The sequence below is a fragment of the Toxotes jaculatrix genome, chromosome 11, assembly GCF_017976425.1.
Source record: "Toxotes jaculatrix isolate fToxJac2 chromosome 11, fToxJac2.pri, whole genome shotgun sequence".
NCBI lineage: Eukaryota > Metazoa > Chordata > Actinopteri > Toxotidae > Toxotes > Toxotes jaculatrix.
Genome location: NC_054404.1, coordinates 19,498,179 through 19,567,270, shown reverse-complemented (window position 1 = coordinate 19,567,270; position 69,092 = coordinate 19,498,179). Strand labels below are relative to the sequence as shown.

Here is a 69,092-nt window from a genome sequence, read left to right as displayed (position 1 = left end):
GGTGGTTCAGTTTGGGTGAACCTGAATGACCAGGGATTAAGTCCCAGACCAGTCCTCATCATGTCAGGCCTGGGATTAAGGCCCAGACCAGTCCTGATTATGTCAGGCCTGGGATTAAGTCCCAGACCAGTCCTCATCATGTCAGGCCTGGGATTAAGTCCCAGACCAGTCCTCATCATGTCAGGCCTGGGATTAAGTCCCAGATCAGTCCTGATCGGGTCAGGCCTGGGATTAAGTCCCAGACCAGTCCTGATCAGGTCAGTAGAACCTGTGGGGACCCTACAAAAACGCAGCATTGGGGCTGATATGTTGGCTGATAGTTGCACTTGAAGAAGGATGACAGTGTTTCTTTCAGATATTGTTGTGGACTTGAACGAGACTTAGTAAAGGTTGTGGTGTAAGGGTGTGAGGGACCGTGAATTTAATTGTTCGGTCCGCGCACATCAAAGCCAATTTGAAATGACGTCACGAAAGACGTCATCCGCGGCGGTGTGTGGGTGTGGCCAACTATCTGACAGTATGACGTCGGTTTGGGAGATAAATCAGATGTATGCATTGTGTTCAGAATCCGCCAGACATATGTTATTGTATAGTCATTTGGAAACTACAACTATAGCTGAACACTATATTACTGGATACAGTGTGTAGGCCATAGAGTAGGCTATATCAGCACCATGGACAGAACCCACTCATATGAAACTTCTGTTTCAAATGAGAGGTAATCCTGTCCTGCTGTTGTTTACTATAACTACAACACTGATACTGATACTGATAAGAGAATATCAAGACCCTTTCTCCTCTATGAATGACGTGAAACAACAGTGTAAACTGACAATTAATTTATAATAACTTTATAGTATTATAATAAAATATAGAATTGATATTCATCCCTCCTGGGTGTGTTTTCAGGTTGTTGTTTTAAAAGAACTGATGTCACATTTAGGCAAACTATGATTCATCACTGGTGTTTAACAGATGTTTTTACTAATATTTCATTTTCATTTACAAAATGCACAACCTACACACACACACACACACACACACACACACACACACACATTCAAAGACAACATACATGCATTGATACATTGATTTTTTTAAACTTCATGGTTCCACTAACAGTTTTTATACTTTGTCAAATTTTTGCATTCACAGTTGACTGTTGCTCAGGCAACAGGTTAATTATTCATCACAGATGTGAACAACAAGACACAATCTTGACTTGGACGAAGACCGAACCGAGTCACCGAGACAGGTTCATGTTTTAACAGCTTGTGAGGCAAAAATGTATCCCAAAGTGAATTAATTTAATGCCTCCCTGCCCCTTTCCATGAGTGCATCAAACACAGAGTTCTAACAGCAAGAGTCACGTAGGGCATTTAATTGGAAAAGTGATGACAGAGATTGTTTCACACTCGTTTTGATTATGGTAACCTGTCTAAAAATAATTTTAGAAAGTTATCAGGTAATAGAGTTCTTGTCCAGTTGATTTGTTAGTTAATGTGACACTCAGCATCACTGTGGCTCTGTCATGATCGAAACTCTTGAGTTGTGTTGTCCCCTTTAAAAAAAAGTGTTGCAAAATCCATCTTGCCAGCTGTTTTGTCCTTTGAAGCCATTATTTCTTGCAGTTTTGAAACAAGAGCATCTGGATTCCTAAAGACAAGTTCTCAGATGAGCTGTGAAAAGAAAGTCCATTTGCATATTTTCAAAAACAATTACCTTTACACTCAGTGACCCATTTAGCTTTAACATTTAGATTTAGATTAAATACTTACTTATGAAAGTATTTGCAGGAAAGTAAGCTAAATATTCAAAATACGTCAGCTCGAAAACTCTAACCAAATAACATTTAACATTTTATTATAACTGGAACAGCTGAACTCAGCGTGGAGAGCTTTATGAGTATCTTGTGAACTGCTTTCTAAAGTGTATTTTTATTCACTGCCGTCCTCTCGTGGATGAAACTTGCAAACGCTGAACATTTGTCAGAACTACAATTCCCTACATGCACTTCACCCGCTACTACTTCCGCATTTTGAACGACCGGTATTTTGGTGTAAACGTAGAGTGACCGTGTGCTCCGGTAATGGACGGCAAAAATGTGAAGGGGATATTGTTTGACTTGGACAACACACTCATTGAAACAAGTCGGGCAGGTGAAGTGGCGATACAAAAGGTGATAAGTATGGATATTCCTCACGTGCTGTTTGAAGTTAGCGTCCATATTTGTAGCGTCAGCCTAACGTAATGGTGAAATAAGGGGAAGGGGAGGAGGTGGAGGAGGGATACACCACTGCTCTGCTAATTTAACAACCTTTTATTTAGTCCGAAAATATCTTTTCACCGGTGTCAGTTTATATGCTAATGTATTTGTCTTTATAATGGCGTGTCACTGTTGTCAGTGGTGGACAGTAACGCAAATACACTTGCTAATAAACCGTAATTCCTTGAAGTTTTGAGGCACTTTTACTTTCACCTAACTTACACATTATTTTCCACTTACATTACATCTCCTCTCAGTACTGTTGTGTGTGTGTGTGTTTATAAATGGCAGTGTGTTTATTCATGGCAGACATTTTGATTTCTGATGGCAGGTGAAGCACAGGTGTTACTAATTAATGATGGCTCCATTCTACTCAAGTGGCCCAGCTGTGTTTCTGTTTATTTCTGATAGCCTACATTAAGTACATTTTACTGATTGTTACTATTACTAATGTCTTTTGGAACTGAAGCAGCTAAACGCGATGCAGCCGTCCATCTCCATTTACACACATCTTTATTTACACCTGTGTTATTTATTATGTCAAAAAGTCTGCTCTCACTCGCCGATCTCCTCTAATTCCTAGAGAGATGTTCTTATTGTTCATTTTATTCTTTAATTAAATATGTGACCATTTTCTTTAATAGGATCCAAAATACGGGCAGTTGCCTCATTTTGACCAAAGATTTCATATAATAGTTTTTATTTTATAATCTGTTGTGTGCGATTACAGACGAGTGAACATTTGAAGACCACGCTGGGGCTCGATGACAGCACCATCAGCAGCATTTGTGACAAGTTCAAGCAGAAGCTTCTCCATGAGAGTTTTGACCCCTCAGCAGGCAGATCCATAGATGATGTGCGAGTGGGTCACTGGGAGGAGAGCATCCAGGAGACTGTGGGCAGCAGTTCATCACCCTGTCTGGCAGCTCAGTGCTACTCCTTGTGGAAAAACAGTCGCCTGGAGGCTCTCAGTCTGTCCCCTCAAATATGCAGCCTCCTGAAAAAACTGCGCAGCAGATACAAGCTGCTGCTCCTGACCAACGGGGAAGCTCAGACCCAGAGAGAGAAAGTGGAGGCAGTAAGATGTGAGGAGTTCTTTGATGGTATTGTGATTGGGGGAGAACATGCAGAGCAGAAACCATTCCTCTCCATCTTCACGACGTGTTTCAACATGCTGGGGGTGGAGGCCCAGGACTGTGTCATGGTTGGAGACTCTCTGGACACAGATATTCAGGGGGGCTTTAATGCCAGAGTACGGGCTACAGTTTGGATCAGCAACACAGGAGCTGTTGTGCCAGATGGTTCAGTGACACCAGACTACACCATCCCCACTGTGTTAGACCTGCCACACATTCTGGAACAGCTGAACTAAGGACAACTGATGACTGAAGCCATGTGCGGCATCACTTCAAGTGAGATCTTGTGGAAATTTTTAATTATGGATATGTTTAATGATCATGATCTCAACTGGAGCATCTTTGAGCAGGGGTACTTTTTACTTTAATTTAATCATTTTTCCAGGAATTTTACAGGTGTACATATATCTCTTACTGTCATATTTAACAACATGGAGTCAGTAGTAAAATTTGATAAGTGCAGGTGTGGGCACTCAGGTGTCAACTAGTTTTGTGCTGTACAAGTGCTGTACCAAAAAATAGTTAGTAGTTTACTTTTCCATTGTTTGCTTCTTTACACTTCTACTCCACTACATTTCAGTGAAATGCTGTTTTTACTCCATTAGACAACTAGTTACTAGTTTCTCTTTAGATTAAGATTTAACATTAAAAAAAATATGAGCTTAAAAATACAAAAGATTGTGAGAGATTTCTAACAGATTTAGATATACATCGTATACTGTAGTTAACACTAGTTCCACCTCAAACAGATCATTGACTTGTAATGGAGTATGGAGTTGGTATCTTCTCTTAAATAATTTGATATAAATACCTTATTCAAAACTACACATGGTGTAACACTATAAGAATCAAAAAAGGAACAGTGGTACGGCACATTATTTTTATTTTTATTCAACACTAAGAACGACTGTACAAAAGACCTTTTTTTTTAACATACCTCCACAGAACATGTCGACACATTCAATCCATTATATGCTGCTTCTTGGTCAAGTCTTGGCCAGTAAAATACTAAAGACACATTTGTGTTTTCTTACACACACGTCTGTACAGTATTTCTTCTGTGTGATGGTTAATTCAAGCAGCTGTACTCAGATCCATTTTAACAACACACACAAAGAGCAGTTTCATTAGACACATTCTTCTCACTTATACCTCGTCATATTTAAGGCACGTAGCCTCCAAACTTCACTTCACATCTAATTTGACTTTGATGTTCATCGCTGCGAGCTCGGCTACAAAGTAGCGGAAGACGTAAGGAACAGACACCGAGTCAATAGAGTCACTTCTGCCACACAGGGTGCACACAGTCTTACGGTTGCGCATGGCCGACCAGTAGGGTGGTGGTTTCTCTAACAGAGGGGAGAGGAGGCTGCCACAGTCGATACACACCTGAGCTATCGATCGGTCCGAGCAGTTGAAGAGTCGATCGTGAAGCAGGAAGGAGGAGCCGTGTGCCAGCAGGGCGTCTCGCTCCATCTCTCCGAAACGGATACCTCCTTGGATGTTCCTTCCTCCCACTGGCTGGTTGGTCACCTTGTCTCGTGCTCCCGTGGTCCTCACCTGAAATTTGTCAGAGACCATGTGACGTAGCCGCTGGTAGTAGACGACTCCGATGAAGATGTCGGCCTCTAGCTCCTGACCGCTCAGTCCGCTGTAGAGCCGCTCAGTGCCGTAGTAGTTGTAGCCACCGGCCCGAAGCATTTCACCAAAGTACTCCAGCGCAGAGTTCTCCTCAGAGAAGGTGAAGGGTGTGGCATCATGGCTCAGGCCGTGCAGGGCGCCGGACTTGCCGGCCATGCTCTCGATCAGCATCCCGATGGTCATGCGAGAGGGGAAGCCGTGGGGGTTAAACAGGATGTCAGGAGTCATGCCACTCTCTGTGAAGGGCATGTCCTCGGCTGGCCACAGGCGGCTCAGGATGCCCTTCTGACCGTGGCGACTGGCAAACTTGTCACCGATGGTGGGGTTTCGTGGCACTCGAACGGTGATGCAGATACGTTTAAAATGGCCTGTGCCACTGTCGTTGCTGCAGATCTTTATATTGTCGACTACACAGGCTTCTTGGCTCCTGGGAGAAAATAGTGAAGAAACACATTAGTGACTATAATTACTGAATAATTTATTTGTCCAAATAATTGGAATTATGTGTGAAAGTAAATTTTATGATTTGAAAGTGGCATTACCTTCAGTGATAATGACATTACCACACAAATGCTGACACTTACTTGTAATAGGTGGTGAAGGTCTGACCAGTGTTGAGGTTGATATAGCTGTAGAAAGGGTCCCCATACTGAAGTGTTGATCCAATGTGAGGTAGTCCATCAGTGTCCAGTTTTTCATTCAGCTTTGGGTCACCTGGCTTGGTCCCAAACACCACACTGTCTTCTCCCTTCACCTTCTCTGCCAGATCCACCAGCTCAGTCTTGTAGATACTTCCATGGGCAAAGCCTCTCTCCCATGATGACTTGTTAACAATCTAAGGAGAGTGCGACAAGTGTGTCAGGATTTTTCTCCACTTAAACAGACAAAAAGATTGCAGTAACTATTGTGTTTTTACTTACCATTGCATCTTCCATGTCATAGCCTGTGTAAGATATGACAGCCACAATGGCGTTTGTGCCGCTGGGGTAGTTGTCCAGGTTGTAGTGGTCGTACATGTAGGGTCTGACCAGTGGGCTCTGTGGGGTCTGGAGCCGGTACAGCTTGTTATCTGAGCGTTCCATGAACGAGTGCAGGGGGAAACCCATAGTCTGCTTACCTGCAAAGAGAGTGAGTTTAATCTCTGATGAGCTGGAACATCTGAATCCACTTAGCTTGTTCACCTGTTTAGGTGTGTGGGGCGTCAAACTTACCCATCTGACACTGGTACATGTTCCTAGGACTCTGGTTGTGGTCTGAGTAGGGGATAAAGTTAGCCACCACACTCAGCATACTGTGAGGGAAAAGTTCTTGGTGTGTGGTCACTCCTGGCTCGATCTCATCCTCCAAGATGCCCACATTGATGTAAAGCTGCAACAAGATAGGAAAAAAAGATGATTAAATAAATAATTTGAAGTTATGTTCTTCATATAAAGGTCTGATAACTACCCAAAAAAATTGTAGTTGACATTTACTTGTTCAAAGGTTCCAATTAACTCCTCCTTTCCGAGAGCTAAATTGCGTACAGGCCGCACCATACGACACGGTGTTGTGAAGAGGAACAGGCCTGGGTACAAGCTGGCCTTGCCTGTTTTGGGAACCAGAACAATCTCAGTCCAGGGAGGGAACTTCCTCTCTCTCAGCACCTGAAGGTATGTGATTTAAATGTCAGTTTTCTGCTTACACAAAATGCACTGTATGTCCGTGTAATACTTTAATATCATACCTTGAACCTGCGCAGTGAGTCAACCACAACCGGGGCTAATTCAGTCTCCAACCAGCCTACAACCGCCCCATCAAGGATGACGGGGTAGCAGTCTGAAAAGGCTTGACCAGGAGATCCATCCACTGGAGTAACACCTTAGGCGCCAGAGACAGAGAAGTTTTTGGACAATTCAATTGAGTCCACTGATGTGCTTTAAAACTTTAGTCAAAACAAGTTCAGGGACAGAATGATGTATTTGTGGCTTTCGCGTTAATTGAACCGAAGTGTTTGAAGTAAAAGCTCACCAAGGGAACACAGCAGAGCAGGCAGGGATGTGGTGGAAGAGGTCGGTGCCACTATCTCACAGCTGGCTGTCATGTGGTTCATAAGGCCACAGGGCTCTCCGTCCGGAGTGTGGACGGGACACAGAAAGCCCCAGGACTCAGGCAGCAGCTTACGAACCGAAGTGGTTCTCATCTTGGCGAATGCTGCTCCTCTGTGCACACAGCGGAAATGGGACAGGTAGCGGATGAAGTTGAGCTTGTCAGCTACGACACACAGGCCAGTGTTCTGCAGCATGCCAAGACCTGGGGTCAGAGGGGAAATGATATTTATTTAACAAATGATCTATTTATTTATTTTTTTATAATGTAACAAGTACTCAACTCATGTGGCCGTACCTGTCCTAGAGTTGAGGTTCCCAGTGGCCAGCAGATATTCAAAGGGTTTGGTCACATCACTACCCATGTTGAATATCTTCATCATGTTTTCAGAGCTCCATCCTCCACTCAGTCTGCTGCCTCTCTTGTCGAAGGACAGCTTCACAGACACCAACCAGGCAGCCATTCGCTCCTGTGAGGATGTTTTAGGGGTTAAATCACTGACAACTTGAGATTTGTAAGAAACTTTTTATTTAGTGCAAAAACATGAATATAATCTTTCTGTCTGCAGTGCTGTTTTTAAAAATCTCACTGCAGTTCCTTCTGTTCCCTGTGCCCATTCAAATGACTGACTAAAAAAACTTGCCTTCAGAAACATGAGGTAGAGCTGACCAGGAGTCAGCACTTCCTGACACATGATGCTGTCTGGGTTCTCCTCCATGCACTCCTGCTTGGCAAACGTGAAAAGCTTCCTTGTCATTAGACACAGCACGTAGAACTTCTCCACGTCTGACTTCAGGTGGATACAGATGCACTCACTGATCACAACACAACACAACTTGTTTCACTTAATGGACCACAAAATATGTTTCTGTAATATTGTACATTAAAAATAAAAATATCACGTCCATCTGTCATAAAAACTTACTCTAGCAGGAAGTTGGCACACTGTTCATTTGTGTACCACTCAGGAAGGTTCATTTTAACCCTGAAGCGCTCTCCAAGGTAATTGAGCACGTTGCTGCGGGTGGTGCAGCCCTCCTCTGTGACGATACGCAGCATCTCTGATGCACAGCTCTTGTAGAAGGAATTGTCCTCGCGGCCCTTGATGAGTTCCTGGTAGATCTGGAAGTCTGTGAAGTCCACCAAGGCCTGGAGGACACAACAAAGAAAATGAACTGTATTAATAAATCATACAGCACCGGAAAGGTTTGCACCATATATATTATTATATTTTTCTAAAATATTCTTTGATTTCTATTCACTTAAAAATGAGTGCTGCAGACCTGTACCATTTCTAAAATACATTAACCCTGATTAGTACCTTGAGTGCAAAGCCCAGTGGGAGGAAGAAGAGCTCTTTCTGGTAGATGAAGTTCAGCATCACAGTCCCATTTTCCAGATAATGCAGATTCATGTTGATGGCTGTGTGCTCATCCTTCACACAATGCATCGAAATGCCTGTGAGAAGAAAAAGATGATGACAACAGCCTTAACTGCTGAGCCTAGAGTACTATTACACTGTCACTTTCACTGTGTTTTTGCTCATTATCTTACAGGTTATATTTACCATACTGGGTGTATCCCTGGCCCCTGCTCTTCCACTTGGGTCTTGACATGGCAATAGGATAGTTCCTCCTTGGCATGATCAGCATCCGGATGACCTTCTCAATTCCATTCACAATGAAATAACCTCCCATTTCCTGTTAATGTTTAAGAGTGAGTTTGCACTTTTTTTTAATAAATATGGATGCTGGGTTTCTGTTCATGTTACAAATATTACAAACGTGTGTTTTACCTCTGCTTCTTCATGGTGTTCGACAAGCTCCTTAGGGGACATACCATGGAGGTTACACAGCTTAGACTTGACCATGATTGGCACCTGGCCGAGGGACTGTTTGATGATGCCTTTGGGAACTCCATTGATCGACCAGCTGACGTCTGCCTGAGATGACACAGAACGTAACAAATCAAAGAGTTGGAAAAATATGATTCTGTCTCTCATATGTTGTGTGGACCCCTCACTGACCACTCCTGTAGTTTAGTGTCTGTGACTGTCAGTTTTCACATGCTGCAGTAAAAGTCAAGACAGACAGTGAGAGAAAAAAGCCATGTGACTGTACATGAATCTCAGTCTTACCACCAGCTTTCCTTTATACGAGCATCTTCTTCCCCTGCACTCTGCTGGAAACACCCTCATTTCCCTGCAGATGTTCCCTTTGGCCACCACTGGGTTGTAGACCGTGGCTTCGACGAACGAAAGGCTGATCCTGTCATTTTTTACTGTGAACTCCAAGGGACGGATGGCCTGAGGAAAAACATGCCACATCAGGAATGACTGAGAAGCCTCGAGAACAGAGGAAATACTGACAGAAAGTCACCTGAAGCCACCAAAAATTACACCAAGGTCAAAGGACACAGGCAAAGCTTTGGGCTAAAAGATACCTGGTGTTAGCTAGCAACGTTAAACTAGCAAATATTTGTGTTTTGAGTTAATGTGCAGATTTTTGATGTCAGTTTTTCCGAAGCTACAGAGTTTTGAGGATTAAAGATAAGCATGCATGTTTGCTATGTTTATTATGTGTTAGCTTTTCAAGCAGAAGGGGGGAAAAAACAATATTAGAAAAATACTCTAAACAAACGTTAGCAAACACGGCTAACATTAATTTACTCCTTTGTCCTGTTTAGCTTGAAAAACTAACATTATTTTAGATTAACATTTAACTTGACTACATGTAATTTCATCTAACGCTAACAGGTTTAAAGCCAAGGTTTTACAGCTCCATGAAATGCTTAACCTACACACGGGTTGTTGTATTTATGAAAAATAAACGTTATCTTTTTAATAACTCTAAGCAAAAGTTGAACTGACCTGCACAACGCGGCTGAGTCCGTCAGTGACAGCCTGGTCAAACGACTCGATGTGGGCTTTTGTCAGATCCTGAACAGCAGCATGTTGAGTCTCTTTAAGGACACCAAATCCTCCCTGGGTCAGATTCTTTAGACTCGGTGCTTTAGGTAAGTTATTCCACTTAGCTGAAAAGTCCATGCTTGCACTCCCTGAGACACATATGCTTGTTTACCACATGTGCATGGTGACACAGGAAGTACATCTCACCAGCATGGAGAGGCTTCTTCTTCTTCTTCTTCTTCTTCACTCTCTTCGGCAGGTCGCATCATTGTCGTTGGGTTACCGCCATCTAGTGGTGTTAGTTATTTAATTCAATGTCCAGTTCTCCAACAAGCTTTTTTATATTCTGCATTTTAAAATGACTGATAGGAGAAAGGAGCAAAAAACGTGGCTACCAAAGACCTTAGATGGAGGGTGGAGCGGCAGGTGTGTCTGAATCTGCAAGTAGAGTCTGGGACTGCAGCTGGGGTTGAAATTCAGCCCGGGAGCTTGGTTTGGAGAGGTCTTTTACCCGATCGCACAACGGATGTAAGTGGAACTGTGATTTTAACATGAATACTTTATTTGCAATATAAAAACAATCTAATGATATACATGATATACAGTAAGTAGAGTGTTCTAAAGTAAGCTACATATGCTCACACATACTATGCATACTCAAACACTATTGTAGGAGCCATTAATGTATTATGTATTTTTTCTATTAGTAGTAAGGTTAAGGGATACTGTTTGTTTTGTTTTTTTTTTCTTTATTAGGATATTGTTTATGTGATCATGTTGATTGGGGTGTTAGCGGGTCACATGATTATGGGCGTGTATATTAGTTGATATCACCTGTTGGTCTGGCTTTTTGTTTGAGAGAGAGAGAGAGCGGGTGGGACGCCGTATTTTTTGTTGACCGCTAATTTTCTTTGATCACTGAGATTATTTTTGGTTATATTTTGGAGCACGTTATCATGAGTTGATCATCTTTTGTTTGTTAATAAACTGTTAAATTTAGGTTCGAAGTCTCAGTGGATTTTTTAGGTAGCGCGTCAGACAATAGGGCCCATCCTTCTGTCTCTCAGCGACTCTTAGGACTGCGAAGTCTCTACATTTTGTCAACAAAAAAACATCATTAATCACAGTCACAATCATAAGCACCTGACGGAGCAACGGAGCCGAAATCAAGAGGACGAAAAGAGGAAGAGGATGAAATATAGACATCGGAGACAAAGTATGGAGGTAGGCGCTGGTTGTGAAAGTGAAGTTTAAGGAGCCGCTGTCAAAGCGAACTACTGCCAGGTGAGCTCACCTGTGGATGTGCGCGTGGAGGCCGTGTATCAATGGAGGGATTGCGGCCTGTATGTTGACTGCTGATTGTTCATTGGGAACGATTGTCTGGTTGATGGAAGGATTGCGGCTTGTATATTAACTGCTGATTGTTCATTGGGAACGATTGTCTGGTTGATGAAGGATTGGATTCTTAGTCTCTTAATGTACTCCGATGCTGAAATTATCTTCGAGCTGTAAATGTAAATCAGCGCTCTGTCTCCGAAATTGATGTTGCTCCGCTGCTGCGTTCAATGTGGATGATCTGTGTTGGATAAATTTAGCTTTTGTCTATGGATGTGTTTTTAAATGCACAAACAATAGGCAAGGCAAGGCAAGGTTTATTTATATAGCACCATTCGTACACAAGGTAATTCATAGTGCTTTACAGATTACATTAAAATCATAAATAATAGAATAATAGAATAAAAGAAATATATTAAAACATTGTAGCAGAAAAAATAGAAAACAGTAAAATAATTAAATAAGAAGAGTGCAGTTAAGACAATTTAAGAGAATGCGTCAGTAAAAAGGTGTGTTTTCAGGCCTGACTTTAGTAGAACTTTAAACTGTATCCTTTGACTCACAGGAAGCCAGTGCAGTGATTTGAGGACAGGTGTAATGTGGTCCATTTTTCTGGTGTTTGTTAGGACTCTGGCAGCAGCATTTTGGACCAGCTGCAACTGTCTGATAGATCGTTTGTTTAGACCTGTTAGGATGCCATTACAATAATCTAGCCTACTGAAAATGAATGCGTGGATAAGTTTTTCTATGTCTTGTTTGGATAGTAAACCCTTAATCCTAGCAATGTTTTTCAGGTGGTAATAGGCAGACTTGGTGATAGCTTTTATATGGTTGGTGAAATTCAGGTCTGAGTCAAGGATTACACTGAGATTTCTGGCTTGATTTGTAACCTTCAGTGACATGGAGTCAAGGTGAGCACTGATCTTGGACCTTTCATTTTTGGAGCCAAAAACAATCAATTCTGTCTTATCTGCATTGAGCTGGAGAAAATTCTGGCACATCCACTCATTGATTTGCTGAATACACTTGCTTGGTGAACGTAGGGGACTGTGGTCGTGCGGTGACACTGATATATAAAGTTGTGTGTCGTCTGCATAAGTGTGGTAAGAGATATTGTGATGTTCGATGATCTGAGCTAGGGGCAGCATGTAGATATTGAACAGAAGTGGTCCAAGAATGGACCCCTGAGGAACCCCGTATGTAATCTTAATACATACTTAATACATAATCTAACTCTTCGGTCAGATTCATAGTTACCCATTGAAACCAAGTAATCCCTACCATGTAAGTAAGATTTGAGCCAACTCAACACTGTGCCAGTGAGTCCTACCCAGTTTTCCAGTCTGTCAAGGAGTATATTGTGATCAACTGTATCGAATGCAGCACTAAGGTCCAGTAATACTAAGACAGACACTTTGGATGCATCATTATTCAGATGTATGTCATTCAAGACTTTCACAAGTGCTGTCTCAGTGCTGTGATGTGCTCGAAAACCAGACTGAAATTCATTAAAAAGATTGTTTTGCACCAAAAAGTCATGAATTTGTTGGAAAGCAGCCTTTTCAATGATCTTTCCCAGAAAAGGAAGGTTGGATATTGGTCTGTAGTTGTTTATAGCTGAAGCATCCAGATTAGATTTTTTAAGAAGAGGTTTAATAACTGCAGTTTTTAGGGCTTGGGGAAACTGCCCTGACTCAAGAGACTTGTTGACTATCTGCAACACATCTGAAGCTAAGCAGTTAAAAACATTTTTGAAAAATTTTGTTGGCAGATCATCGAGTGAGCATGTTGTAGATTTTAGTTGTTTGACAAGTTCGGTAAGTGCTGTATTATCTAGCAGGTTAAAGTGTGCTAGGCTAACTGGTGGACAGGAAGGCAGAAGTGACATCATCATTTTACCTGAGCTGGAACTACAAACTGTCTTATTTTTGATATTTTGTCTGTGAAAAACAGTGCAAAGTCATTGCATGATCTTTTGGAGAGCAGTTCAGGTGGGACTGATACTTCTGGGTTTGTCAGTCTGTCTATAACAGAAAACAATGTGTGAGCATTGTTACTGTTTCTATCAATAATGTCAGAAAAAAAGGATTGTCTTGCCACTTTCAGTTCTTGGTTGTAGTTATGTAGGCTTTCTTTGTAGATGTCATAGTAGACCTGGAGTTTATTTTTTCGCCATCTGCGTTCTGCCTGCCTGCAGATTCTTTTTTGAGCTTTAACCAGTGTAGCATTTCTCCAAGGTGACTTTTTCCTTCTTGATAGAACTTTGGTCTTGAACGGGGCAATTGGATCGATAATAGTTTTAATTTTGGAAATGAAACTATTTACAAGGTCATCAACGGGAGCCGTGGGCAGGGTTGGTGATACAATGGTACAAATGCCTGGGTGAATGCTGCACAGGTGTTATCATTAATACAGCGTTTTCTGACCACCTTTTCTTCAGCTTTGTTATGATTAGCAGGTGTGATGGTTTTAAAAGAAACACAGTAGTGATCAGAAAGAGCAACATCAGTCACCACAACCTCAGAAATATTGAGACCTTTTGAAATAATTAGATCCAATATATGTCCCTTGTTGTGTGTTGGATTTGTTACATGCTGCAAAAGTCCAAAGTTGTCCAGGATGTTGAAGAGTTCTTTAGCACTTCCATCTTTAGGATTGTCAACATGGATATTAAAGTCACCAACTACAATAACACAATCAAAATCAATGCATACAATAGAAAGCAGTTTGGCAAACTCATCAAAAAACATTGCGTTGTACTTTGGGGTTTTGTAGATGGTTATAAAAATTGCTTGGTAGGAGGATTTTACCTGAAGAGCAACATATTCAAAAGAGTCAAACTTTCCATAGGATATCTTCTTGCATTGGAGGCTGTCATTGAACAAAATGGCGACTCCTCCTCCTTTCTTGTGCAGTCTAGCTTCACTTACAAAACTAAAGTTAGGAGGAGCTGACTCGATAAGAACTGCTGCACTGTTATCTTGCCCCAGCCATGTTTCAGTTAAAAACATAAAATCAAGGTTGTGCTTTTTAATAAAATCATTAATTAAGAATGATTTGCCTGCCAGGGATCTGATATTTAAAAGAGCTAGATTTAGTTTACTAAAACCCATGACCTGTCCATATTCTGGGACAGACTGTGGCTGACATGGAATAGGTTTTAGGTTTGTTGATGTATTTCTTAAAAATTGACACTTTCTTTTCCTTTTTCTTATCAAAATCGGCACTTTGTGTCCTGGCTTTTCCTTGGAAACGTCAGGAAAAACATTTACTTTACTGTGGGAGAGTGTACTCTCCCTGGGCCTCGGGTTGATAGAGGGATTATTGTGGCTATATGTCCTTAAACAGCAGAGACCCTGGGCATCCTAGTTCCTGATAGCAGTCTTGGTGCTTTTAAAGGCCTTAGCAACCAGTGGTCTGGGTGGGGGTCGAGGAGGCCTAGATGGTGTGTTTAGCGGAGTGGAAGAAGGAGGGGTGGGTTGTGTTACGTGGATGGAAAATCAAACGGAAAATAAGAGGAAACGTGTAAATAAATGCCGATGTTGCAAGTTGTGAAATGGATGTGTTTTAAATGCATAAGCAGAGAAACAATCAAAAGGAAATCAAGGAAAATTAGTGAATTAAATCCTGCTGAAATGAAGTGTGGGAAAAGACAAAGCAAACTCACAGCCAAAGCCTGGGCAAATAAAATCGAAAAACTTCAACATGAACGCAAAATCATTGTGAATAAAATGAAAGCACTCATACCAGAAATGAAGTCTCTTATGAAAACAAAGGAAAATGTTTCACATGTTCAGTCTCATTTTGAAAAATTAAAACAACTTTGTGAAAATGCTACTGTTTCACATGAAGTTTTGATTCCTTTGCTCATGGAGGATGAACAAAACAGACAAAATGAATGGTTTTCCAGCATCATGAAATACAGCGACACATTTAAAGAAGATGTTATGAGCTGGCTGAGTGAATCAGGGGAATCACAACAACATAACATCGTCAACCCACCTCAATCTGATCCAGCTGCAATAAATGAGGAAGTGCTTCAATGCCCAACAGAGGATGAACCTCAAGTTCCAATTCAGGCTGCATCAATACTCAGCACAGGGGACATGCAAGATGATGTAAAACCAAATGACAGTGTGTCAAACGTGGGAAGCAAAAACTCTTCTACTGGAAGAAAGTCTGCTGTTTCTACTGCTTCTTCTGCACGTCTGAAGGCCGAGGCTGACTTGGCAGCATTAATGGCAAGACAGAAACTGCTAAAAGATATACATGAACTGGAGGAACAGGAGGAACGTCTGAAAAGGGAAAAAGGAGCAGCTTCAAATGGATGAACACATTGCAGCACACATGGCAAAATTAAATGTGTTAAGGTCTCAGAGTATCCTTAGTGGAAAGAGTTCCACAAGGTGTTCAGATGGAATGAACTCGTATTTAGGAAAAGGAAAATCAAAAGCTCTCAATGCTAATGCAAATTCCTTTATTCCACAAATGTCAGTGAAACAAAGGGAAGCTAAACATGACTGCTTGCATCCAGAAAAAAACTGCACCTTCATTCACTCAGTATGAGCCTGTGTCAGTTAAGGAATCCAAACATCATCCAGTGAATCACCATGCAAATGATGTCGCAGAAACTCAGTATGGATACACTTTGAATGCAGGATTTGGGTCAACAGATGACAATCAAAACAATATGCTGGGAATCATGAGAAAGCAAAATGAAATAACATCACTCTTAATGCAACAGCAATTCACCTTCAGGTTCAAGATTGTGATCAAGGACAGACCACTCACCAGGAGAGGAATTCTCTCAACTGTTAGTTCCATCTATGATCCTCTTGGAATCCTGAGCCCTGTTGTGTTGTCAGCTAAGAAAATACTTAGGGATCTATGCAGGAAAGCTCTCGGCTGGGATGACATCATACCTGATTCAGTGGCTGAAAGGTGGATGAGTTGGCTGCATGAACTGTCTGAAGCCCTCAGACTTTGGAGAAACAACAGGGGCACAGCTGCACCATTTCTACGATGCAAGTGAAGATTGCTATGGAGTAGTGACTTACCTACTGTCACATAATGCACATTCACAAGCGCATAGTGCTTTTGTCATGGAGAAGGCCAGGGTGGCTCCGCTCAAGTCTGTGACAATCCCTAGAATGGAGCTCATTGCTGCAACCATGGCAAGTCGCCTTGATGTCTTGTGGAGAAAAGAGTTACACATTGATCTTCAGGATTCAGTGTTTTGGACAGACAGTGCCTCTGTACTTAAGTACCTCAGGAATGAGACCTCCAGGTTCAAAGTCTTTGTTGCCAACCGAGTCTCAGAAATTCTCAAGGTTTCACAGGTTTCTCAGTGGAGGTATGTAGACACTGCATGTAATCCAGCTGATGTGGCCTCCACAGGTTTGAAAGTGGATGCATTTCTGAAGAATGTGACATGGGTGTCAGGTCCCCAGTTTTTCATTCAGCCTGAGAGTGTGTGGCCTGTTAATCCTGATGATGTTCGTGAGCTTCCAGCGGAAGACCCGGAGGTCAAGAAACTGTGGCAGTGAATGTTGTACAAGTTGCAGAGGAGGTTGATGCCGTGAGTCACATGATCAGTTACTTCTCGTCTTGGACTGGTTTGAGGAAATCTGTTGCTTGGATCTTGAGATTTAAGAAGTGGCTCTTGGCTTGTTGTCAGAAGAGGAGAAAGTTAAGGATGGATTTGACACAGTCTGCTCTGGATTTGCATGAAAGATGTCTGTGGGAGAAGGATATGGATGCTGTTAAAGGAGAGACAGTTTCAAGTTGTCTGTCAGTGGAGGAGCTGGAGAAGGCTGAGCTGGAAATTATAAGGTTCTGTCAGAGAAAGAGGTTCCCAGAAGAACTCGCCAGGCTGCAAAGTGGCAAAACGGTGAAAGGTTGCAGCCACATGTATAAACTCTGCCCACTAGTGGAAGATGGTGTTCTGAGGGTTGGTGGTCGACTGAGCAGGTCAGCTATGCCAGCGGAGGCTAAACATCCCTTGATACTGGCAAATGATTTCCATATCTCAGACATTCTTCTAAGGCATATTCATTGTGAAGTGGGGCATGGTGGTCGTAACCACGTTATCCAAACTTAGGGAGAAGTATTGGATGGACTGTGCTACACTGTGCTACAACTGTGCTTTCCTGCTACACAGTGATACTTTGATTTCCATCTTGATTTTTAGTTTTGACTGACACATGATGCCACAGAATGATGGCTAAAAAGGACTGTGACTGTCAGAGACATTTGATTTTACTGACTTATGACAGAAGAAGAAAGAAGATGAAATGTGAATTGTGGACTTTGAATGTTGAACTTTTAGCAAATCATGTCTCCTATTAATATGAATGTGGGTAATTATTATGTATGATGACCTAATAATTAGGGGCTGGTATGTAGGAGCCATGAATGTATTATGTATTTTTTCTATTAGTAGTAAGGTTAACCCCTTAACGTTCCGACGGCCCGCCGGCAGGCCGTCATGTTACTTCTTGGACATGTTTGTGTTTTATTCTACCTACATAACTACTACATTTAAGGTGGTGCACATGCAGCACATCATTTTAAAAGCTAAAAGTCTTATCTTTTCAGTGATATAAACCTTTACAAGATAAAATGACTTTAGGTAGAACTAAACCATCTTCTAAAAAACATCAAAGTAATAACTGTCGTCGCTCATTGTTTTTATTTTTTTTACTAGTCACCCTGCGGTTCAACATGCAGGGCAACAACAACAAAAATGGTCTTGTTTTGTCAGGAAAAGAATCACGTTGAGTGGAAAAATGCGGTCAAAAACATGTCTTTAGGTGCATAAATGATCAAAAGTTGCAATCGAAATGACCTGACTGGAAAATACAGCGCACTATTGCTCCTTCGTTTCTACGTTTTGTCGCCTCTGTTTTGTTTTGAAAGTTGATCTCATGGAGCTTGGTTTGTAGTCCCTACCCTCTGCTTTTGATTGACACCTCATTTGAGCATCCAGGAAGATCTATGGCCCCCCCACAGCCAGAAATAGCCAATGAGCGACTCTATCACGTTAAAGTACACCTCCACTCTTACGCTTGTCGTTTCCGCCTATCATATCTTACGCTGAATCTGATCTAATGGTCGTGTAGCCAATGAAATTCGGGAGGTTCGGGAAACCTCCCGATGGCCAGGCCGCCCCTGGCTGGCTGCCAGAAACTGCAGGTGGATGTAGCAGCGGCAGGTTGCAGGCAGAGCAACAATCACAGATGTCCAGAGATGAGGGAGATCAGTTCAGAGTGCACAGTTCAGAGATATAAATGACAGACGCTTGATAATTATGTTCATAATGTTCATGCACAATTTTGGATAAAACATCACCAAACAAAAGCACAGCACACACGACACTTGCTTTTAGATCCTGTTGGCCAGTTGATGTGATAATGTCCAGATTATTGTAACTACAAAACATTTTACAGCAGGAATTTGATCTTTGGTAAAGATGAGGAAATCCCAGAAAAACACGAAACATGAGAAAAACAAGAAAGAGTCAAATATGCAAAGAAACTCTGAATAAAAGGAAATGACATCATTGAATTCAAAAGAGGTCTAAAAATGAATGAAGCAAATTCACTTCAGTACAAACAAACAAATGAAGGTGCATTTAAATGCTGGAGGTCCATTGCTTTTTTTTTTTTTTTTTTAATCAATATGCAATTCCCTCTAAGGCACCCGTCCCTTTGATGGAAACACATTTCCCAACAAATTTAATTTAAAAAATACTGATAGTTTGCTTTTGAAATTTCCAAAATCAGCTATCAACCCATTTATCAACACAATCATGATATAAAAACCCTTTTTCCACTTACATTAATATTTTTCCAAACTGTCAAACATCATTTCAGCTACAGCAGGGCTCTGTAATGGATTCATCACACTGCATGTTCTTAGTTACTGGGATTTATCTTACACCAGCCCAGTTTCTTCAAAAGAACAATGCTGGACTTTGTCAGTGTAACCTGTGTGCCCTGTACACACCCCACCTTTCTGACCTTCAGCCACATACATATCCTTCATTCTTCAGAGTCATCTTGTAAACACAAATACACAGTGATTAAAAACATAAATAAATGCTCTGATGGTGTCCCTTAACTTATGTTACTCAAAGCATTGGAAGAGGAACAGCAGGGATTCTAACATGAGGAGAGGTTAATGACTTATTCTGAGTTAAAAATGAGCCCCTGGAAACCAAACAGAGGAATTTCAGAAATCCACTACCATGCATGCAGCTGTGACAAATTTTGATCTAACTAAAAGTTTCATATCTAGTGAAGAACCAAACACTCCTTTCTGACAAATAGTAACATAAAATAGATCCCACACAAGTCATCTCGGACAGTTACATCTCAGGTCTCAGCTATTCACAAAGAGATTTAGTGAAAATAAATGTTAAGAAATAAAATATTTTAATGACCCCATGAAACAAAAAAATAATAAAACCTAAAAACCTAGTGTAGAAAGCAAATCAGACAGTGACTGAAGAGAAAGCTTTGAATTGATGTGTGTTTGTACACTGTGACTTTTCTGTGACACACTCAACATGTTCGGCATGTTTACCAGACCAGACCAGAAGCGTGATGGAGGGTTGTGTGTTTTTGGTCTCCATCAGCTCTCTTATAAGCAAATGTTTATTGTGTCAAGACAGTTTCATTTGATGGGGTCTTGATTTTAATACTCAAGAACACACTTTAACAATCTACTCTACTTTCATTTCAAAAGGTTCAAAAACATAATCCACACACTTGACAACACTTTACAATTACAGTCTAAAGTCTTTTCCTAAATTAGAAGTAGAACACAGACATCAGGGCAGCTCTTTGCAAACTGGGGCAAAAGGTGCTGTTTATGAGGATGCACACTACTACATGCTTTCACACAAACATGCTCTCTTCAAATGACAAAACATCAAGGTGTCTTCAGATGAGCTCAATTTTTTTGTGATGAGTTTGTTGAAAACAAAATAAAGTCAGCTAATACTTCACTGAACCCACAAAGGGAGTCGTTTAGTTTTTTTCCTCGCTGCCATAGAGAGGTCAGAGGTCAGGGACATTTTGGCAGAGCCTGCTGGGACAGATACAAACCTGGGTATTTACGCAAAAGAATGGTCTCCCTGCTCAGTTGTGCCACCCTGCTGCCCTTAGTGTAAATAATATGTAGAGTCCACATGATCAGGTTAGAGGAATGTTGTTGTTCAAGGGAAACTTGACATCTTGAACGTTTAGCTCATCAGACATATCGGGTTAATACATTAGCTAATATAAGAGTCATAAGTTTAATCATATTGTTCCCTGCAGCTTGTTCATCACCGTTAGCATTCCTCTTTCCAAAGAATGGAAAATGATGGCTGCAGGTAAGCTATAAAAAAGTGATAAAAATATAAGAAAAGTGCCTGATGAGAAAATAACAAATTGACAAAGATCTCCAATATCAAGGAATCTGTTTTCTGCTAACTCTTGTGGACGGATCATGACCGCTGTGATTTTATTGAGCAACTGTGCAAAGGCTTATAGAACAAGTACAAGTCACGATAAACAGAGCAAGCTAACTGGCAGTCTTTTTAAGGGAGCGTGGCTGGAAATGTAAGGCACTACAGTCTCGCTTGGAGCCTCTCTGCATCCTTCAGACCTCCATTAATCTGCTTAGGGAGAAACCGGTGGTGGTGGAACTGACATGGAAGGGCGTCTGTCCTCATTCAGATACTCCCACAGACTCTGCTGATCAGTTCATCAGCATCCTCACGTTCATAATATGCATAATGAGAAGGGCAGAGATCATTTCTGCAGTTCAGTGATTTCCATAAAAAGGAAAGACTACGTCCAGGCGTGACAGGCAAGGTTCAATTAAAGGCTCGGCTTGCTGGCATGTGCTACTTCTCTGGGGTAGTCCAGGAGTGAGGACAGAGCATGAGAAAGCTTCTAGTTTGGTGGAGACGATGGGAATATTTGTGTTTGAGCTTACAGTCGCGTGAAAGGGCCCACGTGAAGAGGGGCTCTCAGTTTGGGAGAAGAGCAGGAATTGGTGGTGAACGTGGAGGATGGGGAGGAGGAGTAAGGAGAGGAGGAGGCAGATGAGGAGTCACTGCTGCTACTCAGGGTGAAGACACTGGAGATGGCCACATCCACGATACCTTGACATAGCTCTGGATATAGTTTCCTGAAAGAGGAGAAGACAACAGAAGTGTTCATTTGTTCGCTTGTGACACTGACTTTGTGAGTTTAATTCAAGACAACAAAAAGCATTCACAACCCACAGCTACCTGTGACTGATTCAAAATCTAGCACAGAAAATTCACTTGGTCATATTTTCATTAAGAAAGTTTATTAAAGAGGTAAAACTCCAAAAATAAAATATTCAAAAGTTTTCAAAATTTGGGACTCTGATCCTCTATTACATATTGACCAAAAAGAGTAGACAATTTATATATATTACATGAAAAAAAACAAAAAAAAACTGTGGTCAATACAGGTAAAACATTTTTAACATGAACGATCAGCTGAATGTTACTGACTGTGCACAGGCCGGAGCTCCATTGATCTCAATGAGCCACACTTTGAAGCTCTCGTCCACCATAAAATCAAATCCAAAGAGCTGGAAGCTCTGGTAGGACAGATGCTTGGTGCTGATTGCCGGCTCAATACATGTCAGACAGCTCCTGTGAAACCAGACAGCAGAATCATTTCCAGCCATATGACACCCAGCACCATCATGCCACGTGCAAAACACTGTTATGCTATAACTGGTGTTATTGTGATCTGCTTTGTGTTCTGCAGTGGTTCCACTGTTTCTACATTTCTATACTGTTGTACAGTTAGTTAATATGAGTGAATTTTGTTTAGTTGCAGTGATTGAATGGACAGGAGACATCCTCCTAACCCTGTCTCTGGCATAAAAAATGAACTGACGAAGAAGGGACACCTTTAAATGTAATTACAAAATGATATAACTGTATTTTTTTAGTGATTCCTTCAAAAGAACATGCATGGAGAAAGACTTGAAATTTCTTAAATTAATAAAATGATCTAAACTGTATAAATCTGAACATAATTAACCTCAGTTAAAGCAGGTCTGCAGCAGGTCTAAGTTAGACCTCAGAAACAGTGACCTCTGATGGAGTTTAGCTGATTTCTACAGGAACCAGGTTCAGCCTAAACCAAAGGTGCAGTTTAAACCGCAGGTTCTGAGGACACAACAGTGGGGTTTAAGTGATTGTGTGACTTTGACACAACAAAGATCCCTCATTTCATCTCTTCTGTTTGCATCTGGTTATCTAGAGGAGTAAATGTTATGCACTGACAAAGTAACTTGAACAAGAGTACATTATCTACACTGTCAACTAGGTCAGATTTGACTCAGTGAGCATTTTTCTGTAGTAGAGTGTGGACAATGTCTCCAACACACAAATAGGGGTGGAGAAATTAGTTTTTGGGATGGGAAACAGTACAGGAAAGATATATGAATTTTAAAAAATGTACATGTATTTCAACTTTCAATGTGATATGTGAGAGCTAAGGTATTCTTCGCAAAACAAGAAGGACCTACTTTATGATCTGCTTGATCTGAGGTAATATGGTGGTCTCCAGGGTGACACCATGCGTGTTCAGCAGGTACAGCCTGAACTCATCAAAGAACATCTCGTTCCCCTCCTCATATCGTCCGTAGTTCTGGGAGTGCTCCTTCTGGATGCAGTGGTTGGTCAGGTGGCTGGTCATGTCCTGGAGGTCAGAGCTGTTGTAGGGCTCTGAGGATGTCCGCAGCACACCCTCCCGGTATAAATAGATGTTGTACTGATGGTCCACTAGCACCCAGCTCCTAGCAATAGCATAGTAAACCATAAAAGCGTCAGTTACAAAATCCAGACAGACTAGAACATTCTGTGTGCGTCTGTGTTAAACACAAAAGACTTGCCTGATGTCAAACTTCCGATGTCCCGGCTCCAGAAGTAAAGGTTTCTCCAGGTACTTCTGAATGACATGAACCTGTCCCTGATTATCAATGTACTCCAGCAGCTGATTAGCATCGTGGGATATCAAAATCCCAGCACCTGTTGCAATTAAAACAAATATGTTAAGCTGCCGCTAAATGCTGTACCACATCTTCAATGTGAAACTGTACACAATACAAGGAATATTCACATAAAATGGAGTTTATCCAGGGGAAATTGTTGCTTTTAGCAACTCAGAAAGAATATTGAATCTTTTGGATTTAAGTCAATATAATTAAAGAAGACTGTGAAGTGTAAATGATTATGGCCTATTTGTATCTTGGATTTAAACCCGTGAAACACAGATAAGAGATTTTACCTTTAGCTCCAGCAGAAGACTTGGCTATCCACACTGTTCCCTCCCCACTCTCTTTTTTAGAGTGATAAGAGGCCAAGAAAACTTCCCGCTCATCTGTCTTGGGATTGTTCTTAAGATGGCTAATGCCATTTGTAGCTGGAGCAACAGGGGTGTTGAGGTTAGTGGGGTAGATGATGTAGGATTCTGGGAACCAGTTACAGGAGTCGGACAGCTCTGGGCTGGTCTTTATTAGCCTAATAGAAGAGAAAGGAAATGGTCAGCTAATGTAATCCCCTCTGAATAATTTACTTATACAGTATGTGCATTAGTAACATGAATGAAGGTGAGGCAAAAGATATAGATTTTAAAGATATAGACAAGGTAGATACACACTTGACCAAGGACGCCTTTCTGCAAAGCTTATCTGCTCCTCTGTAGTAATTGACCAGCTGCACCAGCCCTGGTTCATGACCTGTAAAGTCCAAGTGAGGTCATTTTAAAAAATCAAATACCCACATGTGTATGCTCGTGGGCCACAACTGCACATCTTAATAAAAGACCCAGTCTTTCCACAGAATGTTACAAATCCCATCCCTGCGCAGTCACAGCAGCTGTCTCATCCTGAGTGGGTGGACTCCAAATTTAGCACACACACACACAGATCACATATGTCTGCTGTCAGCATCACATGAAAGAATGGAAAAAAGAAAAAAAAACATGACTTACCTAAACGTCCAAAGGGCAGTCTGTTCCGTTCACCAAGCATTAAGTTGAATCTGGGGTTGTCTCTCTTCAGCCTCTTCCACTGTCCGGTTGAGAGGAGGATTTTGGAAACTTCTGCATAAACCGTGCTGTTGTCGTCACGAGAGACAAAGGTGTACATGGGGGCATTCATGATGCCTCTTTGACTGCGAGGGGTCAGAATACAGTATAAACGACTGAATGTGGAAAGAACTTAGCTGTCTAGCTAGTCGTGAGGCTGCCTGGTTGGCACTGCAGCAGAGAGACGGTTCGGGGTTATCTCCTCTGTCCGTGCCATGATGATGAGTCAGTCATATCCAGTCCACACTCCCCAGTTAACATGCACTGGTGCTCTGAAACTCCAATTCAGCACTTTGAGGCTAACGCGTATTTGTATAAAAGCGCACAACATGTGAAGAACAGCAAGTTCATGTTGCTCAGCAAACAGGGTTCCTTCAGTGTCCCTAGACAAGGGTGTGACTGACTGCTGCTACCGGCTCCTGGGGCTGGTCCCGTCTGGATTAATTTACATCCCGTCTCCAGTTTAGCTACAGCTAACGGACTGCGACCAATGTGGACAGCTATCCAGGAAACTTTTCTGGTATCCCTCCTCAGTAACAAATACTTTAATAAGAAAGTATAGGAAACGTTAACCGACTGGTTTATTAGCTACATAAAAATCACAAACGCAACCTATTTTTTCCAGCGGCGGCGTGTGCTTTATTCTTTGAAGCTTAGCGGCCGCTGTCATCCACTGTCGACAGCACAAACATTTCCTTCCCCGCTTATGGTTAGTGTAGTTTACGGGTTCATGGATATCATGGGTCGTTGATATTTGACTGTTTCTTATTCATAGTGAAAGTAAATTAAGACAACTTTTAATACGACTTATGAATAATTACAGTTACTGAAAGAAAGACTTTATGTCGGAATTTGGTGCCCTACTTAATTTCAACAACGCATATACTACATTTCCCAGAATGCAACGCGCTAAAGCGACCATTTAATTATGACGTTTGTTTGGCGTCTTGTGGCCGCAAGATGGCGTTGTAGACCTCACTACAGATTTGTGAGCACCCGAGTGGTGTTGAAATCATAAGCCGTAAGTTTTCAACTCAAGAAAGCGGTTTTAACTCCAGGTAAGACTCTCTCTGAGATTTTAATTCATTACAAATAATCAAGAACTTCACGACGAATATAAAGTGGTATAAAAACACATTAACACACAGCAACGCATCTCTGGGCGAGCCTGGCGGATAAATTGAGCACTCCCTAGTTGTGACAAGTTATGGGCCGCGTTCCGATATTTTTAAATAAGTTGTGCCTTAGTTGTGTTCTTTACTGTTCTCGTATTGTTCTCCTTAAGCCGCCAGTTGTCGTTTGAATAGAGTCACAGTCAGATCGTTTTTTTTTTGGCTGGGTGTGCACATTTGGTGAAGGCGGCGCGGAGAGACTAATTTTGGTTTTCGAAGAACGAATTGGAACGCGACAGGAAGTTGTACTGTTGAGGAAGAAACAGGTGGCGGGAACAGCTAAACCGCGAGTTGAAGTACAGCAGTTGTTAAAAAGTTAACGTTATAAAAGTTGTGTTTGTCGTCTACCACCTATTTATTTATTTTTTGTCACAATATCAAGAAAGATGAGAAGATATCACTAATAGTAAGTGACGTCCCTCCTCCTCAGCATGGTGACCTGTTACGTGGTGCGGGGTATTTCCAGTAAACAGTAAACAAATGCAAGTGGGTCCCGTCCTTAGGTTGTTTGTCGCAACATGCAGTGGAGGCTAAGCTAAATTTATCTGTCAGGCGGACGAATGATAACCTAAAGTGATAAGGTTCTGCGTCAGCTTTGCTCGTGAACTTGCCTCTAATACAGCTGCATATCGACCAGGGGAGATACGTAACTTTTAACCTAGTTTCATATAGTTAAGGAAGGGCTGCACCAATGCTTCACGCATATTTCAGTTTATTAGTCACACTCATTCTCTGAAAACAGCCATACAATGTCTTCCAAGAATGTAATGTTACACGACTTAACTTTGTGTGTGTGTGTGTGTGGTGGGGGGGGGGGGGGGGGGGGTCAGGGGTGATGTGTGCCTTGGCTTTTACTGAGGTCATGTATTTTTAATAACTTTTGTCCCCTCTCCTTCACCAGGCTGGAGCAGGCCAGGCATGAGTGGCGCACACCTGGACGAATGGCAGAGGAGGTCCTTTGACATTTCATCTGGCAAGTGTACACCTGAACAGACGGCAGATGCCTACCGGGCCCACATCCTCTCCATTCAGTATGCATGGGCAAGCTCCCAGCTCTCTCAGGCCGGCATGGCCAACCTGCTCAGGACCTACTCGGAGCGCTACGCCGCAGTGCTGGACTCGGATGACCCCCGCACAGGGCTCAACAACTATGCAGAGAGTGCACTGCATCTGGCCCGCAGTCAGAGGAACTACAGCGACAAATGGGAGTCGTCCCTGACCATGGAGAGTGTGCTGGAGCTGCCCTGCGTGCAGAAGATGATTCAGGCAAAGACAGGGGGAGGAGGCTCCCTTGTGGCACCAGCAGATGTTAACATATCTGTGGGACAAGAGAGCAGAGGCAGCTCCCTGTCCACTCCCTTTACTGGAGTCAGGTCAGAGACTGCACTGTTGAAATCTATAGGACCACCACAGCACACACACAGTACAGAGGTTAACAACAGTACCAGTAATCCGGCTAATATTTCTGCAGAGAAGCCAAAAGGCTCTGAGGGGATCACAGGTAATCCAAGCCCCTTCTCCCGACCTTCAGCCCGACCACAGTCTGTGTTTAGTCATCCTTCTTCAGTTCTTCCTCAGGGAAACCCAAGTACTGCTGGTGGCTCACAAAACTACCAGTCCTCCATCTTTTCCACCTCCAATCCATCTAAGAGGAAGAATTTTTACAATCCAGATGGAGGGGATGTCAGCAGAGGGTCACACGGAGGTCAAGCAGCCTCTGACCTGCGAACTGGAAGTAATTTCAAAACAGCTCGTGAGCAGTTCATTGTTGACCAACAGAAGAAGCATTCCCATCAGCCCCAGAGAGGCCAGGCCCCTGGGATGGCTGCAGCTATGAAAAAATCTCTGGGTGCTAACAGGCCTCGAGGTGCATTTTCTAAATTTGTGTCACCTGTTCCACGACAGGAGGAGGAAGAAGGTGGGGCGAGCTGTAATTCCAATCAGGAGCCTCAGATCCTGGATGAGCGTCTGAAAAACTTCGAGCCAAAGATAATTGAGCTGATCATGAGTGAGATCATGGACCACGGGCCTCCCGTGGCATGGGATGACATCGCAGGTTTGGAGTTTGCTAAGACCACCATAAAGGAGATTGTGGTTTGGCCCATGCTGCGACCTGACATCTTTACTGGCCTCCGTGGTCCCCCCAAAGGCATCCTGTTGTTTGGACCCCCAGGAACTGGAAAAACTCTGATAGGAAAATGTATTGCTTGTCAATCAGGCGCCACCTTCTTCAGCATCAGTGCCTCATCGCTCACGTCCAAGTGGGTGGGCGAAGGAGAAAAAATGGTGCGAGCCCTGTTTGCCATTGCCCGCTGCCACCAGCCCGCTGTCATTTTCATTGATGAAATTGATTCACTGCTGTCCCAGAGGACAGACGGGGAGCACGACTCATCACGTAGGATAAAGACAGAGTTCTTGGTTCAGCTGGATGGGGCCGCCACAGCAGCTGAGGACCGCATCCTGGTGGTGGGCGCCACCAACCGGCCTCAGGAGATAGACGAAGCTGCCCGTCGACGTCTGGCAAAGAGGTTGTACATCCCCCTGCCTGAAGCAGCCGCCCGATGGCAGATTGTGACTAACCTCATGTCTCGAGAGAAGAATCAGCTGAGAGAACAAGAGCTGGACAGCGTGGTAACAGCTACCGAGGGCTTCTCCGGCGCTGATATGACTCAGCTGTGTCGAGAGGCAGCGCTGGGGCCCATCCGCAGCATCCAGCTCAGTGACATCGCCACTATCACCGCTGATCAGGTGCGACCAATCCTCTACAGTGACTTCCAGGAGGCCCTGAAGACGGTACGACCCAGTGTCTCTTCAAAAGATTTGGAGCTGTATGAAGAGTGGAATAAGACTTTTGGATGTGGCCGTTAAACTTTTTTTTTTTTTTTGATGATCCATGAATATTTACTCTTTACTTTCACACTGTAACTTTAAAGAAATAGATGCATTGGCATAATTCTTGAAAACGTCTGAAATCGTAGATTTCCTTGATCACAGTAATTTTTGTGGTGAGAGAATGAGAAACAGATGCAGATTGTTCCCAGCAGTTTATGTTATGCAGTCAGATTATTTTCAGAAGTTTGTTTGCTTGGATATTAATGTTATTGTTGCTTTGTGCTTCCGTGTAAGCATTAGGCACCATGTTGTGTACATGAACTGTGATTCAGATGAAACAGTGATCTCTGTTTACATTCCTATATAGCAGTTAGCATCCTTATTGAAATTCTTTTAGTGTCAGTCGATTACATTTGCAAAACTGTATTTTTTCGTAATAAAATTTTGCAAAGTACCTAAAATCTCCTTAAGTTTGTTGATGTCTCAGAGTTGGAACAAAGCAGAAATTTATTCTCCTTCCCATCTAATCCACAGAGGGTGGCCTGATCACTGTGTGACGAGCTTTATTTGCACATCTTCAGCGTTTTGCCTTAGGTTTCATTGTCCTGAAATGTTCCTGTGGGTGTGTGTGCAAATCATGCTTGTGGAAGTTGGGCAACACAGAGAGTATCCTGGGTCTGGTGTTAAAAGAAACATGAAAACTTTACTTTAGCTCAGCCTCCCTTCCTGTTAGTGATTAAGACAGCAGTGCACTCAACAGGAAAATCTCTTACAGCAATACATCCCTTTTAGTAGACAACAAGTGTGAGCTCCTTAATTTTAGAACTGACTCATGATCCACACGGTTCATGGTTGGTGCAGAAACACACAAGTCAAATTATCCGTTCGGTTAATTTCAGAGTTATCGCTATTAAGAAAAACTGCCAGCCAGCTGTTTGCTCTCCTCCACACGGCAGAAACTCGGTTATTCTATTATCAAGTCGTAGTTCTGATCAACAGAGATTGTTTAACAGTGTTGATGGTTTTTTGAGTTGAGTGCCTCACTGGTCACATGTACACCATTACTGAAGAGGTCCTTTATAGATTGTACACACATGAAATGAAATTCTCATGTAAATTTCATGAAACAATCTTTGAAAATCTGGAAGACCATGAAAAAAGACTTTCATTTATTTTTCATCTTTTTGTCAAGTCCCTAATAAATATTTCAGACGTGTGTGGTTGGCCACTGTATTGAAACTTTGTTGAATTAGCCAACAGTGAAAGTAGTCACACAGTCCCCCTGTGGGCGTCTCCGAACACGGGGAGTCCTCACAGCTGGACTGGGACAGATGCACAGAATTCCTCTGGTGCTGGTGGGATCCATAGAGTCCATAGAGTATGGACTGAAAATTGTGCCATATGGTGGTAGCTTGTAGCTCAATTTGACTGTGGCTGTGCAGCAGTGGTTACATCTGGGGTTGTGTGGTCACAAACACAGCCACTGGAAAAAAAAAAAAAACACCACCTATATGCTTGTTATTCAAATATGGAGCACTGACATTTGAAATTGAGGTAGAAATGTATCGTGGGTAACCTGGAGGTGGTGACAATTTAGTAGAACTGCTTTATGTCGCCTGATTTGAATGTTGTGTGTTGTTCCCAGAGATCAGGTATAGACAGCGGTGGAAGAAACACTCAGAATCTTTACTTAAATAAAAATGTCTATAAAATAACATAAGAACACTCAAATACAAATAAAAGACCTGTATTTAAAATTTTACTTGTTGGCCCTGTAGAAATACAATCAACCAAATGAGCTTAAAGTCACAATGACCCCTCATCAAACATTGTTTTTGATGTTATTTAATGGGCAACATTCATTCATCAGCAGCCATCAATGGATTTACATGATGTGTGGAATGTGATCAGATTGTGTTTGCAATTATTATTCATTTATTGATTGTTGTTTGTTTGACTGTGCTGTGAATAGATACACCAATCTGCTGTTTAAAACTGGACTCACTGTGACCAAACCAACCATGACTGAAATCTTGAGGATTATAACTTACAAAGGAAGCATGCTCTCTTTAGCTAAAGAATGGCTCCTGTGAGTGTTTGTATTATTATATATTTCATTATATTATTATATATTATTTCATTATTATATTTAAATCTGTGGTAAATTTTTTTTATTACTTTTCTCAAATCTTTGCTCTGACCTGTTTGGGTCTTTAACAGTCGTTCAGATTCCACCAGCTGAAAAGTTTAAGGGGGAAATCGCTCTTTAGTGGAGCTGCTATTTTATAGTGCTTATTTAATCTTGTATAGTGCTTATTTAATCTTGTTCTGGCCATATTGGCCTCTTACTTATATTTACTTACTGTACTGTACCCCTGCTGTTGCTAAATGCAGTTTCCCCACTGAGGGACTAATAAAGGATTTTCTTATCTTTTCTTTTCTTTTCTTATCTTATCTTATCTTATCTAACAGCTTATCTCTGGTTTAGGGTCACCACAAGGGACCCTAAACACACACTGCCAGCAGAGGCAGTCAGAAGTGATATTTAATTTAGCTTTCTATATTCCTGTCAGAAAAGACGGCCCCACATGTTGAGAAACACTGAGAGAAACTGTGACCAAATTCACAGAGCTGGTATTGAATATTCTATTGTTGCCACTCATTAATGGGATGTGTCATGTAAAGAGAAAGAAAAAAAAACAACCCCTGAGTAGAAACATGTTGTTGGATCCTGTTGACAGTACAATTGGATGTGGTTAAGTCTGACTCTTAAAGGACTTATTTCAGTCAGCTGGCTGAAAGAGGAAGTGAGATTTGGGATTCTGGCAGGGCCAGAGTTGGTTGGCCAAATTATCCCTCTCATGCAAATGCCCTCCCTCCCCTGTTGGATCCCAGTCAAGCGTGGGGGACTCAGCTCTGGCCACAGCTGCTTCCCGTTTCAGCTAAATCACACAGCAGCCATCTGGACGAGGCTGTCGGCGCACAACGCCGCCGAGCTCCTACGCCGTCCCCGTCCGGGCCTCTCCAGACGGGCCTGGCCTTCTGCTCCAGTGGCTGATCCTCTCTGTCCCAGCTCTCTGCTGCTGCCGCTCCTCAGAGGGCCAGCCGGACTCTTCAGGTCCTGAACACATGCATATGTCAGCATGCTGGTGTGTGTGGGTGTGTGTGTGTGCACGAATGGAGGATCTTCACTCTCATACACACACCCTTTTGTGTGTGTGCTGTTTCTGCTACCAGTCTCTTGATGTCACAATTTTAACATGAGGGTCAGTATAGATATATATATTAATCTGTTTTTAGTTGGAAATTATAGAATTTATTTCTCATAACTACCAAAACACTGAAAAAAAGATTTGTATTTGTTTTGCAAAATCTAGACAGCATTTTTCAGCCACACTTTTATTACTAATTGTAGTTCAGTATGTGGAGAGGTGTTTGTTTATTCCCTTCTGACTATAAATTTTCTTTCTGTTTTTATTTTGTACACAAATGCCAGTCATTCACTCTCTCTAGGCTCCTCCTTGACAGGCAGGACTGAGCCGCATCTTGAATGACATCTAACCTTAATTATTTCAGAAGGTTCAAGAGTGTGAAATGAAAATCTCCATATTTTTTAAGAAGGCGAAATGATACAGTAAAACTCTGAGAAACTTTCCGTTCACTTTGCTTGTCAAAGAAAATGGTCCAGTTAAGGAAAATAATCCTATTAAAAGCATACGTTTGCCATGAAATATCTGCGGGTATATACAGTATAATCACAATGATGTACCCATGTACTGTTCTGCCAGGATTGGCTCTCTGTTAATTAAAGTCACACTGTTAATTTTCATTCACTTGCTACAAATAAATTTAGATGTTTTCTTCTTATTTTTACACCAAAAAAAGGAAGAAAAAAAAGAATCACTCTTTGTGCATATATAAAATATCCTTTATTGATATTTTGCAAGCATAAAGCTCCCTTGACATGGCTCACTTTCATTTTGTGAGCGAGACTCTTAGCCATCAGGTACAAAACAAAAAATGCAGGATAACATTTTCTCATGACAAAACCAAAAATAGCTTCCAGCAGCAGTAGTCATGTTTTCACCTCAAATACATTAAGTACAGTTGAACAGAAAAAGATGCAACTTCCTTTTAACTACCCTACCGACAAACAACGATCATTATAATAAATACAAAAACAGACAGGAGTGTAAATGTGATATAAATAATATGTAGGTTGTTACACATACAAGAACAGGTTGAAACTTTGGAGGGAAATGTGAAGTTATCTACACTGATTGTTAAGTTCTTATTGATTGCATTTGCTACCGACATTAAAGTAGGTTTTCCTGCGCCGAGAACAGCTGCAGAGCAGAATCTTTTTACGGGCATATCAGACTCTTCACGACAAAGATGTGTAAATGAAAGGACACAAATCTTTTCTATTTCAAAACTGGAAAAAAAAAAGTTGCTGCCTGGTTTTCCAAAAGAAAAGTCACGTTTATACATTTTATACATGTGGCAACTGTGAGTATATGATTTAATACTTATGTATGAAGTGGCACAGTACCTCAGCTGTGTCATCCTCACTGGACAATATTTTGTTTCTTTAAAAAAGACAAATGAGTAACAGAATGAATAACTAGTCTTTCTTTTGAGAATGAAAATAAATGGATTTTTTGAATAGTTGTACACATTTATCTGTGTTCAATAAACATGCATACTTTGTATAAAAAACACAACTTTCAGACATCAACAGTGTATTTTACATTTTGTTTGTCTAAATATTTGTTTCAGGTGTATGTCTATGAGTGAGTGTGTGTGGCATTTTTTTTCATATATACACCTGTTTGTCTGTGTGTGTGTGTGTGTGTGTGTGTGTGTGTGTGTGTGTGTGTGTGTGTGTGTGTGTGTGTGTGTGTGTGTGTGTGTGTTCCCCGGTGGACGGGGCTCAGAAGCGATGCTCTCCTCGCGTTATGTGAGAAGAGAACTCGTACCGGTCTTGACTCCGGTGACCGCAGAGGTTGCACTCGAAGGGGTCTCTGAAGCCGTGGCAGCCCATGTGAATGGTGTACATGACGTGGTCCAGGAAGAGAATGCGGCAGTGTTCGCAGCGGTACGCCCTCACCTGCTCCCCTTCCGCCGTCACCACCTTGAAGCCCTCGGAGGCCATCTCCATGCTGGCCCGGATGGCCTCGTACTGCCTCTGCTGCTCCTCCTTCACCAAAGGGAGCACGCCGTTTCTCACCCCCGAGGTGATGTGATTGGTCAGGTAGATGAGACCAGTGGACGCCCCGCCCGGACGATCCTCATTGTTGCTCTCGGTGTCGGTGGAGTCCTGGCCGCTGTGGCTGGGTGAGCCATCCTTCTCACTGGAGGCAGACTTGGAGTTGGAGAGCAGCAGCAGGTTCTCAGCTGCACTGTCTTTGGCTGACAGGCTGTGGCCCGTCCCCGCGTGGCCTTCAGGTGCAGGCTTGTGGAGAGGGTACATGGAACTGAGGCCCACGTCAGAAGAGGAGGCTGGGGAGGTCTGGACCAGAGGCCGGAGTGACTCGGCCCCCAGGTAGCTGATGGCACTGTTGATGGCCTGGTCGATGACGTGGGGCTGCATCAGCTCGCCTGCTCCTCCGTCGTAGGAGAGGTCTGACAGACGTTTGTCACCTGAGGTGCCAGAGAGAGACAGAGGAGCAATGTGAAGGTTATACTTTACTGACATGCTTAAACACCTACATCAGCTTTCACCTATATCCTGTGATTTCACTATCTTGACACTGAGCCTCCACCTCTCTAGCTGAGTCTGGAAAAGACTCACTGACCCCCCCCCCCACCCCCCCCCCCCCCCTTTTTTTGTTAATAAGATTATCATTGTTTTGATGTAAAATTAATATCCAGGGTTAAACACTCAGGAAATATTAAAACAAAGTCTTTTCTTACTGCGATTAAACAAATTAAAGGCACAATTCCTGATCAGGCTGAACTGCAAAAACAGACTTTAAATCTGTTATACTGCATGCATTCTGCAGAGCCAAGGTGGCAAAGAAAAATGCTCAACTAATAAACAGAAAACACACAGCAGCTTCACCCATGCAGCTTTCATAGGTGCAGCAGTCACACTTCTTTTTCAGCAAAAGTAGCAACATTATATTTACACAAAGGAAGCAGATTTCAGCCCTTACCCACAAACTTCTGTGGCATAGTGCTCTTACGTTTAGCTACATTATTAGCTAGTCTGTCTAGCACCAAGGCTCTGTCAGATCCGGTCTGGCTTAAGTCTTCCCTCTGCTCATTCTGGTTGCTTTCTTCCTTTACTACTGGAAAGCAAGACAGAAAGGTAGATTTCAGAGTCAAAGTAATTTGAGTTTGTCCTGTTTAAAGCGATGAACTGGTGCCTGACAACACATGTCTGATGGTATTTTCCTCTCAGAGCACAGAGCGGGCTACTCTGACCCACGTGAAGCGCTTGGTCTGTAAATACAGTATTTGTTCATGCTCACGGATTAAGTGCAGATGTGTTTCTAAGGCTTTGATTTTTTACATCAGCTTGCACATTACGTATCTCAAGAACTGTGTTCATTACTTCATGACTGCAGAGGATATAGAGAGGAACTACACTGCCAGCATGATCTAACTGACGTAATTAGCTCTGCAGTTATATTGAATACACAGTTTCTGCATGTGCCTATATTCGAATGGAAATGACATGAATTTAAACTGACTTGTTGAAGCATTGTACACTGCTGTCACATGCATAAAGAGTCCTGCGCTCGGGGTAAAGTAGGTCATCAGATTTGGGTGAAAGCAAAGTGAGCTTCTCATGAGGCACCGACCTGTGTAGACGCTGTTCTGCAGCCCCATGTACTGGAGGTAGTTGTGACACCGCTCCTTGTGCTCCTCGAGAGAGCTGCGCTGCTTGTAACTGCGGCCACAGTAAGCACATTTGTGCGGTTTTCCAACTGCAAAAAACATAAGGAGGGGTGTAATGTTAATGCAGTGACTGATACTAAAGTTATAATCCACAACTTTTAAATAAATACATTTTGGTTTAGTTAAAATCATGATTCAACCCATAGTTATGTTCACCTGCTGATTTATATGCTCTTTTTGTTAGCTCTTCAACACAGGAATTTCAAATTTCCACTTTGATTTGAATAAAGAGAAGAAGATAAACTGGGTGTTTAGTATGAGCAGTGGTCAGAGAAAGTAAAGAGCACCACCTATAGGAAACCCAGGGAGAAGACTGTGCAGTAAAAGGCAGTACCGCCCACACAGCCCACAGATGATCTGTGGGAAGTCCAGAGAAAAAACTTCAACAGTAAAGTTTTCTTTTCGTGGGATGACCTGATCATGGCTGTAGCTACTACTGTGGTCATGTCATACGTATTTTTGGGGGGAATTTGGGAAGAAAATTTAGGGGATTTTACATTCTACAAACAAAAGCATACACCAGGGGGTTATCCTAGAAGCTGATTTCTGTATGTGACATGACATGACATGACATGACATGATTTTTGTAAATATAATAAATGAACAGTTGAATAAACAAAATATGAAAAATACATCTAAAGAAAAAAAACTTCCTGGGTATGAGCCACTACTATAGCTCTGTTGTTGTCCAAAAAAAAAACAACCACACCGATGAGTCACACCACTGCACTGGGAGACATGTTCTTTCAATAGGATGAATTTAGACCCTGTAATTTCTTTCGAGTTGATTCCACATACATCACCCTGATGTCACGAATACTCACCAGCATGTGTTCATTCACAGCTGAAAATAGATCTCATCAAATACACTCTTCACTCGTGTTTGAGTAAGATTTATTAAAAACTACAGCGCCCAACTGTTGTAGGAAATTTCTGATACTTTTTTTTGAGAAAATCAAAACTCTATGTTTGTGACCTGTTTTTGATGGACACAGGGCTGAGTGCCGAAGACAGGGTAGGTAACTCAAAAGTACTGAGAGACAAACTATTTGTTTTAGGTCTTTTCATGGGATTTGCTGACAATAACAAAAAAAAAACCCAGATCTATTATATAATAGGAATAATAATAATATAATAATATTCCTGTCTTTAATATCATATATCCTTTAAGCACAGGCCATCACAGGTTGATAGCTTTTTGACCGCAATGCTCTTCCTTCCATGCAGCCTTTGCTCAGTTCAGTAGCCTTTGCATATTGCATACCAACGTGTAGAGACTTAAAAAGTGCCTGAGATAAATTATTCAATACACTGATAATGATACTTTAATTTCTGTGAACACTGTAGTTTCTCAGTGCATCGTAATCTGCATGTTAATTCAAGTTTAAAAATAAGGTGCAATAGTCTTTCAGCTTAACCTTTTACTTTTCAGTTAAACTATTCAGAGCAGGCTCTGTAAGCGTACTGTTTACACCCAAAAATTTCATTAACACATACTTCTGCAAAGCATTTGCCAAAAAAAAAAAAGTGACACCATATCTACACCCTGTCAACTTCCCCTTATATAGCCCTAGGCTCTCGCTGTATGCACTATAGAACATGTCATGCCTTTTATAAAGGCTTCCACCCTGTGTTCCTAGAATTACCACGAGTGCAGACGTTTGCAGTGTGGGTGACCTATGTGTACTCACCCGAGTGGGTGCGTAAATGGCCGGTGAGGGCGTCCCTCCGTCGACAGGCATAGCTGCACAGATGACACTTGAAGGGTTTCTCTCCTGAATGGAGCTTGATGTGGCGCAGCAGGTTACCCTTCTGGGTGAAAGAGGCACCGCACTGGCTGCACTGGAAAGGGCGTTCTCCTGAGGACAAGAACAAAACAGACACACACTGTACTGTAAAGAGGCAGATAACACACACAGAAAAAGAACAGAAAAAAAAGAATAGCTTGTATATTTTTACTGGCACCCAGTTTTTTTTTTATGTTTTTCATTTGGTGTTTGGGCAGCTCATGATTAGGGATTCTCTTAGTTGCACATCTCTCCCTAATCTCGCCATGTCTGATCCCTCCACTGACAGCATTAAAAGCACAAAGTCTTTGTCTTTTCTACATGGAGAAAAAAGCAGGCTGCTGCTGTGGGAACGCGGGGTCACTGCACTACAAGCATCCCAAGCGCCAGAACAAGCCGGATGATGGAGCATCTCCGGAGCAGAGAGCGATCCAGCAGCCTGTGGGAGGGTTTCACAGCAGAGTGACACTCCATCTCTCCATGCTCCCCCTGCCCCACCGACTTCTGGCGCTCTGATCGAACAAGAGCCTTTCAGACTCAGCCTGCCAGTTCCGTAATGCACCATTGCCTAGGTCAATTTGATCTGAAAATCTCATTTTTTACTCTTCTTCGTCTCTAAAATAAGAGCGGCACATCACAATGCAAATTCAGCCTCATTTGAATAAAGCGAAGGAAACACTTTGTGTTGAGAGCCAGTCTTCCTGATCAGCGCCTCTGGAATAAACCAATATCCAGCCTCTCCGAGTGTTGTGGCATTCTGTGAGAACGTTTTAATATGGCTTTTTTTTTTTTTTTTCAAAGGCCCCCCATAAAATAAGAGTCACCAGTGAAGCAGCAAAAATATATAAAAAAGGAAATTCATTAAAAATGCATTTCAGGAGCAAAGACTCGCCACAGAATATTTTCTATTTAAATAGGAGGCACTTCATTATATCCTTTATTGTACTTTCTTTGCATTTACATTAGTCTAGTGTTCCTTTCTTCCATTTTGAGTTTCATTAGTTTCTAAAGCTTGACAGTTAAGTGCCTTTTTCAAAAATGTTCCCCACCACTGGTTTGGCTTCATTACAATAGAATATCAATTTTGAAATTTGAAAAACTTTTAATAGCCACATAATTGTCACTTTATAGAGATTCCATTTAATTGCAGCAGATATCCTGTTTCTCAACTGAGGGCATGTTTTTTCGGACCAAGTTCGTCTCTTCTACTTTATCGCACAATAATTTGATCATTTACTGTTGCTTGTCGTGTGGTAATTCAGAGTCATTTAGATGAACAATAATGAATGCTAATGGTACGCTCAAAGTCTATTTCACGCACGATAGGAGGGTCTACACGCCCAAACGCAAGCATGCCATTGCAACTACTACTGAGTGTGAGGGCATCTGAAAGCATAAGAACAGGTCCTGTGGTTTATTTGTACCACTATTTCTAATTGTTATGTGTAGGCAAAGAAGACACAGAGCTATACTATATGCACTGTGATACCGCTTGTATTAATGCCAAAAAAAATTGAAGGAGACAACTACTCTGAGATGTTCATTTTTGTTATTTAAACTGCTCTAAATCTAGGGAGGAGCCATAGCACACACCTTTCTACCCCTCATCCATCCTCTCATACTGACAGTGAACATGGGTGCAAAGGAAGGACAAGAAGTATTGCAGGTGGCTTACCAGTGTGGCTTCGCTTGTGCACCATCAACACATTGGGGCCAATGCAAACTATCCCACAGATATCGCACTTGAGCTTCCCGTTGGGCAGCCGGATACCGCCGGCCGAGGAGAAGGCCTTGGCTTCGGGGCTCGGCTGTGAGCCATTCACCTTGGCCCCCGAGGCATCGATCACGCGCAAGTCTTCCGCACACTCCTCCTCCTCCACGCCATTCATGTCACAGGCCAGCCCATTCTCCTCATCACTGCGAGCCTCAACTTTAATGTTACAGGCTGGAAAAGAGGGCAAGGGAGGGGGGGGGGGCCACGGTTTAGAATACGAGCATGCTTCTGTCATGATGTTATACACTAAAGATGGGCAATTTATCAGTGTGATATTGATGCTGTGACATGAGAATAACCTACCTAAGTGATCATTTCTAAAAATGCATGTGAATTTGTTTTGCCTCATAGCTGAACCTGTTTTTCCTTTTGCCTGCTTTGACTTCTCCTCTTCAGTGGTTTTATAGTCATTCATCACTGTTGTTTAGGATTGTGCTTATTTTTATTACTTAATTTTTTACCTTAATTTTCATTATTTACCTGATTGTTTTTCAGTGATCTTCATTTTCTTTACATTTCTTTACATTACATATTCTTTCTCTTACTGTTGGGATACTTTGATGAACTGGTTTGTTTGTTTTTTTTTGTTTGTTTTTAATCTCACCTACACACTTGTCTGAATATATTATTCATTACTTTTGTTACTTCAGTATATTGCATTTTTACTGGCTCATTTTTACAAAGACTTTGTTAATGAATTCAAACAGGAATTGACAGCTATGAAACTGACCTTCAAAAGTCATTCTGATAAAAAATGGCCTGGCTTTGTTTGGATTCATTCAGTTTTGTAGTCAATATGGTTCTGTTCATTCCATCTCATTCTTCTGTTGGGACAGACACTGTGTGTAATGGCACTGCAACTGCATTATAATAGAAGTAGGGCAACAATGGCTTTTTAATGGCGAACCCCCTTTAGTGCACAAACCGATATTTTCATGTTCACCGGGATGCTGTATGAAAACTTCAAAAACTTCCCCTTCTATTTTAGGCATTTTCAGCCCGAGAAAAGTCAGCAAGCATCAGATAAAAATCAGCCCACAGCCTACACATTTAAACTGTACAGTCTACTGCTTATTTCTTTCAAAGCAACATAGTAGATGTCACAAGGATATACAGGTGGAGAGCATGTCTGCTGTTTGAGGATGTCAGTGATGAGATGAAGAAACACACAGATCATCTCACACCATCACACTTTTGGTGAAACAAATGACAGCAAGATAAACAGGAAACAGAGACACAGGAAGCAGTGCGAAACTAGGGACGACAGCGGTGTGCATCAGAGCAACTATGAACACACACACACACATAGACGAACACACAGGCACATGTGCATATAACCTGTATAACCCTCTTGTTCATTTACAGGGGTCTTGATCTGTCTTACTTTTGACATTTCAAGCTACTTCGAGTACACAATGTAAATGCTGCACGAACAATGAATGGCGACTATTGTCTGTGGAACTAGCAGAAAAAAATCTATTGTCTCTAGTTGATGTCTGGTGTCCCAAAGTGATCAGAAAAGAAGAAGTGTCCTCTACCAGCTCCTTCTTTTCCCACCAGAGAACTTTAGAGACATTTAAGAGAACTGACAGATCTTGCAAGTCCCACAACTACCAGAATGTGGTTTGCATGTCATGGTGGCAGCCTGATTTCCCCATGCTTCTACCTCTGTTTGTACAACTGAAGAGGAAGAAGTGGAAATCATGAAATATTGGAATCTATGGAAAAGGGGAAGCTTCAGAAAGAGGGCCTGTCTAACTGAAATACCAAGAATTATGGAGAAGTGACAGAAAGGGAAGCACTGGAAAGGAATTGTAAAACAGCCTGTAACTGAAACAGGTTTTTTTTTTGTTTGTTTGTTTTCTCTTTTTTTTCTGGCAGGAGTCTCATTTTCACTGAGGGCAACCAAGGGAACATAAATCCCCTAATGTACAAAATGTTTCCCATAGAAAGCAGGAGGTGGAGCGAAAATTTGAGAACTAGCAGCGAAGGATCATGATATGTTTGTAACCACTTGTCCGATCTAAGTCACTGATAATCTGATTATCCATCTCCCCACAAGATTTTTCTTATTTTCTGTTGCAAGACAAACAATCTCCTCATCAGCTCGACTGTTGAAACACTTTGGACAAGCTCTGTCTTTTAGCTGAGCAGATAAGATAAGCCAAACACAGACTGTGCACGCAAAGGGAAGGAGGACTTCACTGTATAAGAACAAAATGCTGCTAAAGTCCTATTAATGTGCAAAAGATGACGATGAATTCTGGTACAAAACTGTTTATGAGTTAGTTACCAAACATACTACATGTGCTCCCAAAATGTAATTACAATGAGGGTAACAGTGCATATAGACAAAAATCTACTGTATGTTAACACAAAATGCTAATGTCATTACAACCATTATGCCTCTGGTTTCACTTAAGAGTGCTCTGGTTTTATATGAATTAACAGATATGATTTAAGATGAGTTGTCCTCAGCTGTGCATTTGTCCATTGTGCACTCACAGCCCTGTCAATCATCTACACCACTTACACCTTTTTTTGGTAACCATTATACATTACATTTACCAAACTAATCTTCTCCCTTAATTTGAGCTCTCTACCTATTACACTCAAAGATATTTTGCTATTTATCCATTACTTTAAAATATTTCACTGTCTCTGTCATGTTTACTGTCAACTGTTTATCCGTTACTTTTAGCTAACGTGATCTGTTCTAGCATTTATTACTTTTAGCTAACGTTATCTATTTTAACCATTTGTCCACCACTTTCAGCTACCTATATGGACTGTTTATACAACTTTTAACGTTTCAACTGTTTATTTTTAGCGAACATCATCTGCTTTAGCCATCTGTTCACTGCTTTTAGCTAGCTTCTTGAACTGTTTGTCAGTTACTTTTAGCTAACTGTTTCAATGGCTCTGCTCACTCACATATTAGTTCACATAAAGTCTCAATAAATGGTGTTCAGGTGAATTACTTTTCAAAATGTCGTTGCTGTTTTTGCTAATTTGCTTTTTTTAAATGAGCTTAGTGGTATCCACAGTGTTTACACATACCTCCATGCAGAAGTACTACCTCTGTTTGCAATTCACTGACTTACAACATAGTTATACCTTTGGCGGCATTTTGTGAAGCGCAGTCAAGTTGTGCATGTGTCCTACTCATTGTGTTTGCAGAGGTCAAAGGGAATTACACTTGCACTGAAGAGCCAGGGTAATCTTTTTTGGACATTTTACGTTGCACACGTTGCAACGTAAAATTAATTTCTCACTTCAACCATGGTTTTAGCCGCAGCACCGATTGCCACAATTTTCAGGATAACTTAAGCACTTTTCTAATGTCAAGGGGGAGTTGTACATCAATAAAAAGGCTCAATCTGACTATTGACTTGCTTAGTATGAGCAAGTGGCATTTCTCTGCTCATAGTGTTGTAGCCACTGTTTCAGGAAAAACTCAATTTAACAATTTAAACTGTTAAAATTTTAATTTCAGAAAAATGAATGATTGGCAGCCTGATTTCCAAGGCACTAAAAAACCTTTATGTTTATCTGCAGTTGTCAGTTCCTGAAACATTTAATACACCAGCGAGGCTATCAGGTTATCAGCCGGCTAAAGCAGACATAAGGGAACCATGAACGCTGAGCTGCCCCCCTGCTTCTCATGGATATGGGGAAGTTGTGACTAAATTGGGAATAGGAAGAAGGCTTTTTACTTTATAAATGTTTGTCACTGTCACACATCCTGATTTGCTCTTTTTGGGAAGCAACTGTCAGAGCACATAGTAGACAAACAAAACAGGTCGCAATAAAATTGTTATAACCTGGTGTGGATCTAATCCTGAGATCACTGCTAAAAGGGTAATACAGACTGTAGAAGAAAATGAAGCCATGACAAATACTCAAAGAAGGGACAGACAAAAGCCATTGCATTAGTGAAAAGAAGCATTTTTGGCATGAATAGAAGAAATAAACTATACTGGCAGAGATCAATAGCAAATACTAAGCAAGTTAGCAAGTGTGTTCGTTCTGCAGTGTGGAAACACAGGGAGCCTGCTGGAGGTTCCTGTTACTGACTTGTGCTGCTCTCACTGCCTGAAAATAACCCTGTGTGCAAGGTAGTGGAACCAGATGTGTCAAACCACGCCAGCAACACGACTTGCAGGAACACCAAAAACAGCCTGCTTTTCCCCTCACACTTAAAAAAAAAAAAAAAAAAAAAAAAAAAAAAACTCGCCTCCATGTTTTCGGGAACTAGACAGCTCAGTCTCCCTCTCAGTCTCATGTCTCTGAAATAGCAAAGGTTCTGTCTGAATCACTGAAAGTGAAAGAGAAATCATTAAACTGGGATGCTGTTTTTGTGACTATAAGCAAATATGTCTCCATGCTTAGTTATTTCAGCTATGGCGGTGTGTGAGACCAATAAAAACAATTTAATGTGCTTCTCTGTGGCAATTTACTAAACTGAGGACCAGTAAAATTTTGACAACAGCATAAAGTTCACTTTTGGATTGCAACATTGTGAATGCATAGCAACAATGAGGATCCAATGCTGTGAAGACTTATTTGCAACAGGAAACAACCTAGGTTTTGAGGTTTTTGAGCTTTCGATACTTTGAGGTCCCGTGTCCCACATATAGTCCCCCTGCTTTTTGCCTTTTTCATTACAGAGAACTGAGCAGCACATGATCCTGGGTGATAATTATAACTCATTCGAGCTTTTATCACAGAGGCAGTGATGCATAGATGAACCAGATACTTGCACTTCCCTCCTTTCTCTCTCTGGGCTTTTTTTTCTCTGTCACTATATAGCCACATATACACACACTCTCATGTGAAGCGATCACAGGGACTATGGTTTGAACTGAAAGTAACATATAGTAGATAAAGTCAGACATTCACGCTGCCAGCGGTGCTCTTTTTACTGTCTTTACAAACGAAAGTTAAACATTTAAAGTATCTGCTCTTACTGTTTCCCGTTTCTTCCAGATTGTTCTAAACGTCCATCAGTCGACTGAGATGAGACACACACACTCGTATAAACAAACGCGGTTCTACACACGCCACCTAACTTGATCAGAAATGTTCAGAGATTCCTGCGTGACAACTCAACAGTTGTAAAGTCAAAGAGCATTTGAGTGAGTGTGTATGTGCAGGTGTGTGACCTATGTGGTGTAGTGATGCACCCATCTCTCTTGAGCTTGGCCTTGTTCCTGAACTCTTTATCTCCAGGAGTGTTGAAACTGTCTGATGGCAAGTTCTTAGGAAACTCTTACACATCCTATTTCAGCTTCCTCTCATATTTCATTTTAGACTGTGTGCTGCTAATCTTTGTCCTTATGTGGAAAAACAACACTGATAAGATGGTCAAATTTGAGCCATCATGTTTTTTTTTCTTTTTGCCATCGAGTAAAACCATGATGTCATGATGAAAACAAGAAATGCAACCCACATTTTCCTGATTTTAAGTTGCACCTTTTTTTTAGCCATTTCACATCCTTAACTGTCTAAAAAATATCCTCAAATTTGTCTGATTCTGTGATCACCACCTCCTATATCTCCTATCACTGTGATTGGTAGAAATTCAATAAATTCATTCAATAAATGACAGTAAGTCTCATGTGGATTCACATCATCTTAGTGCATCTTGAAAGCTGTGACTGTCCCTAACATTCTGGACATTCTTTAGACATATTCAAAGTGTTAACAAGCTGTGAATTTCCAGAATTAACAATAATAATAAGCAACTTAATACTTACTTATTTTTCCTGTGTATCTTACATCTGATAAATCTTGCTGTCATGTAAAACTGACAAGCCTTTAATGACCAAAAAGGATTTCACCTTCAACATTTCATATTTTTTCACAAGCCACCCACGTTAGAGGACCTGAGACACCGCCAGTGTGAATCCCCCTTGCATGCTTCATCCTTATTTTCACCATGATATTCCCTGGCTTGATGTTCTCAAACTCAAATCAAGGCCACATTAGCTATTCCTTAAGATTCAGCTTATTAATGACATGCAATGGATCAAAGAGATTTTTTTTCTTTTTTTTTTTTTTTTTACCTTTTCTGCCAATGACCTAAATGTGTCTCTTTGCAGCTTTAAATTAATTTTTCCAAGGGATTTGGAACGGCAAATTTCTCCCATTGGATGTGCATGGGATTAAGTTATAAAAACGTTTTTATGCATTTTTATGTATGTGTTCTGCTTTTGATACTGACATTACTTTCATGTAACCGTTTTACTCTGACTTGGATGCTTTGGGAACGAATACATTACTGTTGGGAAAGGCACCGCTGTGGTTTTGACTCTTTTTATTGCTGCTTCATGGGATACACTCTACTTAATGTAGCAATCACACCCTCATACTAATTTACACAAGCATCAGTGATGTTGAGTGATCAGTGACTGGCTGTGGGTGCGTTTGGTGAGATGTTGCCTCTTACCTTTGTCCCCTCTGTTGTTCTGCTGGTGGGCGGAGCCGGCTGACAGGTCTTCAGGGACAGCCATGGGCTCCTCTGCATCCTCGGACACTTCGTTGGCAGGGGGGCTGTCCCTGCCTGGGGAGACACACACCAGCAAACACCCATCACTCACCATGCAAGCCCTCAATGTGTTTCATTTCGTAGAAGCAAAATTACCTCTGGGATTGTGTAAAAGCCTATTGTATCTACTTTCTGCACTCTATGGCTCAATCATGCAGTGGGTGGTCTTTTACCTGGCATCTGGGCCATTTCCTGGGCCTCCTCTGTCTCCATGCGGTGCAAGTACTCTAATAGGAGAGAGATGGAGATGTATTTGTGTGTAAGTTTAATCAAGTGCAGGCTGAGGAAACAACATTATAAAAAGCTAGAGTTGAGTAAAAGGTGTACTTCTCGGCATGACTCCGTCACCTCACTAAGATCACTCTTGTCACAGCCACAGACACACCACTGTCCCCCACATTACATTACAAAGAATTACAGACATTTTCATTACAAGTCTGACAGAGAGACTGAGCTTGGAAAGTGGCTTGGCTCCGGCTGATGGTTACTGGTAGCACGACTTTGCTGGGAATGAGCTTTCAGACCACATTTGTTATTTATTGTTAATTTCCTGCCACGTAATCATCCAAAAATGCAAACTGACTGCCGCAAAATTAAGCAGAAAATTAACTGGCCCCCAGGTCACCAAGGATGCGGGTGTTTGCCGTGCCCAGCTGATCGGTGCTCGTGTTCTCTCTAATTTACTGAGCATGCATCGCTGAGCCCGCGGCCTGAGCACAGATGCATGCAAGCTGCAATCAGAAACAAAGAGAGGGAGAGAAAGTGAAGAGACAGAAGAAGAAAAAGAAGAAGAGAGAAAGGCAACAAGACAGATATAGAGGCAGAGAAGTAGATAGCAATGGGAGGGCAAGAAGTCAGAAGAGCAAATGCAACAGGAAGGTGCAGGGAAAAGAAAAGAGACTGAAAAGCAGGCCAAAGGACAGAGAAGTTCTCTTTATTTATTAATTTTTTTTAGCAAGACGAGGCAGTCGAGTCCAGAAGCAATCCTCCGGCCAGGGCTGAATATCTGAGGAGTCACCAGTGCTCGTGGCCCCATTAATAATGGATGGCCCTCAAGCCTGCAGCAGATGGGCCCGACAGCCTCAGCCCCAGCTCCGCCACTTCAAGAAGCCCTTGGTGGGGCCGCTGCCCAGTCCAAGCAGCCACACAGGGAGAAGTGAAGCTCCCGAAAATAGCGAAACGAGCCCAAGGGAGAAGGGGAACCTAGGCCTTCCTGTTTTACTGACAGATGGCTCCACACATTTGGAACAAATAGTGGGAAGCGACAAGGCCGCTCTGTCGCAACGCAAAGTATTCTGCGGAGTCAAGTCAGGAGCTTGCCGGACTGCAGACGCCCAGGATGCAAGTGTGAGGGAAGGAGGAGGAGGAGGGAGGGGGGCAAAGGTCACTGGTGCAGATGATTTGTTCAGCACAACACAACACAGGGGTGTTGCGTGTTACTCTGCTGAGCTCCGACTCTGCAGTGCCGTTCTTCAGCATCTGGAGTTTGGAGGTCGGGTACACAGGGAGGTATATTCTCATGTGCCCTTTTTTCTGGGCAGATGGTGAGAGGGGAAACACGGATGTGTTGGTGGGGGGGCTTCGACAGAAATAAAAAAGAGAGTTCCTACATTCAGCCACAACCCACTTGCGTAGGCATGTGGAAAGTAAGGTGCGCGTAGAATATTCAGGAAGTAGCTATTTTCTTAGAGAAAGTGATACAATTTTCATTCTCTTTTTATTTTCTATATTTTAAAAACATGTCTGTCACTTTTTAAAAAAATAATTTCCATATTGTTTTTAGTTGTTCCTCAATCTTTAGATACGGAGCCTCGAGTATTAGGAGATGAAGTGAGCTGGAATTTTCCTTTTCCAAAGTTTAAAGTCTTATTTATTCAACACTGAACATTGTTTTTACTTTTTTATAAAAAAAAAAAAAAAAAAGTTTAAATGATTTCATCCAGCAAAACAATCATGAGCTTCTTCTCATTTATGTAATCGAATCATGACTGAAATTATGAAAATAGCAGGATTTTTTTTGCCACTTATTGTTCATGTCCTGGATGTAACCAGGTGTGTTGGTGTGTGTGTGAGTGTGTGAACTGGGGGCTGGTGGAATCTTCCAGCCGGTGAAATGGAAGTCACAGAAGAGACGTCTGAGACTTCTGACACAGAGCGCAGGGGGACTGGAAAAGTTTTGGTCTGAGTACGTCAAGTGAGGAGAGGCAGGAAGAGGCTTGTGGGTTGACAGAATTCTCGGTCCTCCTCCTGTGTGTGTGTGTGTGTGTGTGTGTGTGTGTGTGTGTGTGTGTGTGTGTGTGTGTGTGTGTGTGTGTGTGTGTGTGTGTGTGTGTGTGTGTGTTTGGTGGATGGTGGTGGTATGTTGGGGGAGATGGGGGGAGGGGGGAGTTAGAGGCGTCTGCTCATAGTGAGGTGCAAAAGCTACACCAGGGAGCAGGGTGGAGATGAGAAACAACGAAACCGTTAACAGATACTGAGGACCACACCAGCAAAGTCTGGGTACCCTGGAGGAAGCTCAAACACTGGTTTGTGTCTACATGAGTGTCCGTAATACACATTTTAAATTGAACAGCAAATACAGGAATACATGAAGAAACACTCACAAGTATAGAAATGGGGAAAAGACATAACAACAAAGGCATTTCTTGAGTGTTTCAGTTAGAAGTAAATCAAGTTCTTATAACAAAAATTCTTGCAATTTAAAAAAATTGTAATAATATTTACACTTTATGACATAATTTGATCAGTTACCTTTAACTGACTTCATCAAATTAATGATTAAAATAAAAAAAGTAATTTATGACTAAGGAGGCTGATGTTTAGATATTTCTGCTTATGTTAACTAGACCTTTAGTGGCTGTAAAACATGTTATGGTGTCTAAATTCATCAGTATATATATATATAGATAGATAGATAGATAGATAGATAGATATATGATAGATAGGTAGATAGATTGATAGCTAGATAGATAAAACTTATATCATCACTGTCTGAATCTAATTTCATTCTCAGTGACTGCATGCACAAACAGACGATATGAATCTTAATTCTAATTATTTCTACTCATTCCATCTACTAAAAGTTTCCACGTTTAACAGTTACTCAGGAGACTTAGCAATGATTTAATGAAAATATCAGAATTAATAATTTAATACTCTTCACTCCTGTGGGTTTCATGAGAAGTAGAGAAACTATGGGCACTTTCTTATCAACCATTAGGAAAAGATATTGTCCTACACTGCCAAGCAATGTGGTACACAGTCACCTTTGTTCATATGCACATGGGGATTCTCATCAGTAATTCATGAAATGTATGGGTGTAAGTGGGTAGATGGTGTTAGCAGATGTGTTCTGGGAGCCTATTGAGGGGGTGAGGGGAGAGTAAAGGTGCGCTGAAGAGAAGTTTCTTCATTTGCATCTGACACACTTCACTACTCTGCTATTCAGACAGTACAATCATTTTAATAACTGTCTGTCTCCCTCTGCCCCCCTCCTACTTCTGTTTCTACTGACAAGAAAGATAATGTATCTGCAGACAGATTTGCTGCACTTTCAGCACTTCTCTTTCCAACTGAGCTATGAGAAAGTCCTATTTGTGCAGGTACTGGGGTTCATTTCCAAGTTTTAACATCTGAAATCAAACTTTCTTCTCTATGACTTTTTGCCAAGTGTTAGTTTTTTGTTGAATGTTTGCATTTAAGTCTGATTTGAGTTAAATTACTCTGTAACTGAAAAGCTTTAAATGTTTCAAACTCATCAAAAAAAATCGCAATTTGCTTACACGTGAACATCAAATGCGTTTATACTTGCTAAAAAAAAATACAGATGACATAACGTGAAGATGCTGTCTCACAGTTTAAGATGTGAACAAACTGAAGACACCTCACTGACTCAGTGCTTTACCACAGACAAACACCACGGTACAATTTCTGCCAAGACACAATTATCAAAAGGTAAATTAATTATTCATTTGATAAATATTTGAAGTCCCAGTGGGGTTTAATATTTATATATTTTTTTTTACAAAGGCTCGACGTCTTTAGGTTTTGCACCGCGTTAAAAAGAAGAAAACACTTAATTTCCTCAACAGTGAATCTGTCGGTTTTTTTGTCTGGGCGTTGAAGAGCAACTTTCCACCTCAGTGTCAGCAGTGTAAAAAGTTTCATCAGTCCTGCCTACATGTGTGCGTTTTTTTTTCTCCTCTTCACACAGACGTTTAACAACTGAGACTGTAGGTCGAACAAGTGAATACAAAGCTTAACGGTATGGGAAATTATCAGATTTATCGATTATTCATTTATTTGAGACATCAGACACAGCGTTAGTCGGTGCGTACTGATTTCCTGTTTAAGCTGCGCAAAAATATTTTCACATTCGGTTTGTTTCTTTTTTAATGCCCTCGACAAAATTTGCGTTTTAGACAAAAGTTTTTTTTTTTTTTCTTGAAAATGATGTTTCAGTATTTTAATAAATTTCACATACAGAGGAGCTATCTGAAGTTTACTGAGTGCGCACATCTGTTGCAACAGGTGCCATGGCAGGAGTGTAAAAATGTATTAAACAGGTTGAAATTATAATAAAGTGCGTAGGTAATTTGTAGGACATCTTAGAAATTAGATTAGTATTTTTATATAAATCTAAGTCATGATGAAATTATTTATCCATATGTTCCCAAAAGAAAAAGACACAGGGAAAATGGGGAACATTCCATTATTTCCCTTAAATTACTCGCTCTACAGAAACAAATAACGCGGTAGAATAATTATATTTTTCTGTATTTAATTCTGTAAAATACTCTGGTTTGTTAATCCGTTTCATGTCCTACACCAGCAGAGAATTACGCGCCCCAAACGGGATCTGATGCTGCGGCGCACCTGCACCGAAACTATAAGGAGAGTCTTTTCCAGTCAGGTGCAAATGTCTCCTAAAAATCTTGAGAACAAACTATCTCGGTTTAGAGGTCTTGAGCGAGTCTCTGAGATTAGTGTGGATTTGAAAAGCGCGGTGGAAGTCACTTTACCTGCTATTCCTTGAGTTTGCAGTATGAAGTTCTTCCAACTCTCCCCGGCTCCATGTGCAGAAGGTCGCAGCGCCGCGGCGGCCCCATGGAGCTGCGCCCTGAGTCCCTCCCCTCTCCACTGCACTTCCTCGTTCCAGCCCAACATGACTATGTCTCTGAGCTCGGCTGAGGCATTTTGCTTGCTTTTATCCACAGGCCGAGTCTGCAGCGGGGAGTCGAGCCACCGAGCCCTTGGCACTTGCTTTGTGCCGTGCCAATAAAAGCTGACACCCAGTAGACCATTACTGGCAGCCATGCATGAGATGGGATGAGGCGCGCGAGGAGAGTGGACCGTTCATTGTTTATTTATTTCATTCTCACTGAGGAAGCTGATGGGGGGGACTCCTCACTTGCATATTGGACAGCTCCCCTTCTGTCACCTGTTCTGGCACGCTGAAGCAGTCCATGAAATTAACACAACTCTTTTCTTTCCCATATAATGAGGTTTTTTTTCTACTTCTCTATAATCTTGCATCCATTTGACTCTACTCTTTCTCTTCAGTAATGGTCCCTGTAGAGTCAGACCCTCCTGTCCTAACCCCATCACATCAGCAGGTGTCCAGAATCAGGATTATGCCTGAACCTGAGAAAATAGTTTCTTTTTTTTTTTTTTTCAACATTTTACTCTTTGTTACTTTCTGTTTTAGGATGCAGTTAAACTGAATGTATCCTCCCTGAGTCAGTGTCTCAGTCCTGCTGCTCATCACCGTACAGACGTGCATTATTTTCACTGAAATGTGGTTTTCCCTCTGGTTTTGTGCGCAGGAGTGTATAAGCCAACACTATGCCACTGGCTCTGTGAGTCCAAACCCATCAGAGATATTTTAGTTTCAGATGCTTCCGTCAGTGTCAGAATCCAACGAGACACTTGAACGTTAGAAATTCAAAACTCCTTGAAAGTGACTTGAAACTGAGATACACAACATCAAATGTAAATTAGTAAACTGTCACCGCACTCTAAGCCTGTACTGTCTGCAAGACGTTCATCTGGATAGGCTGCAATGCTCCCTCGCTTGTTCCATCATTCACACTGATAGTATTAAGACAGTGCGTTCAACTACACCACAGCAGCCGCCGTGTATCACTTATACAGACCCTTTTAAAGTGTTTAATAACTACTTTCCAATTTTCATATAATGCTAATCTAAGTGTCAGTGTCTTGCACAATTGTGTGGTTGAATCCAGAGAATGATGGGCCCCCATATATTGTTGGAAATTATTAAAAGAAATATAAATTGTGGATTAATATTGATGGAAATTCTAAATAAATAATGAGTTACACCTCTGGTTTGGATAAAATAACTCACCCCTCATTTTCAAATATGTCCTGTCATTATTCTCTCATATGAATATCTGCTGGAGTGGATCTTTGCTGTAATTACTGTATTTAAACTTAAATCTTATACTATTAAGGCAGAGCTTTTCCCCTCCTGCACTGCATATATTCACTGCAGCTGAAGTTGGGGGGGGGGTTTACACTCAGTTTCCCAGAATAAGTGGTTAATTCTCACAGTTTTCTCTGCTTCTGACTTTTTCTCCCAGTATCCCACAGTCCTCAGGCCCCACAGAGTGGTCTTATCTCAGGAGAGGCTGTGTGCTGGATTGCTGAGTCACCTTTCATGGGAGGCTGCCCTTATCTCCTAAGAAGCACAACATTCAGGCAGTTGGTTGCAAAAGGAGGAACTTTGGGCAGGAGCGCTGTGGCCTGCTGTGTCTTCATGGCCATAATATGGATTGCAGCAATGCTCGCTGACTTCCTCAAAGCCTCGCGACCAACACTGCTTCATCTGTGAGGTCAGATGCTAGAGTTTTCCTGACACTTGCAGGTACGAAAAAGCTGCAGGATGGCCTACTTCTGAGGCCACACAGAGGGAATGCCGGGACTGCAGTGTGACTCAGGGCTATCAGCAAACACAGAGATGTCCAATCATGACTCAGGTCTCCCATGACCCAGAGATACTGTTCCCCTTCGGTGACACAGCAGCTTCACTCACTGTGTTTCTAAGAGACAAAATACTGTGATGATTGACAATGATTCAGTCAAGATTTTGGAGAAGTTACTGCAAAAGTGGGATCGATACTCACCACTGGCTGCACTGCTGATAATGATCCTAACGTCTGACTTATACAAAGCATGTAAATTGTTATTGGTCAGAATTCTGCAAAGGGCTTCACAGGGTTTTATAAAAGTGGTTAATTCTGCAGCATTTAAGATTATACCTCATATACAGGCTGCAAACCACAGCTACAAATGAAGCTAAACATAACCTTCTGCTCCCCCAGGTTAATCCACAACCTGAAGCAAGCCATGTTGCTGTAATTAATATCATTACCTGGCAAGTCTCAAAACATCATCAGGCAACGTAGCCGGTCGACTACCGAACAATAGGCTCCGGCTGGTTCTTATTTCATGGATCTTTAAGCAGTATTCACTGTTTCACATTTGGAAGCATGAGCAGCATGTAACCCTTAATTGGTTTCAACACCTTAATAAGTCAAAGACGTTCAAGACTGATAATCACATTAAATAGTCCAATTTATCTAAAAAGTCAATTGCAAACTGAAAAACTCTCTTTCTTTAGGAATGCATTATGCTGTGAGGATGTCAGAGTAAATTAAATTCCCCTCTGCACACTAAAGCATCAATTTCCTTATGGTAATTATCTGCTGGAATAGACGTGTCACTAGAAGGAGTCAGGCATGCTTGACATTTAGCCTTTTTATAGAGAGGCGATGAGTAAAAATTAAGATGAGGAAAAGGAAATTAATCTCCAGCCCAGGCAGGCATTGAGAGATCCTAGAGGATAGTGGCTGAATCAATCATGATGTTTGTGAGCCTGTTTTGAAAAGAAGCCAGTGATGAGATTCAGACCACAGGCTGGAAAATCTGCAGAGGAGGGGGGCGTTTTTTAGCAAATAGAGTTATGATTGCTGTGAGGAGGATTGCTCAGTTTTATTAGTCTTAAACACAACAAACAGCATCTTATAATATCCGTTTTAAAGCAACATTTGGGGGAATATGTTTCCTTGCTGTCTTGCTGAGCGTTAGATGAGAAGCTTGGTACCACTCTCACGTGTGTACGCTAAATATGAAGCTATAGCCAGGAGGCCGTTAGCTTAGCATTAAGACCGGGAAAAACTGGAAATGGTTAGCTGAGCTTTAGAAGTGCTGGTTACCTGATTCATTCAAAATTCAAAATGTACAGTCTGTGAGTGTATTAGACCATTTTAAGTAATTTTCCTTGTGATCCAGCAGATGGTGTAAAATTTACTCTCAGCACGACCTATTGCATGCCTATTGACATAGTAATTAACTAAACTAATTAATAAACTAACTAATAAATGAAAATTGAAGAAGACACCAGCAAACAAAGTGCTGTGTGATTATCAGGACACCAGGCAGTGTATGTTTCGGGTTCTTCACTGTAGATGACAATTACCAACATTGACCCACTTTGTCTCATGGTGATAACAAAGCTGGGCACTCACCTGCCAGCTCGAGACCAGAGTGGCTGGAATATGCTAGATGGGTTGTGTTTTAGTTAGTTAATTAGTTTTAATTAGTTCAAACAAATTACACTCTAATCCAAACTTGTTCAAACTTGACCTTTTGAAAACGTGACAGCCCTATTTTGGTAAGAGGCCAGCTGGCTGTTTCCCTGCTTTCAGTCTTTATGGTAAGCTAAGCTAACCAGCAGCTTGCTGTAGCTTCGTGTTTGGCGTGCAGACATGAGTGGTATCAATCTTCTCATCTTAACCTCAGCAAAAAAAAAAAAGCCAACAAGCTTGTTCCCCAACACGTCAAACTATGTTTTAAATGACTAAAACATCTTCAAAAAGCCTAAGTTGATGAAAAAATTATCAGTAATAAGTTTGAAAATACTATAGATAATTGCAGCTAAGTTTGGTTCTGCTTTCTAAGTATAGGCTTCAAGTCACAATTGTTCAGCGTATTAATTAGTCATTATTAGACGTCAATCACCAGCAGAGCTGTTCACTGATATCAAGCCAAAAGGAAGAGTGAACTCTCTAGAAAGGATAAATCTTAACTAATCTTCAGTTTATGTTGGTTGGTTAATAATTCTGAACTCTTAAAGGGGCAATTCCAGATCTTTTACACATCCAACTCTGTTTACAGTCAGTGTTGGACAGCTTTCTGTAAAGAGTGTAAAGGCTTTTTCCATATTTGAACTCTGACTCAGGATATGTTAGGTGGAAATTGATAGGCAGTTAGCATCTATGAAGAGAGATGAGATACAACTCCTGGTTACTCTAAAGTTATTGGCTGGCTGTCTAACATTACCCACTAGTCTACATTTGGGAGTCACCTGGGTTTGTTCGGAGTTGGAAAATGTGTGAATCCCATGAACTCTGAGGACAGAGCTACTGCAGTGCTGCTGCAGACAGTCACTTGGGCTAAACTGGCTGTTGATGGTCAATAAACACCCCCAAAATATACACAGACTGCTTGTGAAAATAATGTCTTGGTTTCTATTTCTGCATGTTAACTGTACAACATGGGAGGTATAGATTTGGAGGAGTTTTGATTTTGATGGAGCTGAAGTAATGTAACTGATTACTTTTGCTGTTGAGTAACAAAGGAATAACTTATTTAAAATACTGTAGAACCTGTAAAAACAGGTGTATAAAGTCTTCTGGGCTCTCAAGGGAACTTTAATTAGTTTTTTGAAGGTTTACACATACTACACAATAAAACTCAGAATGCCTCTGAATCTTTTGGCCTTTCTTTTAACTGGGAGTCCCTCAGCTTTATGGAAGTGTAAAACCACCAAACTACCCATTTAATGACAGTAAATGTAACATAGCTGAGATGTGGATTAGGAAAGTGATGCATTAGTGATCACACAATTTTAACTCCTCACAAGATCATCAGTGTGTTCAAGTACAAATCCTTGTGAAATGTAAATCTAAACAAAATATAGGTGAAGAGAAACAGGAAAACCAGCTCATCCCTATTTCCTGTCTAAGCGTGAAGCTGCACAAACCACAGACATAAAGCAATAGCTGACAGACACTTAATAATGTAGATTTGCATTAGAGTTGCATCTACAAAAATCATGTGTGTAGTTTAGAGTGCAGATAGTATTTAATATGTACTTGCTGAGCAAAGTAGCTTGGGGTACAATCAAAATGTTACTCATAATGGATTTATTATACCCACCACAGTTGTGTACTGTTAAATATGTGGCATTAGTGCAGAAAATCCTTACTTTCCTCAATATTTTCGTTTAGTCCCTCTATTTGCCGTTCATGATAGAGACTCAGTGTGTGGGCTAACATACATACAAACACACACACACACACACATAGTGAGCGAGTGAGCGAGTCAGTGAGAGAGTGAATGTTTAAGAGGACAATGCATGTGCTCACCACCCAGAGTTAGAAAACCACTCATCTAAATCAGGGAAATTATGATAATGGGGCATCTCATTATTCTCCAACTCACTGCGAATCAGTAACTGACATCACATCATTATAGACGTATTCATATAAACAGATTGAATGGCATAAAATGGAAGCTGACACCTTCAAAACTTTCTCATCTTCTTTGTTTAATGTCTCCTCGTGTGTTTATGTGTGACACAGGAAGCGCAGGTCTCAGGAAAGGGTTACAGGGGGTTGTGGTCGTCACCATTCTGGACAGGGGCGCCGCGTGGCCGAAAACAGGACTCCCTGCTACTTTGATTGCCCTGTGAAAATGTACAATTATTTTTATGAGCCATTAAATTATAAATCAAGAACCCAACAGCGAGCTTCATAGTGAAAGACAACAGCAGACAGAGACGTAAAAATAGCCATAGGTACTTGTGTAAGGAGGGAGCTCTGGCAAGCAAGAATCCCGGGGACGCCTGACCGTTGCACTAGACAGTTAATCAATCCAAGTACTTGTCTTTTTTCTGTTTGGGGGAAAAAATATGGGAGGCCAGCCTAATCAGCAGAGGAAACAGATCTCAGGGGGTGTTGGGCACCAGGAAAATGGATCTGGGTTGTGAAAAACCACGATTACCACGAGCTGCTCTGGATTCAGCCATCTGGAGATGCCTGCTCCAAAAGCCGGTAAAATTCGCTCAACTGAGGCCAAACTAGGAAACAGGTTTATGCCTCCTTAACAGACAGCCAAAACTCCCAGAGCGGAGGGATGTTTGCGATGTGTTAAAGTACTTGTCACCTTCATTCATGTAAACTAACATTATCTCAATCAAGATGACTGTTAAACACATTTCATTTCTCTGAAATGAAACGTTTTCAGTTGCTTTTGATGCCATTTGAGAAAACCAAACCAAAATCTACTGTTAAATATCCTCTATACGTTTTATTTTGGAGTTAAATTAACCTTGCTGTTTTCTCCCCAATCTTCCAATACTTCCAATTTCCTTCCTGTCTGTATTCAGAAATGACATCAACTGTTTTTTTTTTCACCCTCTGTCTCTAATTACCGTTACCAAGAGACCATTAACTGATATCTAACCAGCCTACAACGCTACAAACACCTACAAAGCTTAAAAGTGCTGCTACTCAAATACATACAGGCACAAAAAAAACTGAAGCAAAGGAAGGAAGGAAGGAAGGGTGACAGAAAAAAAATCAAAATAAAATACAACAGAAAGACATTAGAAACAGTAGGCCTATCATTTTACTTCTGTAATCATCTCACATGCTCATTTTCTAGTAGCACTGGAGTCTTTCCTAATCTTTCTTATTTTATTCTCTTAGATTTCCTTTGAAATACACAGATACCTCGTATTCTAGCCATTGTTTTTGTTATTTTTTCCTTCAGTCAGAGTGAAGAAATGCCACCATGCACCTTGATCCTTCTTCTTTTGGCTTGTAGCAAATGGGACTTAGGGTTAGAGATGTCTTTGTTCTTGTAGGTGTTACTAGTTTTAAGATTAGTAAATAACTAAATACAGGCTTAAATTTGAACAAGTATATTAAATTATTAATTTACTAGGTACAACTCACAATAATAATGTTGACATTAATAGCAATGACTCCAAGCTGTACTTCATTTTCAAAGGAATGGCAGTAAAATATGGACACATCTGTATGGTGAAGTGTGGACACAACTTGAGGTGGGATGTCAGTGGAGTGCATTAGATCGCCCTCCAGTGGACATTTGTGATAATTCTTGTTTTCTATCTTAAACCCATTTACATTTACATGTATTGAGACTATGAGTTGTTGGAAGGAGGAAGAAAAAAGTCCAAAAAGAAAAAAAAGGACATTTATTAAACAGTTGCAAGTAATGTATAAAATAGTATTTGTTTTGAGTCTTTGAATAACAAATGAATGACTGATGATGCTTGAGAGAATGGCCTGCTAAAGTAAAAGTTACTGTGAAGACTCACCCAGAGGAGTGTGCAGGACTGGAGCTAGCTGGGACAGAGACTGCAGCATCAGCACCACAGTTAACATGGGCAGCCTTGCCTGTATAACCGGGGATGGTGGTTCGGCTGGCACAAAAACACGAGTTTACACAGTATTTCAGGTGCTGAATAAATTTCACATTAAAGAAATAGCTGTGTGTGTGATAAAGGTCTGTCTCACTGTGCTGTGGGCGTGTATGGGGGCATGATGCTCCTCTTCAGGGTCAGTGGATGAAAGTCTTCATCCATGTTGTCAATGTTATCCATGTTCTCTGAGCCGATTGTGCCACTGCAAATACATTCGATCACACACAGAAAGGTAGGTCGAGGTCAGCTCTGTGGATACACGGCTGGGAATTGGATTCATGAACTCATGCTCACGTATATGTAAGACACTTCACAGGTCACCTCTCAAACACGAATTACTCACGTGTACAGAGGGATTTGGCCTGACCTTGGACATCCGCTGCAGCTGTAAACAAGGAGGAAGTAGGTTTGCTGGAGGTCACTGGAGATCAGCATTAAAATAATTTCTAGTGAAGACAGAAGTGGAGTTTTCACTTGTTGTTGGAAACTTACAATGAAATGGGTTTCTTGGCATCATTCCTCGATCGAAGCCGCTGCCTGTTCCACTCAGCTCCAACAGACTTGGAAAGGACAGCAACAATAGACCGTTTAGGAGAATTTATCAGGCTACATTACGAGACACAGTCTGATATTGTCTTCTCTTATAACCCTCACCACATAAACACACACACACACAGCGCACATACCTGTGACAGAGTTCACACCAGTAATCTGCCACCTGACTTGAACTTCAACACCTTTCTTGCAGAGCTATTTTAAAAATACGGCATATGAGTGATGAGTTTTATCACCACCAGTACATTTTTACCACATTGATTTGAAGACATGATACGTCTGGTTTTATTTCATATTTATACCTGTTTTTAACAAAACCCAGATCTTTTAATGCTGACATGTAGTCACAAACATTATAGTCTAACTTTTTTATTTCCTAAGAGAGTTGGGCTCAGTTTTGGCACAGAGGAATAAGCTATATCAAGCTTTGAATACACACACAGTTTTTTTTTTTTTTTTGGTGTGCCAGGGGCAGTGCTGCTGCTTCACTGTTATAAAGGGGAACTCCATCGATTTTACACATCAAAGTCTGTTTGCTTGGAGAGTACTAATGCATCTGTGAAAAAAAGTTGAAGGAAGCATTTTGTGGCTGCAGAGGAGTTTGTGAGAAATCTGATAAAATGCCATCATTTGACAAAGTGACATCACTTGAGGCCTTTGGTGGAATTAGACTTTTCCAAGATACACAGAGAAGAGGTGCAGATAAGGGTGTTATGGGTAATAGTAGGTTGCAGAAGATCTAAAGTGCAGACCTTCCATTTCTCAGCAATGCCTGGTGAGGACCTGTGCATCAAGCTAGCTGATTGGTATCAGCAAAATACTATCAAATCTCCAACCAAACTAAGGGTGAGTTGCTATGTGGGTGATGCAGATGCCAGGGTTTGACGAGGAAGAAGAATGCATAGAATTAAAAAAGACAATGTCCCTGCTTCTCCTGCATCAGTTTTGATGTCCATAGTGAATCTATGTCATAGGAGCACAGTGATAAATTGGTAGAGTGAACTTTTAAGGTACAGTGGGCACATTCCTGTATGCTACAAAATAGGACAAACAAGGTGGAACAGAACTTCAGCCCAGCAGAAGTAATTAACCAATTCTGTAAAAATATTTTTATAGTATATTTGAGCTTCTTTTCAGAGTAATCAGACTTTCAAATTTCCATTCTCTGCACAGTGTTTGTCACCTTTTATTCTCAGTGGCTCACCTGCCACAGCTGAGGTAGGCTATTGTAGCGCCTTGATGAGGGACGCTCACACACTGGGTCAGCCATTTTCTCCAGGGTTGTTCCAGGTGCCTTCAAGCGTCGGGGTAACTTTGAATCCCAACCAACTTCCTCATAGCTCCTGCAAATGAAGGGGGAATTCTCTGGCCATTAAACATCTGAGCAAACTGCCTTGAGTGTAATTGATTAATTTGATTCCCAAAAGTTATTTGCTTTAATTTGAATTTTCAAACAGCCTCCATCGCTGCAGTATACTAGACTGCTTATTAACTCTGGAGCTTATTCTTCCCTGAGGCTTTAAGCAAAGCTACAGTTCATCTGTATGATTTCATTGAGCTGCAATTAACACAACAGGAGGACACACTGTTCCCTAATGACACCACTGAAGCACAAAATCAAACCCATTCACTCTTAATAAGTCTCAAAGCAAAATAACACTTTACAGTGTGGACTTTACAGATTGAACAGTGTGTGAGGTGAAGCGTGTTTAGCTTTATTATAATTAAAAGGAGACACTTAAACGTGACTGTGTTCTGACCTCTGGGTTGTAGATGTGTATCTGAAGCGTTGAACTGCCTGTGAGTCGTGTGTCCACCGGTTCAGGTCAGAGGAGAAGCCATCCTTAAAAACAACATTCACAGTCACATCATATTGTCAGTGGGTTTTATTTCATGGTCCTGAATGGTTATTAATAATTCTTGGACACTAATCAGTTTATTTTCTTTCTTTCTTTCTTGATGTCTTACATAAATAACTACTCAACAACATTTGTGTCATGTCTAGCCCCTAAGGGGGCTGTTTTTGGGAATCCTTTTATGTTCTGAACTCTTTTGTGGACTTTTGAACTCTTGTTTAGTTTGTTAAGTTTTGTTTATAGTTCCTGTTTTATTTTGAAATCACTGCCCTTGTGTAGCTTGTCTTGTTCTACTTCCTGTCTTTGTCTCGTTTCCCTCCTTTGTGATTGTCTGCCCCGCCCTAATTGGTTTCACCTGTTGCCCATTGCCTGGTGTATTTAAGTCTCGTTGCTTGCCTGTGTTCTGGTCCGTTCGTTTTTGTCTCATGCTTCTGTCTCTTTGCCACATATCCTTTGCATTGTCTCGTTCCTGGTCTTGCCTCTCGCCATCGTATCGCCAGTCAGGTTGTGTGTTTATTTGTTACTTTGTTTCTTGTTTGGTTTTAGCTCCTTGTTCCGTCTTTCTCCTCGCTAAGAGTGATTTTGCGTTTGCATTTTGTATTTTTGTTTTTGTACCCTTTTCCCCTTTATGGGTGATCCTTGTTTGAACCTTTGTTAGATTAAAAACTATTATTATTTTTGATTACGTCTGTGGGGTCGTGCGTTTGGGTCCAAGTCCTTGCCCTAGCCGTGACAATTTGAATATGACTCATACTTGTGTACTTTTTTTTTTAACCAGTATTTTTTTTTAACCAATATTAAAACTCTGCTACAATTAAAATCTCATATGCTTAAGTAAACCATTTATTTGTAATATAAACAACATAACACCAGTCTGATGATTTTACAAATGACTTCAGTACTTGTACTAATACGTCTGTAATGACTCCAGATCTGAAACGAATCTGCAGATTATAACATAGCTAAAATTCTGAGGGGAACCATGAATGAGAACCGAGATATTTCACAGGATAAGTCAACACTTTGACCTGCAAGTGGCTCTAGATTAAAAGTCGCCAAAGTCGTCAGGATTCATCCTCTCAGGGTCATGAATTGCAACCCTTCCTACAGTTGTTGAGTTGTTCAGTCTGGGCCAAATTTGTGGCCTGACCACCGACTGAAATTACTATCCCTGAAGTCAGTGGTGATGAGTGACTAATCCAAAACAAAAGTAAAGACAAAATTCCTGATACATGCTCTTGAGGGAATCTGAATGAGTCAGACAATTTGATGTTTTAACACATCAGTGAGCAGCACTGCGTTCACCTCTCTCCTCCCACGTCTCAGACTGCTTTTAATATAAGCATCAATCAAGCCTCCGTTTACTCAACATTTTAGACTCTTCACTGCAACTGAGTGCTGTATAGCTTCTCCTAAACCACAATAATGTATGTTAGGGTAATTATAATTACTTCAATTAGCTGACTGAGAAACAAAATAAAGTATGATTATTTTCTCGAGGTGAACACCTGCCCACATGATAGCAGGCTGATGTGAGGCTTTAACGTGTGTGATGAGACCTGGAGGGAGGTCTGTGTTTATGGGTTACGCTTTCACATTTAATATGTGTTATGATAGTTAAGTGATTAGTTCACTAGAAACCAATCCAGCTTTTGTTCAGCCATATGTTTGCAGTGTCTGCACTGCAGATTGAATGTATAAATCAATGAGTGTTTTTACGCTCTGAGAGTTAAAGATGAAAAATGAGGGAAAATGAAAACAGAAATCTATTGGGGTTCATGTGTACAGTGTATATGTGTGTATAAGGAAATAAATGTTGTTTTGCAGTGCACTTCAGTACGAAAGCCAATTCATTCATCACCCACCTCAGGTCCAGTGTGTTTATCAGGGAAGTTGCAGTGCGCTTTAGCAAATGTCCTCTGTGACTTTGGTTCAGCTTTAACAGGACTGGTTGAACCTTAGGATGACAGAACAATGACAAAGTCTTTGGGATGCAGGCAAACTGGGAACCATAACTATGCACAGTGGTAACTGCTCTTAAGGCCAGATTACCCTGCGAGGAGGCCCTGGGGCAAAAATCAGCCACGGGCCCCTGTTGACCCCTCGTTCCTCCCACTCCCTGTGAAATGTGTATCAAGTACCCATCAGGTAAAGTGCACACAGCAGTGTCTACAAAAATGGAATAATTACACAGTGTTTTGCCTGGCTACACAGACACCAGCTAGCATTCCTGTTCTTGATTACTACCCAAGGTTTGTTGAGTGTCAGTTTGTTTCTGATCAGTGGGTTAAACAGACATTAATCAAACACGTCAACCTTATTTGACTTATTATTAAATGGTTTTAGAACTGATTTTATCGACTTAACACGCCCCTGAAAATCTTGTTTGTGCTGATCCCCAGTGCGTTACCCTCTCACCATGCTGCAGGAGTACTCCAGTACACTGTGACAGCATTTGTTTCCTTGCTGCACAAAGAAAGTGAGAGAGAGTCTATATTAATTAAACTGGCAGTTACTTTCTTGATTAGTTGATTAATCATTTGGTTTCTAAAATGTCAGAAATGGTGAAAAACATTTGTAACAATTTCTGAGAGCCAGAGAAAACCTAATTAATTAATAATTTATGTCCCATTGAACAGAAAATGATGTTCAATTCGCTATCCTATCCTAATTTCCTGTCAGTCGACTAATTCATCAATTGACTGATCATGTCAGCCCTTAACTTTTCAGATTTATGTGACCCTGCGAGTGTCTGCGGCCTTGGGGCAGTTGACCTGTTGGTGATCCAGCCTTGACTACTGAAAACTAGATATACTGTCCAACTTCACAACTCTGACCTGCACGACATCTGATATAAATTATGATAGGCAATAGATGTAAGTATTAATATCAGTGTTATTCTGAATATAACTTGTCATCTGTTGTTTTACCACTGAGTCTCGCTTTCCAGACAGCATCAGGGATCCTCCTGGAGTTCCAAGCCTTGTCCTCGCTCAGGTCCAAACAGACACCAGAGGGGTTTGGGGCTGTTTGTGGCCTCTCTCTGAAACCTGGAGGGACCCACAGAGCAGAGGCCACATGATGGAAATCTATGAATTTCTGTCGACCTTTGACCCCCACGTCCACCTCCGCTCCAGCGCTCAGGTGACCACAGCAAGGATCCAGCAGGGTGACATCGTTTCGTGATGGAGCCAGGGTGACATGCTGAGCAGGAGAGTTTGCACATCCAGGTTCCAGTCCAGTTCTACCACCAGTCCGATACAGACTGGAGTTGAGCCGCCTGATGACATGTAGCTCTGCAGAGAAAGGCTTGAAAGGATCCAAAGCTGCATTCATTATTGCCAGTGGGGAAACTGTGTGTGTGTGGAGAAACTGTGTGGCAGAGCAGGTCATAGATCTGCTTTTAGGCATAATGATGCAGTGAGCGCTGGTTGCTGAGAGACCGTCTTTGTTTGCTGCTTAGATCAAATTACTGACATGCAGAGATGCCACACGGCCTGGTGGCTGCGGAGGTGTGCAGATCCACATACCTTAGCATAACATTCATGTGTGAACATTTGTTCTGTGTTTGCTATGATAATGCAGAGCAAAGATCTAATAAATATCCCCTGGTATCTATTTTGGAGGCCACACGCCAATGACTCACCCCAGGGGAGCATTTGCGACCGATAATGTTTCCTCTGAGCTGGCAACCTACGACGACTAATTTATCACGCTGACCAAATAAAAATGTTTTGTCAGTAGTCAGGGGTGGCTGTTGTCCCTGGAATATTACTCCACACAAATGTGTTTTGGTGGCAAATAATAATGAGAAGAGTTGGCCTCGCCTCAGGGTTTAGTGAACTTAGCCTCTCGAGAGAATGCTACATTACTTCTTGTGATGGGTTAGAAATTGTTTATTTTCTTATGAAAAAAGAAACCTCCTCCTCCACACAGAACATTGCATTTTCTGCTTTTCCACTGACTCACCACTAGATGGAGCAACAGAGCCTGGATTGTCAGACGGTAACACCATAGACAGGCCTGTGTGTGTGTGTGTGCTGTCCTGTCCCTCATGAATTGAATGTTAGTCCACAAATATCACAGCAAAAAATATAAAAGTCCCAGTTGTAATATCATGATGATACATTATGAGCTTAAAAATACCGTTATTATAGAGCAAGGTGGCCATAAACCCACTGCCTGGCACCTTAGACACACTTCAAACCCCTGAAGAAACATTAAAATGATTTTTCTTTTGTGCATGCAGGTTAAACTAGGATATTTCCATAACCAGAAGTGGTGTTTGTTGACAGAGAAACTTCAAATGTAAGCTCTGTTTTTTAAAGCTGACAGTAAACTAAATGAAAATTATGTAAATCACACGGATGCAAAAAGTGTTTTTTTTTTTTTGTTTTTTTTTTTTACAAAGGGTGTAATCTGGTGCATACGCTGGTTTGAAAGAGCTGTCTTATAGTCACTGGAGCAACAAAACACCAAATACTGTTTGCCTCAGTGCCTATTAATTAGTTTGCTGAAATGTTATGTGCATATGTAAATATATGCCACATAAATATAAAGGAATATACTGCAGCTACATATGCATTCTTTATATAAAATGGTGAAGGTGCCCTGGTTAGGTGGCATTTTTCTTGGGAGAGAGTTCATGTTAATGTGTTAGTGACGATGATGGTGATGCTAGCTGATAGATGATTTTTACTCAGGCTGTCATTAGCAAATGTAAACACCCAAGAGCTGTTGAAAAGGATGTGTTAAAAATAGCCTAATTAGAGTTATTCTGATAGCTGAGTGGTGAATATGCCTGACTCCCACACAATGTTCCTCCACAAACGGAGAGCAGAGATGACACTTGTGAGATCTGGTGTGGGCTCCTTTTGAAATCTCTCTCCAGATAAAAAATATACCATTTGTTGCATCAATCTTAGGTCTCGTGAGAGCTGTGCTGATTGTACAGTCACACAGCTGTAATAAATGAGGTTATATAGATTCAAAGGTCCACATGATTTATTGCATTTGGAGTCCATTAATTATTCCCATTTCAGAAATTCCTTCATACACCAAAATGAAATCCCCTCTATGCTTTGTATCCCAATTATTTCAGGGTTTTTTTTCCCTGTTGTTGCAGAGTTTTAAATACCAACCTCAGAGGGGGGGGTGGGGGGGGCAGGGAATCAGATATTTCTGGAGTGAGGAGTCATTACCATCGGAGCAGCCCTTGTTACTAAATCCTGTGTTATTAGTCAGCTTGTCTGCCATTCTCTAGACTCCTCCACAGTCTCAGAAATTATTTAAATCTCACATCTCGCCCTTGGTGCCAGGCCCAAAGCTACAGTGCAGCAGCCACTAAATTTGTGAAGGCTGCATTCATCTGTTGCTCTGGATTAAGAGGCATTGTTGCTGCTGATGCCGCTGCTGTTGCTGCAGAGGGTCATCAAAGCAAAGTCACAGTTGTAGTGTTGTGGCTGAAGACAATATGGGCTGATGCTGCTCTGGGCAGAGCATTATTTTTGTTAATCAGACAACAGCGCTGAGGGTGACCCAGGATGACACCTCAGGATCAGACAAGCAGGGCTGGGAGGAGATGTGGCTGCTAGGCATGGGGAATGGATCATACGGGACACTCCAAAATATAGACAGACAGCATCCTTCATCACGAACTGTGCTGGGGAATCAGCGCTTCAAGAAATTAAACAGATAAATGAGAACAGATGACTGACAGATATTAATGTTTGCCATTGTTGGTGTTATTTCTTTGTAAAGTTTTGATGCCTTATGCGCCTGCAGACACCTGATACCAATTAGATCTCCAGCCGTCTCTTTGCATGATGTACAATAAAGTTCATACAAAGAACCACATCCATGTCTGAGGCTTGATGCATCCACTTCATGGATTATGTGTGTATGTCTTTTAAAGTGATGAAAATGCATGACCATATTTATAGCATAAGGGCCCCAAGTCATAGCTCGTGGGTCATATTCACCACTCTGTGAAGGCAGTGAATTGATTACTGCCCAATGACCGTACATGCATTAGATTAGAGGGCAAATTGGCTGAAGTGAACTTTGTCTCATGCTGTGTGCGGCACTCTCACCCATTTGGAAAAATCCAAACAGAGTGCAGAGATGAAGCTCTCATGAGCGGCGGGGGTAGCCATGTCCTCAGAGAGTGGCCGAAGGCTTTATTGTAGTGCTGCTTCCCTGCCCTCGGTTGCTGCAGCTCTCCGCTTGTCACACTCAGTTAGCTCAATGAAGTAATGAATATGCCGCTGTACATTTTTCATGAGGGAGGTGGGAGTGAAAAATCTGCTCTTTATAATGCTTTTAATATGGAAGTTTTCAAACACACACACACTCTTCCCCCGCACAGCACCCTCCGGGCTATCATGATGCTGCATGAGCATGATGTTTAATGTTAACATTCCCCAGGGGAGAGTCAGCACAATGCAATGTCACTTTCAGTGATGGATATGTTGACTACAGCAGATATACAAGCAGCTGTAAATCATGCGTAAGTTGGAGTCACAGTGCCTGTCCTCTTCTGGAAAGAAGGCAGTGGCTGCACAGGAAAAAAAACTCTCCCTGTACTGTGAGTCACCTATTCAGGCCTCAAATCATTACTGTAATTAATTAGTTCACAAGGAAGCACACCCATGAGCTTCCAAAAACGGAGGACTATTAAGAATGAATGATCCAAAGATGAATGCAAATGAACATGAGTGCTGTTCAGAAATAATAAACAAGCAAGTAATTAGGAAAATGAGTAAGGTTTGGAATTATTTGGAACTATACTAATTTGTAACAGTGATCAGTGATTCCCAAACAGGATAACATCTGCAGCCGACAGAGGAAAGATTGTGGAGTATCTCAAGCAGTTAAGAAAAATAGAAAATATGATTTGATGAAAAATATATTCATATATTTTATTGCAAATTGGTGTGCTGCTGATCTTTGGTAAATTAATTGTCACAATAACCAAGATTCCAGCCACAATAGGCTGACTGCATGGTGCACATCTCACATCAGCCTGAGTCAGCTGTAACACCTGAAGGCCAAAGAGACCGCAGGAAAGCTAGTTAGCAAGCAGAGAAGCTAAAAGCAAAGGATGAGAAGTTAAAATAGCTATATACATAAGTCATAGACACATGGTTGAAACCATTAACTGAAATGAATGGATAAATATTTAGAATAGACAGCTCAAATCGATGGATTTGTCATGACTAGCCCCTAAGGGGGCTGTTCTCTGAACTCTTTTGGTTATGTTTTGAACTTTCTTTCGGACTCTCGGACTCTTGTTAAGTTCTGTTCACTGTTCCTGTTTTATTTTGAAATCATGGCCCTTGTGTATCTTGTCTTGTTCTACTCCCTGTCTTTGTCTTGTTTCCCTCCATTTGTGATTGTCTGCCCTGCCCTAATTGGTTTCACCTGTTACCCATTGCCTGGTGTATTTAAGTCTCGTTATTTCCCAGTGTCCTTGTCAGTTTGTCTGTGTCCATGCCCATATTGATACCCAAGTCTGTACCTGAGTCTGTGTCTTCCCCGTGTTTGTTCCCATACCTGTGCCTTGCATTTTTTCCCACCTCAGGGACTTACCTTGGTTTCCTCTGTTTTCCTGTAACAACATTTTGTACTTTCATTTGGTTTTGTTTCTGAGTATTTTTCTCCTGCGTGGATGATTTTTGGTTATTTGAGTTTTGTTTCCTGGCCCTAGACACTTCCAGTGATTTTTGGTTTATTAAAAGGCTTTTAGTTCACTCCTTTTGCTTGTCTTTGGGGTTTTGCTTTTGGGTCCTGGCCTGATTCCTAGTCTCAGCATAACAGGATTAACGGTTGAAATAGCGTCCAGCTTCTGCCAGTGCTCATTAGAAAAGCAAACTTCATCAAACCATCTAAAAGTCGACAATTCAACTGTATGAAAAAATAGCCACTTTTATGTAGTGTCACTTAACACTCACTTTAAAATCATGAAGGATGGTGCGGATGAAGGGCTGCTTGAGCTCATCTGTTGGGGTACGTCAGACAAAAAAAGGTCAGAAGCACTGTTTTAGATCATTTCTGCTTTTAAAGATATTTCTGGCTTTGTCTCAAGGTGTCTACAGGACAGCAATGCACATTTCAGCTTTTGACCTGTGTGCAATAACACACATCTGATTTTCAATTACATATAAGTTGTTGCATTAGGCAAAGAAACACTGGGGGTAATGGACTTTCTCTGTTGCTCAGAAAGATGGACTTGTCCCTCGAGACCTTGGTTTCCATTATTAAACCACCACCACACTGCCCACCTAGGCTGTTTCCATTCCCTCTGACCAAAGTGAAATTACCTGCTTTTGAAACTTAAACACAGTAAAAGAAGCCACAGACTGGCTGATCACAGCTTGAACCTCCGTTTCTTCTCTGCCAGATTGGAGTTTTTATGTTCTTTGAGGGGGGGAGAAAACAAATTCGCCAGGCTTGTTTGCATTGAGGTCTGACATCCTTCCAGTTTTCATTTCCAAAATATCCCAAGGGAATGTACAGCATCATGTGAGCCAGTGGCTAATACATGCACCAGGCACTCTCAGAGTATGTATCAAGACCTGGATGATGAATTACCATACAAGGGCCACAGGAAATAAAAAAAAAAA

General features: G+C 41.4%; 6 protein-coding genes and 1 long non-coding RNA gene across 15 annotated transcripts; 3 read left to right on the top strand and 4 right to left on the bottom strand.

Moving 5' to 3' along the window:
- The first annotated feature begins 2,042 nt into the window (after window positions 1-2,042).
- Window positions 2,043-4,421, top strand: LOC121189668 (N-acetylneuraminic acid phosphatase). Its single transcript, XM_041050031.1, has 2 exons — window positions 2,043-2,179; window positions 2,997-4,421. Exons 1-2 carry the CDS (start codon window positions 2,090-2,092, stop codon window positions 3,636-3,638), a joined length of 732 nt encoding a protein of 243 aa, XP_040905965.1. The 5' UTR covers window positions 2,043-2,089; the 3' UTR covers window positions 3,639-4,421.
- Window positions 4,422-4,508: 87 nt separating this feature from the next.
- Window positions 4,509-10,212, bottom strand: polr1b (RNA polymerase I subunit B). Of its 2 annotated transcripts, XM_041050029.1 has the most exons (15): window positions 9,998-10,212; window positions 9,266-9,433; window positions 8,924-9,070; window positions 8,696-8,828; window positions 8,450-8,586; window positions 8,054-8,277; window positions 7,772-7,943; window positions 7,426-7,597; window positions 7,051-7,332; window positions 6,767-6,900; window positions 6,516-6,686; window positions 6,255-6,411; window positions 5,964-6,160; window positions 5,628-5,878; window positions 4,509-5,470 (listed from the first exon to the last, which is right to left on the bottom strand). In XM_041050029.1, exons 1-15 carry the CDS (start codon window positions 10,172-10,174, stop codon window positions 4,588-4,590), a joined length of 3,405 nt encoding a protein of 1,134 aa, XP_040905963.1. In that variant the 5' UTR covers window positions 10,175-10,212; the 3' UTR covers window positions 4,509-4,587. The 2 variants fall into 2 exon arrangements, with proteins under 2 accessions (XP_040905963.1, XP_040905964.1); XM_041050030.1 differs by lacking the exons at window positions 8,924-9,070; window positions 9,266-9,433; window positions 9,998-10,212 and having other exon boundaries at window positions 8,683-8,815.
- An 8,412-nt stretch (window positions 10,213-18,624) lies between these two features.
- Window positions 18,625-25,164, bottom strand: ttl (tubulin tyrosine ligase). Its single transcript, XM_041050592.1, has 7 exons — window positions 24,406-25,164; window positions 24,073-24,151; window positions 23,701-23,933; window positions 23,306-23,441; window positions 22,940-23,209; window positions 21,909-22,052; window positions 18,625-21,553 (listed from the first exon to the last, which is right to left on the bottom strand). Exons 1-7 carry the CDS (start codon window positions 24,572-24,574, stop codon window positions 21,355-21,357), a joined length of 1,230 nt encoding a protein of 409 aa, XP_040906526.1. The 5' UTR covers window positions 24,575-25,164; the 3' UTR covers window positions 18,625-21,354.
- A 310-nt stretch (window positions 25,165-25,474) lies between these two features.
- Window positions 25,475-28,936, top strand: fignl1 (fidgetin-like 1). Of its 2 annotated transcripts, none has more exons than XM_041049086.1 (2): window positions 25,475-25,559; window positions 26,575-28,936. In XM_041049086.1, exon 2 carries the CDS (start codon window positions 26,592-26,594, stop codon window positions 28,539-28,541), a length of 1,950 nt encoding a protein of 649 aa, XP_040905020.1. In that variant the 5' UTR covers window positions 25,475-25,559; window positions 26,575-26,591; the 3' UTR covers window positions 28,542-28,936. The 2 variants fall into 2 exon arrangements, with proteins under 2 accessions (XP_040905020.1, XP_040905019.1); XM_041049085.1 differs by lacking the exon at window positions 25,475-25,559 and adding an exon at window positions 25,936-26,079.
- A 3,473-nt stretch (window positions 28,937-32,409) lies between these two features.
- On the bottom strand, window positions 32,410-50,838 carry ikzf1 (IKAROS family zinc finger 1 (Ikaros)). 6 transcript variants are annotated; one of them, XM_041049491.1, is made up of 8 exons: window positions 50,544-50,686; window positions 45,696-45,749; window positions 45,424-45,537; window positions 38,874-39,143; window positions 37,103-37,270; window positions 35,315-35,440; window positions 34,664-34,798; window positions 32,410-34,148 (listed from the first exon to the last, which is right to left on the bottom strand). In XM_041049491.1, the coding sequence occupies exons 2-8, from the start codon at window positions 45,733-45,735 to the stop codon at window positions 33,439-33,441; spliced, it is 1,563 nt and encodes a 520-aa protein (XP_040905425.1). In that variant the 5' UTR covers window positions 45,736-45,749; window positions 50,544-50,686; the 3' UTR covers window positions 32,410-33,438. The 6 variants fall into 6 exon arrangements, with proteins under 6 accessions (XP_040905425.1, XP_040905426.1, XP_040905427.1 ...); XM_041049492.1 differs by having other exon boundaries at window positions 34,664-34,795; XM_041049493.1 differs by lacking the exon at window positions 34,664-34,798 and having other exon boundaries at window positions 50,544-50,685.
- On the top strand, window positions 49,291-54,382 carry LOC121189402. Of its 2 annotated transcripts, none has more exons than XR_005894876.1 (2): window positions 49,291-49,476; window positions 52,125-54,382. It is a non-coding gene; the product is annotated as an uncharacterized LOC121189402 (long non-coding RNA). The 2 variants fall into 2 exon arrangements; XR_005894877.1 differs by having other exon boundaries at window positions 50,739-54,382.
- Window positions 54,383-57,948: 3,566 nt separating this feature from the next.
- On the bottom strand, window positions 57,949-63,804 carry LOC121189929 (spermatogenesis-associated protein 48). Its single transcript, XM_041050411.1, has 10 exons — window positions 63,399-63,804; window positions 63,306-63,316; window positions 62,879-62,934; window positions 62,521-62,587; window positions 60,373-60,455; window positions 59,817-59,955; window positions 58,550-58,617; window positions 58,401-58,442; window positions 58,152-58,259; window positions 57,949-58,057 (listed from the first exon to the last, which is right to left on the bottom strand). The coding sequence occupies exons 1-10, from the start codon at window positions 63,802-63,804 to the stop codon at window positions 57,949-57,951; spliced, it is 1,089 nt and encodes a 362-aa protein (XP_040906345.1).
- Between the last annotated feature and the right edge of the window lie 5,288 nt (window positions 63,805-69,092).

What these genes read in the sequence shown, in the direction of transcription:
- ikzf1 (XM_041049491.1), bottom strand. Translation starts at nt 45,735, where the DNA reads ATGGAGACAGAGGAGGCCCAGGAAATGGCCCAGATGCCAG. An exon ending in GAACAACAGAGGGGACAAAG is followed by an intron (nt 39,144 to 45,423) that starts GTAAGAGGCAAC and finishes CCTCTTTTCCAG; the next exon opens with CCTGTAACATTAAAGTTGAG. An exon ending in GCAGAACAGCGTCTACACAG is followed by an intron (nt 34,799 to 35,314) that starts GTCGGTGCCTCA and finishes CTTGCTTTCCAG; the next exon opens with TAGTAAAGGAAGAAAGCAAC.
- ttl (XM_041050592.1), bottom strand. Translation starts at nt 24,574, where the DNA reads ATGAATGCCCCCATGTACACCTTTGTCTCTCGTGACGACAACAGCACG. An exon ending in AGAAAGGCGTCCTTGGTCAA is followed by an intron (nt 23,934 to 24,072) that starts GTGTGTATCTAC and finishes CTCTTCTATTAG; the next exon opens with GCTAATAAAGACCAGCCCAG. An exon ending in CATCGGAAGTTTGACATCAG is followed by an intron (nt 23,210 to 23,305) that starts GCAAGTCTTTTG and finishes TGCTATTGCTAG; the next exon opens with GAGCTGGGTGCTAGTGGACC.
- fignl1 (XM_041049086.1), top strand. Translation starts at nt 26,592, where the DNA reads ATGAGTGGCGCACACCTGGACGAATGGCAGAGGAGGTCCTTTGACATT.
- LOC121189668 (XM_041050031.1), top strand. Translation starts at nt 2,090, where the DNA reads ATGGACGGCAAAAATGTGAAGGGGATATTGTTTGACTTGGACAACACA. An exon ending in GTGAAGTGGCGATACAAAAG is followed by an intron (nt 2,180 to 2,996) that starts GTGATAAGTATG and finishes GTGCGATTACAG; the next exon opens with ACGAGTGAACATTTGAAGAC.
- polr1b (XM_041050029.1), bottom strand. Translation starts at nt 10,174, where the DNA reads ATGGACTTTTCAGCTAAGTGGAATAACTTACCTAAAGCACCGAGTCTA. An exon ending in CACTGGGCTTTGCACTCAAG is followed by an intron (nt 8,278 to 8,449) that starts GTACTAATCAGG and finishes TGTGTCCTCCAG; the next exon opens with GCCTTGGTGGACTTCACAGA. An exon ending in CATGTACCAGTGTCAGATGG is followed by an intron (nt 6,161 to 6,254) that starts GTAAGTTTGACG and finishes CTCTCTTTGCAG; the next exon opens with GTAAGCAGACTATGGGTTTC.
- LOC121189929 (XM_041050411.1), bottom strand. Translation starts at nt 63,804, where the DNA reads ATGAATGCAGCTTTGGATCCTTTCAAGCCTTTCTCTGCAGAGCTACAT. An exon ending in CCCCAGGGCCTCCTCGCAGG is followed by an intron (nt 60,456 to 62,520) that starts GTAATCTGGCCT and finishes GTTGTTTTTAAG; the next exon opens with GATGGCTTCTCCTCTGACCT. An exon ending in GCCTACCTCAGCTGTGGCAG is followed by an intron (nt 58,618 to 59,816) that starts GTGAGCCACTGA and finishes GTCCTTTCCAAG; the next exon opens with TCTGTTGGAGCTGAGTGGAA.